At 36.0% G+C, this 72,089-nt stretch overlaps 1 pseudogene; it reads left to right on the plus strand.

The window, feature by feature from the left end:
• The first annotated feature begins 43,558 nt into the window (after positions 1-43,558).
• On the plus strand, positions 43,559-43,703 carry LOC138385656 (U1 spliceosomal RNA; annotated as a pseudogene).
• The last annotated feature ends 28,386 nt before the right edge of the window (positions 43,704-72,089 follow it).

Raw genomic sequence — 72,089 nt, forward strand, 5'->3', positions numbered from 1 at the left:
AAACAACTTATCACTGGAGATAGTCAAATTCACTGTTAATTAAACTGTGCTGCATATTAGAAATACCTGGGGGGCTTATAAAATGCTTAATGACCAGACTCACCCTGTAGCAATTAAATCAGAAGTCTAGAGGTGTGACTCAGGCATCAGTATTTCAATGTGCATGAAAGATTGAGAGCCAGTCAGATAAACAACGAAGAGTCAAGGAACACAGCCAAATAAAGATGTCTTAAGAACCAAGGAAGGAGAAAGTGAAGGACAATTGGATTAGGCACATGGGAGAGGGTCTGAATTAATTCACCTGCCTTTGGTTTGGGTCTTGCAGAAGAGATTGGCTGAACTCACCACTTTCTTGTCTCCTTGCTCAACCACTAAGGAAAGTGGCATTATGTCTCACTTAGGTATTTATATATTGTATATTAGAGAAAGGTATATTTTGATGTGAGAATAAACCTTATATGTTCAGTACTATGAAAAAGGAGAGTGAGTCCAATATGTATTCTTATAGCCAACAAAATTTCAATTTTATAATATTCTTCCAAAAAAAGTTTTTATTACAATAGGAAAAAAATGAATCCTATTCATCCCAGTAATTAATAGGGATGAATGGCTTAGAACAAACCTGACAAGGGAAACAGAACAAAAAAAAAGTTTTTAGAAATTCATGCTATTATGACTGAAATTATTTGTTTTCTTCTTAAAGTAGAAAAATAATATTATAAGCAGTTTTGGATGACTGCTTAATTGAAGCAAAAAAAAAATGCTTAGACCTCTACCTACTGCACGAAGCCATTAATGAGAATAGTTTAGACTCTTCAATATTGCATTTGTTTTCTGAATTTGAAGAAGGTTGACCCTAAAATATAAATCCACCTTCTTCTTACTTTCATGTGAGACCTCCAACGGAAGTCAGTGAAAAGAGTTATTTTCCTAGATATTTAATTCATTTTTAATTGTTCAGCCTGGTTGATCTATTGTCTTCTTTAACAAAGCTTAAATAAATCAGCAGTTCATAATTTGGAAATGTATATTTACCCCCAAATAGAGTCAAAGCATTCTTTTAAACATCACTTTTTAGTTTTCTCTAGGTGCTATTTGGACTGTCAGTTTTGAAGAGACCCATCTGAAACAATCATACATGCAATTACTATCAGGCATTACATATGTTGTGCTACCTGCTCTTAACCTTTTTCAGAAAGATTGCTGTCATAATTGGCCTTAGTCTACTTAGGCTGATACAACAAACTGGTAGTTTGTCCAAATGGGTAGCTTATTAGAGTAGAACTTTATCTCTCTCAGTCCTAGAGAGGCTGAGAGTCCAAGATCAAGGTTCTGGGAGATCCAGTGTCTGGTAAGGGCCCAATTCCTAGTTTATAGATGGCCTTCTTTTTGCTGTGTCTTCACCTGACAGATGCCAATAGGCTCTCCGTAGTCTCCTTTTTTAATAAAGGCACTAATCCCAGACATGTGGGCTCTGTTCTCATGACTTAAGTACATTCCACAGGCCCCGCTCCAAATACTATGACATTGGGGATTAGGCTTTAATATATGCATGTTGGGGGAAACAAACATTTAGTCTATAGCACAGTACCTTTCATAGGGATACTAGGGCATGGGACCAGTCTTCTCTGGATTCTACTGTATTTCTGTTGTGCTCTTGAATTCAAAAATAATTTTAACATTGGACTGGGACAGCCACTTTTGGACCATATATCAACCATTCTGTAAAGAAATAGAAGAATAAAGCACATGGTGCGAGTGTGTGCATCTCAGAGAGGGAATGAGACACATGCCTCAGAGACACATACACTTCCTACCCTGAGTTCTATGAAATACTCTTGAATTTTTCCAATATATTTTATATTTTGTAAAAGTCACTTAAGTTAGTTGAAAGTATCACAAGTCAAACTTTATTTCATTTATGTGTCTTTACCTTGAACATTTTAATTATTCTACTTGAACAGAACTAAATAATCTGATTCATATTAGTTACTTGTCTTCAACAACTCTTTTAAAAGGAAGCTTTGTCCTTAGGCAAATAAAGACACGTCAATACTGATAAAAGCCCTATAGCAGGTCACTGATTGAGCCATTGGATTGAATGTCATGCAGCATTAAAAGATATGGCTGTGAGAGCTGTAACATTAAAAATGCTTGATATAACATTAATTAAATGTATAGTTCACTAAAATTGGTAGAAGAAAACATAGAAAATATTCATTTAAAATAAACCATATAAAAAGCATTGGTTGATAGGTTTAATTATTGTAGTTGACTGTTATAAAAACCCTTGCAATCTCCATTTAACAGAAGAAGAAACTGAGATCAAAGAGGATAAATATTTTGCCCAGTGTTAGCATTTGTAAGTAGTTCCTCTACCAAAAAATAATTTTGGATAAAAGCTGGTGAGAATCACATTAAGTGAAAACAGTGGTTGAATAAGAAAGTAAAACTGTTGGATAATTATCTCTTTATAAAAAATTTTTCATTGCAATTTTCTTTTATTACTGTCATAAAAAGCATAATAAAATTTAAAATGTCTCCAACTGTCTAAATTGTTTTCTATATTTTTGCCTACATTTGAAAATAAAAATAGAATTTTCATAACTTAAGAAATTATGATTTAGAAAAAAATATGTTAAGATTTAAAGGATAGAAAAAGTTTCTACAAATCAAAATAATGTCACAGCTATTTCTTCTTTCTACTTCTTTTCTTAGTCCATCAAGTATATGGCTGTACAAATTAATGGACCTCGCCATTCTCCCCTAAACCTTCACAAAGCTGCCCGAGCACTCTTAGGTGAATAAGGGTGGCTCCCTTTTACGTGGCTGTATCTTGGCTGCTGTTCCCTCAACTGTAGAATCAGGAGTCAATTTAACTTAACCTCCCTGATCAAAGATGAACCCCTGGGAGGATTATTGATGCCCTTTGAGGAAGTTTAAGTAAATGGCTAGTCAATTATCTGGTCTTCAGAAAAGAAATGATTAGATTTAGCCTGGGAGAAAAGTAATGTTAAATCCAAAGAGAGAGAATCCATCTTCCTCACGGTTGCCTTCTGCTGTTAGCAAGTCTTCATAAACCAATTAATCATAAATTATTAATGCCAGTGGGACTGAGATACTTTTCATCTCTTTTTATTGAAATATGTCTGCAAGGCATCCTGGCAGTGGGTTTGACTGATAAGCCAATAGCACTGGCATTTGCATAATCGTGTTGGCACCTTGCTGCCCGGCTAACTTGCTATGGTGTTGACAGAGTAGCTCATGATATATTTTCACTTGGCGTAATCTTGATGGTCCAATCAGTATTTTTTGGCTGAGGAGAGTATAAATAAATCATTTTTTAAGTTGTAATTTTTCATCTGATTAATGAATATGTCTAATGATAAACAGTTTGTGGAGAAAATAATCTGTCTCTAGTTGGTGAAACTGTGAACTGGACACAGCCTTGCTGGAAGATTTTGAGGGCTGGGATGTGGCATTCCTAGAAATGGCTAGACTTCTTGAATAACCTGGGCATTCACTGGGGATGGCTGCTACTACACATGGAATGTAAGATTATAATTCCTGTCATACTAGACAGAAAAATCTTATGCAGCTCAATGTTTAGTAAATGATGCTTAGTTAGTAAGAAAAAAAAGAAGTTGTTTTTACTGGGTCACATATCTGGAGCTTGACAGGATTTTCCTTGACCCGATAGCATTTGAGGGACAGTCTGACATAAGTAACCAGAAATTTCAATGTGTGCTTTTCAATGGAGCAAGCTAAAGTGGACTTAATGAGTCCACCAAATGTGCCTACCTAGATTATTAATTTCTAAATAATAGAAGTAAACTGGGAAATTAAATGTCTTATTTTTGTTTTAGAATACCTAATTCATATGAAATGTCTAAAGTGATTAGTCTCTCATAATTTTACAAATAAGGAAATTGAATTTCAAAATAGTTAATTGCCTAAGACCACGTAGTTGGTTATTGCCAAAGCTGGGCAATATCTGGGAAAAGATCAGACAACTTCAGTTCTTCCATACATATCAGAAGCTATTTGTTTTTAACAACCTATAATGTCAAGAGCTCAGTGATTTAATAAAAATATGGCATAGACTGTCTGGCTAGTTGTTTACTGAACCATTCCTTCCCTTCTGGCACATAGCTAGACTATATTTCTGGCTGCAGAGGATGCAGAAGAGGATGCTGAGGCCCCAGAATATGGTGATACTATGTGTTAAAGAAGGTTAGGTTTCCATTGTTTTTTTTCTTAAATTATTGCGTGGAATAGAATCATATCTCTCTCCCAAATCTGCACCCCTCTCACTCTGCCATTAAGCCACTAATAGTTTGGAGTTTGTTTGTATTGGTGCTGACATGATATACCCTAAATAATTAACTCAAAGGCTAGGGTAGACCACTGAAATAATTTGACAAACATACACTAAAAAGAGGCCTTATTTGGCCCTAAATTTTTGGTATTCACAGAGGAAGAGTCCAAGTGACAAAAGAATTCTGCTGTCAAGTAAAATTAATTCAAGCCATTTCTAGAATCTTCTTTGTTCTCCTTTAGAGCAAAACCCTTCAGAAGAATTGTCTGTATTCCCTGCTACGTTTCCTCACCACAGTACCTTTGAACCTATGTTAATCATGTTTTAGGAAACACTACTCCATAGAAATCCCTTACATAAAGGTCAACAGTGGTCTCCACATTGGCAATTCCAATGACTGATTCTCTGTCTTTATCTTTATTGTACTTGAACTCTAACAGCCTTTCACATATTTGATCACTCTTTCTCTCAACACTTTATTATCTTGATTTCTGACACATGACACTTTTATTATACTTCACTGGAAGCTTTTGTTTGTTTGTTTTCATTGCTGGATTCTCCTTTTTCAGTGGTGACTCAGAACCAACCATACCAGTTTGCAAGAGATGATCGTTAAATTTTTATTAATTTTGCAATCGTTAAATGTTTGTTGATGAAAGCATGGAATCATAATCAGACATGGTTGAGAGTATTTAAACCATAGAAATAAAACATCACAAAACAATCTCCTCCCACATACCTGGGACTGGTTGTGAAACATCTACCAGAGTAACACTACAGTCTTTCTGACCTGTACATATTAGAGTAACATAGAGCTTAGATCTTGGACCCCTTTATTTTTGTACTTGTTCCCAGATGATCTCCATCTGATAGCTTTAAATTATATCTATAATCTATAACCATCAATTTATACCTCTAACATTAACCTCTCCCCTCAATTCCAGACCTTTTAACCCAACTGCAACTTTACGTTTTACTTTAAAGTCTAATATAGGCATTTGACCCTTATATGTTTCAAACTGAATTATTGATATCATGCCCACAAATTCTGATTCTTCCTCACATTTCCCCATCTTATTTAATATGACTGGAATTGACCAGAATAACCTGGAGTTATGCTTGATTCTTTTCTTCTCCTCCAACCTCATAGTCAATATCTTAACACTACAGTTACTTTTACCTTCAAAATAATTCTCAGCTGCTTCAGCCTGGGTGAGAGAACAAGACCCTGTCTCAAAAAAAATAATAAAATAAAATAAGAATGAAAATGAATCTCAGCTATTACTTCATCCCACTATGTCACCACTCAAGTCTAATCTCTCATGTATAAAATTCAAGGTACAACACTGTAACTTGGATTCATGACCTCAACACACACCTTTCACTAACTCATGCCCTCAAACAGTGCACCCTTACCCATACTGCGACCCTTCCTGTCATCATGACCTTCCAAACACATGTCTGCCTCAGGGACTTTACACTGGACATTCCCTCTTCCTGGAATGCATGGATTACTAGATCATTCATCTCATTTAAGACACTGACCCTAAGTTTGACCTCCTCATAGAGCCTTTTCTAAACATCCCATTTGAAATGACACTTGACATTAATCTGTATCTATCTGCTTTATTTTGTGTGACACTTATTGGCACCCATATTATATTACATATCAACTTATTTTTTTCTATCTTTCCCAATTGAAAATTGTACCTTTCAAGCCCTGAGGACAAAAATATCTCTTTTTTATTGTGGTTGTTGTTTATTGTTTTACTGGCATTGTCTAGAATAGTGTCTGGTACTCAATAAATATTTCTTGAAGCAATCACTATGTAAGTAAATGAATGAATAATTAGTAAATGACTAAATGAAATAGTATATATTAGGATATTTCATATTGATTATAATCATCTTCAGATATATGTTTCCCTTTTCCCTAACAATATTTCCAAATACTATTTTTGTAATACTTCATAGATTATAAAATAATTTTGAATACATTACTTAGCTGAATCCTCAAAATAAGGGCTTTTGCTCTGGTTTACTACTTCGCATCATTTAGGTCTCAGCTTGAATGTCATCTTTTAAGGAAAGCTTTTCTTGACCAACCTATCTGAAGTACATGCGCCAACATTATCCCTTTTTTCTAAACTACATTTACATTTTTTTCTTTTATACATATTATTATTTATTTTAGTTGTTTATCCATTGGCTTGTTTGTTTCTTTATTTCTCCTTCTGATTCCTAAGGCTGTCAACTGGATTTGTCTTATTCACCATTTTTTACCCAGTGTGTGAACAGTGCTTAGCATATACACATGTTCCACAACTTATGATGTGGTTACATCCCCATAAACTTATCATAAATTAAAAATATCCCTCATAAGTTAAAAAAAAAAGATAAGTTAGAGAGGTTATTCTTAGAGAGAGAGAAATTGGATCACGGAATTGTGAAGGCTGGCAAGCTCAACATAGGAAGGAGTTGCAGTTGGAGTTCAAAGCAGTCTTTTGGCATAATTCTCTCTGCCTTAGGGAGGTCAGTCTTTTCTCTATTAAGACATTCATCCGATTGCATGAGACTCACCCACACCATAAAAAGTAACTTGTTTTACTCAATATATACTAATTTAAATGTTAATGTTATCTAAAAAAAACGCCTTCATAGACATATTTAGAATAGTGTTTGACCAAATACCTGGGTACTGTGGCCTAGCCAAATTAACAGACAAAATGAAACCTCATAGATATTTAATATGCTAGATGGAGGTAAATGCTAAGGAGGTACATAAATCAGCGAAGGAGAATAGAGTGGTAGGAGATCTATGGTCACAGTAACCAGGGAAGGTTTTACTGAAAGAGTGGCATTCAAGTAACAGATGGAAGAAAGTAGAAGAATAAGCCATGGGGATATCTGGGGGCAGAGATGGCAGAAAGACCAGCAAGCACGAAAGCTGTAAGGCAGGAGCCTGCCTAGTATATGCAATGAATGAAAAAGAGGTCAGACTTTTTGGAGCAAAGTGAGTGGGGTTGACTGGGTAGGGTGTTTACAAAGTAGAGGAGAGACTAAGTCCCTGTGGTCATACAGACATTTGTAAAGACTTTATCTTATATTTGGAATGAGCTATAAAGTAGAGGGCTGCAGCATATGATTGAACTTAGTTTTAAACAGAATTTCTCAGAAGTATGGCCAACAAACATATAAAAAAATGCTCAACATCTCTAATCATCAGGGAAATGCAAATCAAAACCACAATGAGATATCACTTACCTCCAGTGAGAACGGCCTTTATCAAAAAGTCCCAAAACAAGAAATGTTGGTGTGGATGCAGAGAGATAGGAACACTCATACACTGCTGGTGGGACTGCAAACTAGCGCAACCTCTGTGGAAAGCAATATGGAGATACCTTAAACAGATACAAGTAGACCTACCATTTGATCCAGCAATCCCATTATTGGGCATCTACTCAAAAGAACAAAAGACATTCTATAAAAAAGACATCTGCACTTGAATGTTTATAGCACCACAATTCACAATTATAAAGATGTGGAAACAACCCAAGTGCCCATCAATACATGAGTGGATTAATAAAATGTGTTATATGTATACCGTGGAGTGTTACTGAGCCATAAGAAACAATGGTGATATAGCACCTCTTGTGTTGTCCTGGATAGAGCTGGAATCCATTCTACTAAGTGAAGTATCCCAAGAATAGAAAAATAAGCACCATATGTACTCACCATCAAATTGGTTTCACTGATCATCACCTAAGAGCACATTTAGGAATAACATTAATTGGGTGTTGGGCAGATGGCAGGGGATGGGTGTATACATACATAATGAGTGTGATGTGCACCATCTAGGGGATGGATGTGCTTGAAGCTCTGATTCAGGGAGGGAGGGGGAAGCAAGGGCAATATACGTAACCTAAACTTTTGTACCCCCATAATATGATGAAATAAAAAAATATATACAAATAATGAGGTAAGTAATGAATAAAATAAAATTTTCTGATTAGTCTTCCAAAAAAAAAAAAAATAAACAGGATTTCTCTAGCAGAGGTGTTGAAACTTAAACTGAAGAGTAATAAGGCTGGAAACAGGGAGACCTAGTAGGAGGCTTTTATAATGGTCAATGTGAGAAATAATGGTAGCTATTAGCTGGGAGGGAATGGTGGAGTAGGTAAGAAGTCATCAGATTCTAGATATAGTTTTGAAGATAGAACTTACATTTGTATTTGCTTAGATATTAATTGTGTGGTGAGGGAAAAATCAAGTAATCAAATCAGATTTTAATTTGAACAGTTGGAAAAATAGAATTGACATTAGCTGGGATAGAGAAGTCTGAAGGGGAAATTTTGTTAAGAAGATCTAGAGTTTGGTTGTAAACACCTTAAGTTTGAGAGAGACATTAACATTTAGTATTTCATAAACAATGTCTAATTAATTTATATAAATAAGGTTGATAATTTATTAAGTGCAATAGAAATTTAGAAGAGTACACCTATCTCATTGAAATCCTACATTATTCCATACAATATTTTGGATAGAAACTTCTAGTTTTACATACTACTTTTATATTTCTATCTCCCATTAAGTTTTATTTAGTTTTTGGATAATAGCTTCAATTTTACCTATATTTGTCCTCATCTACATTTCCTCTTCAGGTAATGCAGAGGATTAGCTGTTGAATAATTTAGTATAGGTAGATATGGCTCATTTTTAATGGTTCTTATGCATTCCAGTCCAGGAAGTAATTCAAGTCAATCATCATCACAATATCTTTGGCAAGCATTAAGTTAAAATTTGTTGTAATTTAAAAGGAAAATTAGCTTCTAAACATCTCAGTGTCAAAGATGGAAAAACAGATATTTTTGAGCTCTGTTGGTAATCTGTTTTGATGTTTTCCATGTGGGAAAACTCATAATCAAAGCATTCAACTTAGAAAAACATAGACTAGCCAATGAAAATTAATGCAGATCAGATAAAATTCTGTTACATGCAGCTGTTTAGATCCAAATCAATTGACTATGGAAGTTGAAAAGAGATAATTTTTTACCTGAGATAGTGGAAGAACACAGAATGGATACTAAACTGACAAATAAGAGTGTTCAGGAGAAGGACAATTCACGCATGCTTTGAAATACTTAGAAATTTTATAAGAAGTCATTGGCCATTACATGTCAGTAGAATATACACTAGTCTCTACAGGACAAATAAAAGGAAAAAAGTTAAGTTAAATATTAATATACAAATTATTTTGAGATTCTAAATAAAGTGATGAAGAAATATATATGTATCTCATAATAGGAAAAGCAATAGAGAAATATGAATTAAGTAGTTTCTGAGTGATTCTCATTAATTAAAATTATCCCTAATCCTTCTCTTCCTTTTTGAGTAACTTCACTGTTGGCTTTTTGCCATTAACACAGATGAATAAAGAACTAATATGCATTTAAATAGTTGCTAAGGGGAAAATTTTGCTTGTGTATACAGCCTTCAATGATCACTGCAATGAGACCTTTTCTGAGGTTCATAATGCATGCCAAATCATTTATTATTCCTTAGATATTTCAAAATTGAATAATTTAGTCCAATTCTTTGTGTAGAGCTCATTTAAGTTGTTCAGAAAATTGATTAATTTTTGAGATTCAATCGTTAATTAAGTATGTTTTACAGTCACTTTATTCCTTTCCAGGTTATATTTTCACATTAATGTAATAACTCTCTGCATATCATTTTTGTATGTGATATCATATAATGTGAAAAATATTAGGAGCAGCATATTCAGCTGAAGATCTTGAAGTGGCAGCAATTCTCATATTTTAGCATGCATTGCAATCAGTTGAAAGATTTGTTAAAACTCAGATCTCTAGCTTCACCCTCCAAAGTTTCCAATTTAGTAGGTCTGAGGTGGGGCCTGAAAATTGGCATTTCTAACAAGTTTCAAGATGATCCTGGTGGTGCTTATATGGGTCTTGCAATTTGAGAACAATTTAGAGGAATAGAGGGGATTTTGACAAAAATTTCTAGTTGTCATGATATATTACAATAAATATTTATTATTATTCATTGACTATCATACACATTGCTACATATACACATTCATAAACAGCTGTTTTCTCTTGAGTGGTCAAAACTTGCTTAGATGGTAGCTCCAGACAATGTCTGATTTAAGTCCACATCGATAAACTTTAAAGAGAAAGTTAAATTTAAAATTGCAAGACAGCATAAAGTCTCTTCCTTAGTTTGGTATAATGGTTAGGTGGTTAGTAGGGATTCCAGTCATGGAAATTAGAATGGAATATATGCTGCATACGGGATTGACTTAGTTGACAATAAAGAATCACTGTATACATGCTGGGTATCCCATGCACATTCTCACAGATCATGAAGAAGTCAAAGGTTGCAGACCATGAATGAATCATTTCAGGAGATGGGAAAGCCATATCTCTCAGGCCCGTGGTACTATGGAAGACTTGTGATCAATAGAAAGGCCACACAGCCCTGTTAGGGAACATTAGCTTTATAGGAAGCCTTTATATCTGGCACTGCAAAAAAGTAACTAGAGCAGAAAGTGGCCCAAATTCCCATCAGTTTATTGAAATTTATTTTTGATTGATCTTTACATATAAAAACATCTTTCAATGTTTTTGTATAAAATGGCCTTAGAAATCAGCCTAAATTATTTACAGCAATCATTGTTTATAACTGTTATTTGCAAAATAATAATGTATGCCATAGCATATTTTTAAGTTCATAATATCTGATGGGTTTCTCTTAGGTATAAATGTAAAAAAGACACAGTTTCATATACTCCTTCTTATTTGTGAAATGAGTGAGTAGAAAATAAACTTTTTCACAGAGAAAATCAGGATCTTTGTTTTAAATTACTTAGCACAAAAGCATAATTTTCATCAACTATATTTTCTAAATGTAAGATTAATTATGAAAAAAATCACTTCCTAGGTATAGGGAAACATATTAGGCACAAAGAAGTAAATAATTTTGTCATGGACCAAAATGTTGTATCTACAACCTCAAAGAGTTGACATTAAGATTTCTTGAACAAATTATAGGGTATTTCCAGAGGGATGTAGTTCCAAAAGATTACAGAATCATATTAATAGAATTTTACAGTTAAAAATAAAAACACTAATAAAAAGCAGGTATTCTCACATTTTATAAATTATCTATATGTTACAGTTTCCAGGTGGCAGAGTTTGCTCTGTGGCTGAACATACTGATGCCAATCCTAATCTTACTTCCACTCATAATATTTCTCATCTTCTCATATAGTTTGGATATTTTTTTCCTCCAAATCTCATGTTGAAATTTGATGCCCAATGTTGGAGGTGGGGCTTGGTGGGAGATGTTTTGGTCATGGGGGTGGATCCCTCATGACAGCCTTGGTGCCATCCTCTTGGTAATGGGGGATTTCTCATTCTATTAGTTCCTAGGAGAACTAATTGTTAAAAAGACACCTCCCTTCTCTCTCTCTTGCTTCCTTCCTCTTGCTAACTGATGCCTGCTCTTTTTGCCTTCAGGCATGAGTGGAAGCTTCCTGAAGCCTTCACCAGAAGCAGATTTTGGTGTCATACCTCCTGTACAGCCTGCAAAACCGTGAGTCAAATAAACATCTTTTCTTTACAAGTTACTCAGCTTTAGGTGTTCCTTTATAGCAATGCAGGTGGACTAAGACACCTTCTAAGGTTATGATAAAATTCATTTTATTAAGATATATATTTTTTCCAAATACTTAATGCAATTGATTAAGAAATCTAAAAAAAAATCTTAGAAATCATAACACACATTTCCATTTTAGGCAGTATGGCATACTAGATGAAGTAAACAGTCCTCCTGATAAAACAGCTAAAAGTCTGGATTAAACAATAATTTTAAAAATTGTGGGTAAATGCTGAGCTGCCACAATAAAGGAAGAAATCTGCAGAGGCAAAAATGATGGGCAAGCAATACCATGCTTGCAAAACTGTTTCTGTCCTGAGAATTTCCACTGTGCCCAGGGTAACTTGAGTTTTGCTTTGATGCCTGCATGGGGAAGAGGGAGTGGTAGAAAAAGAGCCCAGCTATGTGGGAGTCTAACAGAAAATATGCATATAAAACTGAGACCAATAGGGCTATATGATGGCTTTGTTGTAAGGCTAAAAGGAAAATAAATTTGCTTGGAAAAGGGGGGCTACAAAGAAACTTGTCCATCTTTAAATTCTGTGGTGGTTGGCAGGCATCTATAAAGGAGCAGAGAGTAAATACTTTAGGTTTAGGATCTCTTTCATAACTATTCAATTTTGCCATTTTAGTACTAAAGCAGCCATAGGCAACATGAAATGTTTAGGTGTGACTATGTTACAATAGAATTTTATTGATGTGCGCTAAAATTTATATATTATATAATTTCATTTGCAACCATTATTAGCTTACAAAAAGAGCAAAAGCAGGAGATGATTTGTATTTGACCTCAAGCCATAGTTTACCAAGACCTGATTTAGACAATGATATTGGTACACAGACACATGAGTTAACAAGTGAAACAGAATATAAAGCTTATTAATGGACCTACACAAAATGAAAGTTATTTACAATAAAGCAGTCTTCCCATAACTGTAAGAAAGGGTGAGCTATTTAATACATGGTTCTGGGAGAATTCATAGCTTATGCAGAAAAGAAATTAAAAACACCTGAAATTAAATCTGTGCCTCACACTGTAATAAAGGAAACAAATTTCATATAAGTGAAAATATTGTCGATGAAAGTAAACATCTTAGAATTAATATAAAATATTATTTTATAACCTTATGTTGGGGAATAATCTTTTAAACAAGACATAAAACATGCAACTATAAAGTTAGACATCAATACATTTGGTGACACTATGAATAATATCTGTTCATCAAGCATCAAAAAGAAAGTTAAAATATGTCACAGATATGTGAAAATAATTCATTTTCAGCAAAGAATTAATATCCTGAATATAAAATCTACTCTGTGATTTAATACAAAAAACACATCAATGAACAGAAAAATGGCACAAATAATAGGAATTTTACATAAACATGCAAGAGATATTCAACCTCATTAATAATCAGGTAAATGCAAATGAAAACTCATGAGATACCATGAGTTTTCACAACCACCACGTTTACAAAATACAGCAGTTGGTTGGGAGAATACATCGGTATCCTTCGGCATTTCCTGGTAAATTCAAGTATACGCATAAGCTCCCCACCTATCAATTCCACTCTCAGTTACACAGAAGGATGTGAACAAGACTGTTCGTTACAGCATTATGAATAGACACACAAACCCACACAGAGAAAGAGATGCAATCTATTAATAGAGGAGGCACTTAGGGCTTGCTTAGCTGAGTGATGAACATATGGGGTTTTATTTTAATATTTATGATTTCATCTTATACATCTTTTAGTATATATACAAAATCTATAGTAAAAATGATGCATTTTTATACTTAGCTATTGATATTGAAATCATTCATATTGTTATTGTAGTATAGTACCCAAACCAAGTTCAGAACACAATGACCAAGCATTACAACAGATGTATTGCCCATTAATGGTGAGCCTGCGGGTCTTCAGATAAAAGTTGTCTGCCTAGAAACTTCGTTATTACTTATTAGTCATTTTATGTGCTTCTGCTTTGTTATTTATTTTCAATTTTAAATTCTCGATTTCCTAATGCACATAGTATTAAAGACAAATCTCTAAGAATTTGTTTCTCATAAAAGTCCAATATCTTGTGTTTATCCACTTCTCCACTCTATTTTTAGAGATGTATTTTCAAAGCCCCTAGACATTTGTTCAAACAGTTCAATATCTTCCAGATTCAATAAAGATACTACTGTAGACTCTGGCTGTATTTTAAGCCATTTGGATTTTGTACATTATGAAAGTTGGCTGGATCAACAACAACACGATTTGTATATCAAAAGCAACCTATTTAGATCAGGGCAACTATAAAATAGATTGCCCATCTAGATATTAAATGCTTTGAAAGATTCTATCCCCATATATTTTCTCAATCTCTAACAACTGTGCACCAGCAAACACACACACAAACACACACTGCACATAAATTAGATGAGTTGATAATTGTAAAATGCTTAAAATGATGCCTATTACTTAGCATATGTTCTATGAGTGTTTGCTAAATAAATGTTCATGTGAAAAGCATATTCAGTATCAAAGATCTAAACCTCAAAGGTCTTTTAGGAGGGTACAATGATAATTTGCATTTCAAAGAGAACAAAATTTTGAATGACTTCATAACCAACTTTGTACTACTGTTCTTTTCTCATATCTAGGTATTATGAATATTGACATTTTACTTTTCAACAGAAGCAAAAATAGTTTAGTGAAATGATTATTTATCACTATAAATAGAGCACTTGTAATAAAGGAGGTGTTAAAATATTGTTCAAGAATATTGTTAAATTTAGTGGAAATATTTTAGGACTCATCTAATTATTTCGACAGCTTCTGAGAATATAAAAATTTTGGCAAAGTCTCCATGTGCAAAATTACAGGCTATGTTTTACAAGGATTAATGAAATTATGTGATGGATTTGATCAACATACTCATAAATATAAGAAAGTTCAGGTCAAACTTCTCATTTTATTTTTTATTTTTTTATTTTTTGGTGCTCATATCTATTCACCTATGATTTTCACTGCCAAAAGAAACACAAAAGACAGGTGAATTTATGCCTAAATTATGAGGTAAATTATTTCAATTTATACAATTATTTCAGTTGTATTTTCCCTACACAACCAGATAATTTTGGGGGAAATAAAAATGATTAAAAGCATATTTAAATGAACTTGACTCTTATCACTTGTTTTTCCAAATATGACTGCATAACCTAATTCAGGCTCTCCTCTGGAGGAAAAGTTTCAAAAGATGATTTGAATTCGTTAGATTGTTTCCTCCTTAAAGAGTGTATTACTTGATAAACATTTGTGTGTTACAGCACTTCAACAAAGTGAAGTATAGTAACTTGATATAAGCCAGTTATTCTGCTTGGCAATTAATCTTTAAATGATATTTAAGCCATTTAAGTCAATGGTTTTAAATATAAATGTTGAAAAATATTATATAGTCATGAAATTTCCTGAAAGCCTAGATAAGTCTTTTTTGTTTAAAGAAAAAGAAATGAAAAAAAAAATCACTAATAGTTGCTGCAGGGAAGATACATTGATGAATGCTAAAAAGTGGATATTAAGGAGAAACAGTATATGTGTATAGTCTCAAAGTGTCTCCCCAAAATTTTACTAAGTATTAATTAGTAAATTTACTGATTACTGAATTTACTAAATTAGTAATTTTACTAATTGCTGGTTTAAATATATGGCCACAAATTCTTTGGTACCCCTTCCTGCAGGAGTTAGGGTTTTATGCCCCACTTCTGGAGTGGGCCTGCTCTTAGTGAATGGCTTTTATGAATAGAGTGTAGAATAAAAGAAAGATTAACATTACATGGAGAAACTTGGTAGATACCACCTTAACCAAGTAATCAAGGTGAACATTGTTAGCAAGTCATCCTGATGTTATATGTTCTCTAATACGAGGCAGTGAGTAAAATTTATCTCTTCTATATCATACTTCCCTTCCCCCATATCCATAACCTTGGGCTATTATGAGAAAATATCAAACATTGATAGATATTCTACCAAATACTCAACCACTATTTGGCAGTGTCAGTGTCATGAAAGACAAAAATATAGACTGTCACAGATTAGAAGCGATTAAGGACTTCAGCTAAGGAGATTAAGGATGATTAAATGTAATGTGGCGTCCTGTATTGGATCCTTGAACATATCACCAGCAGATTTGTGGAAAAAACTGGAAAAATTTGAATCCAGTCTGCAGTTTAGTTAATAGGAATATCATAATGTTAAATCCTAGTTTTAATAAATATGCTATGGTTATGTAGGAAATTAATGCTAAGGAGAGTTGGATGAAGGGCATATGGGCACTGTCTTATCAAATCTTCTACAAATATAAATTATTTCAAAATAAAAAGATAAAACTTTAAAAATACTCCTTTCTCCCAAATTTCCAAGAGTGGAAATTTTATTTTTCTCAATTAAAAGGGAAGATGTGTCTCTAAGAAACCATATGTCCTCACTGCCTATTTCAAATATTTTTTGATCTTTGTTTAATCAGCATCCATTTCCTACCCCACTCCAAACCCTGTTCCTTGTTCTCAGATTTCCCTCTAAAGTTCCACTCAGTCATTGTTGTTCAAGTGGAGTGGCTAAGAGCAACAAGTGCTTGGGTTTAAGCAATTCCAGGGTGTACATTTCCCCTAGTCTTAGAGATTAATTCTGAGATGGTTGCATCATCCCTCTACCAGAGCCAATTAAATGAAATGAGACTTTTACTGAGATTTCTATTAATAATAGGTAGATGTGCTCTTTCCTATTTAACTTGAATTTGGCAAGATGTGAAGAAATGCTATCACCCATGCTTGAAAAGTAAAACAAAGAAATAAAGAGACCCTAGTGATATTATTTATGTCTGATCAGACTGTATTATGTTCACTCTACACCTGGACTTTTCAGTTGTATCTTTCAAATAAGACATATTGGGGTTTTCTGACTCATGCTTCCAAAGGATATTAAGATATTAAGTTGAATTAACATGAATAAAAATTCTCAAGATGTTTATTTGACCAGAAAAGGAATAACATATTGTAGTCATAGTATTTGGGCCTGGAGTCAGACAGATTAATCTTAATTAACATTAATTAATTACTAGTGATATTCATTGTTCTTGTTGTTGTTATCCTTAAAGAAACTTGACTATGGCATACCCTATATGCCTCAAGAAACCATGCTTTTTTGATGCTACAGGTTTCACATCCAACAAATGGGCATTAACAGAGAATAATCTCTGGGAGTTCTCATGAGTATTATCTGATATCATATAAATGCATATATATGGCTCAGTGTATAGTCTTTAACACAGTAAGTAATCAATAAACAATATCTCTTATTCTATCTTGTTTTTGATAGAAAAGCTAAAGTAATTTATTTTCTTGAGAGTCACATATTACTTGCAGTTCTTACTGTCCAAAATGCCAGTATTTTGAGAGTTAATCAACTTTCAAGAAAGCACATATAAAAGAGAATGTTGTACCAAATGATCATATACAATACAAGTTTTTCCTGTCTCAAAGACCACAGGAGATCATAATACTTTGTGTTTGATGTGGCTTAATATATGCACGTATATGCTAGAGTGTTGCTGTCTAATTTTGGAGCCACTAGCCACATGTGCATACTTAGGTTAAAATTAAATAACATAAAATTTTCAATTCTCTGATCATCATAGCCACATTTCAAATGCTCAGTAGGTGATGAGTGGCTATCACATAGGATAATACATTTAGAACATTCCATAACATAGGAAATTCCCTTGGACAGTGGTATGATAGAGTTAAAAAAAAAATTTAGGAGGAAACAAACTATCTCCAAAGGTAAAAAAAAAAAATTATTTAGTTGTAATAAATGGGGATATAATGACTACAAATATAATAAATGTTCAGTAAAAAAACTCCATGAGGCTAATTTCCCTGAGACTTCCCCATAATTTCCAGAGCTGAAATTTATTGCTCTAAAGAGAACACATCTAATCATCAAATTTTGCATGTGGTGATTCCACATTCTGATAAAATCTGAGCTTTGAATGTCATACTCATTGTCCACTAAAGGTCAATACTTCTACATTATCCGTCTGCAAAGTAATATGTGTGAGCTAATAATTAAATTTTTATAGGTGTCCAATATCAGCTACTTTCTTTGGCGTTTCCCTGATCCAATTCACTTCCCACAACACTGGCAGAGTTATCTTTCTAAAAGCAGTTCTGATGACATCAATCTCCTGCTTAAAAACCATCAATAATTCTCACTTCTGAGGAAGTCCATCTGCCTTCGCAGGATTTACAAAGCCCTTCTCAGTATTAGCCTAACCTATTGTTTAGCCTCATCTGCCACTTTCTTCCTCTTTTACCTCTGGCAGCATAAGCATCCTTCACTTTACATTTTGCTTTTTTAGCTCCCTAATCTTTGCTTGGAATGTTCTTTCTCCTCTCTGCTTGAAGTGTCCTTTCATCTTTCCAGACACAGCTCAGATGCCCATTTATTATTGTATCCCCAGTATCTAAGAATAACTTCATTGTTATGGTCCTAGGATTTATTACACACCTCCATAAGAATATGAGTACATTCTACTCTAAGATTTCTGTGTGCTCCTGTATCCTTCACTAGACTTTGAATCCTGAGGACAGGCATCATATCTTATCCCAGGAGCTCTCTCACTTACTACATACCCAGCACGCAATGGGTGTTCAATTTATAGTTATTGACTAAATATATTTTTTTATACTTGTGCTATCAATTTGTCTAAATTTTATTCATTTGTGGAAGTATAATAGATTATTTAGCCTAACCTGATTATTTTACAAATAAGGAAACTGACACTGGAAAACTGAAGTTACCCTCAAGGTCACGTTACTAACAGAGGTGGGGCAGGTAAGGGAAATTAGACTAGGTTGACGATTAAATATTCAATATAGATAATGTCTCAGTAGATACAGCTAAAAAAATCAAATTGATGAAAAGGAGTAACTTCTCCTAACATATTAAAAGCAATAAAAAGGAGGGAAATAAAGAAAAAGTGTTAGATGGGGATTCAAGAATACAGGATTCTCAGACTAAAATATAAAATACTGCTATAGCTCATTCCTTTTCAGTTGTCTGAAAAAAGGAGTGGTGGTGGGAAGAGTGAGCTGCTGGAAAAATAGACTAAAGCAGAAATGCTACAAAATCAATATCTAGGGGTGTATGTACATATACACACATATAATTATTCAAATAATTTTGTGTGTATATTTGTATATACACAAACATGTATTCAAATCATTTTGTGGGGGTGGATGTGTAGGTGTGACTATATATATATATATATATATATTACCACACCCACACACGTATATGTATTTAATCATTTCTTTGTCAATTTCTTTTCTGGGTGAAGTTTTAAACATGGACTTAAGAATATTGTCAGCTTTCACATGTACCATAAACTGAAGCAAAAAGCTGTAAAAGATCATAAATATGGTAAAAAATATAATCAGGCCATTATTCTTCCACAAATTCTGTGGAAAGATAAGCATGTATTTACATAATAAATGACTATTTTGATTCAGTGGTGTATTATAAGGGTTATGACCATGAAAATACGAATCTAAAGTACTGAGAAATCATGTCAGCCAACTTCATTTGTTTTACAGAGAAGTAAAATGAGAATAGGGAAAGGCAGGAAAACACTTGCATTATCACATGGACTATTGTTACTCATTGAATCTTTTCATATTTAGTTATTTACCAATTGATGTTTTGTCAAAAATAGAATTTCATATTATGTTAGCCACAGCATGTGAGAATGCCAAATAAAATTGGGTCCTTAGGAACATTAGTTTCCACATTTTCTTAAAATATTATCTACTTTAATAACTCAAATTACAATCAATATAAACAAAATGTGATATATCAATATAATGGAACCTTTCTTGTTAATAAAAAGGGATGAAGTACTGATATATGCTACAATATGAATGAACCATGAAAACTTTATGTTAACTGAAAGAAGCCACATATTGTATGATTCAATTTATGTGAAATGTTCAAAATAGGCAAATCCATAGAGGCAGAAAGTAGATTAGTGGTCGCTAGGAGGTAGAGGAGGGGTAAATGGAGATGAGGTTTCTTTTTGGGATGATGAACATGATATAAAATTTGATAGTTGTGATAGTTGCACAACTGTGGAATATACTAAAAACTATTGAATTGGACACTTTATAAGGATAAATATTTAGCATGTGAATTATATCTTAATAAAGCTGTTATTTAAAAAATAAAATAAAATAAAATAAAATATTGTCCACTTTGACAAAATTTCCTATAAACAGATCAATTCTTCTGGGAAAAAATACAGAAAAAAAGCCTTCATCCAGATTTATAAAAGAATGTTAAAATTATTAAATATATAAAAAATGAACTCATAAGGTAATTACTTGTTATCAGAAAAAAATCTGGACAGTGCCATATAGTGTCAATCTATAAGTGCCATCATAATGTGTGCCACAAGTAAAGAATCACTGTTTCAAAAATAAGTAATATGTACAACAGAATGACTTATAATATCTTTATATTCCCAGGCTATTTCTAATTTTTGACCATTGGGAAAAGGCATTAATTTATACTTAATTGAGTAGATGATTAATTTGGATGACTCCCTATAGTAAAAGAAACTGAGTTTATTTCACATCAAGATGTTCCTAATCATGATTTGATTACAATCTCCTTAAAAATGTATCAGTTCAACATATACATGTTGACTGTAGTCCATACGTATGTAGTGAAAAGTAGGATGGTTAAATTTGTAATCTAACAGATCTGAGTTTTAAAATTTGCTCTGCAATTTGTTGTATCTGTAACCTTTAACAAGTCTTTTTAAATTTTCTTAGCTGTAGTGGTTTTGCTTGAAAGAACACTTTTCACAAAATTGTGATAGGATTTAAATAATGTGATGCATTTAAAGGTGCTCAATGAGGGTAATTATGCTTATTTGACATTGAATTTATCACATAAAGAAGATATTTTGTGTCTTTAATTACTCTGTCACTAGTGATGAGGCTAGAACAGTGTAAATCAGAATTCAATATCAATTCAGTGCAGTAACAAGAAGTGAATAAATTTTCAAATTAGCATTGTGAAAGTTGAAAAATTCTTTCCTTGGAGATTTTCCAGTTTGGGATCTGTTCAATCTAACTATCTAGTTACAAAGCTCCAAATTGTGTCTACAGCTGGTATGAATTTTAACACCAAACAGATTTTATTTGTATTTATATCTCTGGAATATACAGAAAAATAAAACAAAATTATTCTTAAAGAAATAAATTATTATAAAATTTAAAAAGAATAGAAATAGATTTAGGCTTACATTACTCCCTGGATAAAAAGGTAAAGTGCAAAAGTAAAGAAATATTATTGATTTGTCAATATTTTACTATAAGAATCCTTGGCTATGTTTTAGTTCTAGGCCTCTAAATGTTAATTTAAAATTATATGGTATTTGTTTTACGTGACTCATGTAGTTGATTCCCACAGCTGAACTCTAACAATGTGATGAAGATAAATACAACCAAAATAGAAGGCCCCATTGTTGGCTGTGATGCCTGAATTAACATGTCTAATTCATCAGAAACCTGTTTTCTAAATATTAAGAAAAGACACAATAATTGAGAATTATGTGGCTTGTGTTTAAACTTAAGTATAAACCACTGACTTATGGAATGCTTAGAGCCCATTTTTATACAGAACATTTTTTAAGAAAACCCAAAATATCCTTGAGTTGACATTGAATAACAAATGATTATAAATCAAATAGAACATTTCTTTATAAATTTGGTTGCAAACTGGCAAGATGATCTTATTGAGGATTGATGGCTCTTCCTAATTCTCTTCCAAATGACGGTAGTTTTCATAAGTTTGGATTTTCCAGGGAAAAAGTCAAGCCAAAGGCAAGAACATCTGAACTCTTTGGAATCTAAAACACATGTATAATACTGCAAAACATTAAATTGTCTGTTGCTTTTAGTTGAACTGATCAGCAATGTATCTGCCATGTTGCCATCTTTCTCTTTTTAATCCTTATTATATGAGGAAACACTTATTGCATGCTTACAATGCTATAGGTACCATTTATTTCTTTTTATAACCACATTATAGAGGGAGTACTATGTTGTATCCCTATTTTTTTAATTTTTAAAAATTTTGAATTATTTGGAATCAGATCAAGTAATTTTCCCGAGGTCATATAGAAAAGAGACGCATACAATCAGCTCTCTCTATCCTGTATGAGCCAGCTCCAGCATAGCCCTGAAAGAGCCAAATACTGCAGCCAGCCAATGAAAGCATTGCCTTCATAAGAGAATTTCTGTTAAGAGACGCCTCCTGGGGATTTTGAGGGGAAAGGAGTAAGTATTGTACATCTACCATATGTAGGTATCATGCACATAAGACTGAGGCTGTAGTAGTCGAGAAAATCCCTTCCCTTTTTCCCTTCTTTCTGTTCAACTTGGACTCTGATGGTCCACAAACAGCAACTGGGAAGTGGGTGGGGGAAGATCCAACTAGGAGATGAGGACTGACCATTCTCCTTTCTGTCCTGTTGATTTCCCACCCTGAAGAAGGGACAGACTACACATGTGTATACATAGGTGGGATGGGGCTTTATATTAGATAGAGATTCAAGTTGCATTTTATATTGGAAGTAGACTTTTAAAATTACTGAATAACTAAGGGATGACAAGAAAAGCTATGAGAACTACCTAGGATTTCCTCTAGGAAACTAATAATAAAAAATAAGGTATGTATTTTATTGCACATACCAAGTCAGTTACATCTCCTCTGAATCATCTGTGCCTGATCAATGCCACTTGAGATTAAGAGTTGTGAATTGTTTCTGCTACCATTTGTAGATGATATGATTCTTTGTAATAACATATAATTACAGATAGACAAATGGAATCAGGACTATGATTTATGTAAATGTATCAAAATGAAGAGAGTTTATTTGTGGGAAAGTGGGGACATCAGTATGAATGAGGGTAATCACATTTGCTCCCAAATTGCTCTGTAAAGCTTCTATCCCATTTGTTAATCTCAATCCCAGTTTTTATGAAGAATTATAGGTACCTGTTTCACATAAAGTATCTGCTAGAAAGGTTATACAGATCCTATTGGATACCACTACAGTCAATAAATGTAGAAAAAGATTTGATTGGAAAGTTTCTTAGAAAACTTTGGGAATTTAGACATGAAGTGACACACATAATAAAGTTTTTCAGCAGAGCCAGTATGTCTGCAATAGTTCTCTCCTCAAAGTATAAAATCCCAAGCTCCATTTCCAGCTCTGCCTCCCAGCTGCCACATAATTTAAGCAGCTCTCTTAACCATTCTGAGCTTTCGACATAAAATTGTTTCCTACTTCAGAGAATTCCAATATGTGCACTGGTGCACTAAAGGCCTTCTTTCACAAATGTCGCTATAAAGCATTTCCTCTTACCTAGGTTTGTGACTAGAACTGCTATCAAACAGTTGTCAGCTTAATTCTCCAACTAGGAACCTGCCTACTTTCAGATACAATTAGAATACTTGTATTCTTAGGTTTCTGACAATTGACTGTCATCATTTCATACATAAGAGATTGCCTTATAAGTTGAAAGAGAATAGAGTGTGCATAAAAAATAGTTATTTCTGAGTCTTAAAAAGGTTACAATAACTTTGCAAGTATTAAAAACAATGAGTTATTTGTGTTTGTACAACAGCACTGAAACAGTTTTTTTTTTTTTATTATTCTTTTTTTGGTCACTGAAATTATTGTTTCTGAAAATTGATCACCAGAACTGACCTGTTGTTTTGATGTTATAAAAGCAAAATCTATGTTACTCTGATAGGACCTGTTTCCCATTAAGGGTCATTGATCCATGGAAAATAAATCAACTGAGGGCTGCACAAGTACGAAACATAGCTTATTTAGTTAGATTTTTTAAAAAACAATATAATAGAAAACAATCATTTCTCTTTTTTCTAAATAAATAAAGCAATATGGTTATTTATACAGAGAACATATATAATCCCTGAATATATAATATTTTAATAGTGTGATAGTTTCAAAAATGGAGGAAAGGAGAATACTAGAGACAGAAAAAGGAAAATAAATGAAAATATATGCCAAATCCTACAGAAAAGCTGGATGAGGGAATTATGTGTCCATGCATAAATATAAAAGGGAAAAGAGAAGTGTAAATATAAAAAAGACATGCGTATTGTGGTGTGTATATGTGTGTGTGTCCATATACTTATAAAAGAGCTTAGAAAAGAAAAAATAGATTTCTATATAGCAATGTTATTTTATACAAGAAAAACTCTTCATTGTAGTTCTTTTTTTTAACTTGTAAAAAATTACCACAGTTTTAATAATTTCTGAGCCATTGAGAATAAGTTGCCAATGACATGATGCCCCATTACCTCGAATATTGTATTTCTTATAAGCATGAACATTTTCCTAAATAGATAAATACAGCCATCAATGTCAGGAAATTAACATTGATGCATTATTATAATTTAATCATCAGACCCCACTTAAAGTTATGCAGTTGTTATTTAAAGGTATGTTATTCTCATTCTTGTAGAAATGAATATTGGTCATTAAATATGAAATGTCCAATTTCGAATCAAAAGTGTAGTTTATTATATCTCAAACAAGCAGTGGTACAATTAATCAAAGTATGCACCTAAACCATGGACACAGTTCTGCCATCTTAACAGTAGCTCATGTATGCCCGCAGTGAAAAAACCTGGAGAGCAAGTGGCGATGAAATTGCAAAAGGCGTTTTCCACAGTTTGTTGAGGGTGGAATATTTTTCCTTGCAAGAAGTGGTCCAAAGCTTGGAAGAAGTGGTAGTTAGTGCAAGGTCTGGTGAATATAGTGGATGACAGAGTTTCCAAGTCCAGCTTTTGTAGTTTGAGCAGCATTGTTTGTACAACATGTGGTTGAGTGTTATCTTGCAAGAGGATTGGCCTGTCTCTATTGACCACTCTGGCCTGCTTAATCACAAGCATCCTCATCATTTCATACCACTGGTTGCAGTAGATATCTGCTGTAATCTATTGACCAGGTTTCATGAAGCTGTAGTGGATAATACTGGCACAGGACCACCAAACAGACACCATTAACTTTTTTTAATTAATATTCAATTTTGGACTGTGTTTCAGCACTTCATCTTTATCCAACCATTGCACTGAATGCTTGTGAATGTAAAAAAAATAAAAGGACTGTCTCTTTACCACCGCATTGTGGACTTCATGAAATTAAGTTCAGGGCTAACATCTTGCAATGACCACCCACACTTCATAAGTAAACCAAATTTCAGTTCACTCAGTCTGAGTTCTTATGCCTTTCGATACAGAGACAAATAACATTTCCAAGTAGAAAAACTTTTGCAAATATTTTCTTTTAAAAAACTGGCTTGTCATGTTTCCACCATATGTGATCATTAAAAGAGACATCCTCTGAATGGGTTTCTAAAGTTACAAATTCATAAGTCAACTTAAATTTAGAAAGAATTTATTTAAAGGGACTAGAAAAAATTTGGAGTTTGGATTTAGGTGCATGTATTCTAAAATCAAGGTCTGTCATTTATTAATGATTTAATCTTTAGCAGGTTTCTTACATATTCTGACTTGTTTCCTTGTCTTTTAAATGAAGGAGATATATATATATATATAAAAAAATTCAAGTGGGTCATTGTAAGGATTAGAGCTGATGTATGTATAATAACTGTAACATTAAGTTTCTGTATAAAAGGTAACAAACAATTGGCATTGTTATATTTTGCATAAAATAGATCACAGGGATATTTTTATTTTCTATCTTATTTTAAAAATTATTAATATCAGCTTTATTGTTTATGTGTGATTCACAATTAACTGTGTGCATATATAAATATATGCTACATATAGTATATATAGCATACATACATACTATAACTGTGTATAAATACAATTTTAATACTTTTAGTATCTTTTGATAAAAGACATTTTAAAATATTATAATTCTTGTTTCACTGTTTCTTTCTAAGTATATGGAATTAATTTCTCAGTTTCAGATTATATTATATGGATTTATTATTAGTGTTTGACTTTAGCATCATCAAAATCTCTATTAAGAAAAGCCCATGGACATTTTCATTTAGTTCTTTGAAAATTTCCTTACTCATTTTTTGGACTGAGAACCCAGATATAAAACCATCCTCTTATTGTCATCTGATCTTCGACAAAGCAGACAAAAATATACATTGGGGAAAAGAATCTCTATTCAATAAATGGTGCTGGGAAAACTGGATAACTACATGCAGACAACTGAAACTGGATCACCACCTCTCACCTCTCACAGAAATCATTTTTCTATCTCTTTTTAAGTCTCCAAACTATGTATTAAATATTTTCCTCTCTCTAAATTATGCTAATATATTCATATAGACCAAAAGGGTATTATTCCATTTATCTTTATTTCTTACTTGTAGAGAGCTTTCATGTAAAGTATGAATGTCTAAATATCTTAGCAGGTTTATTATTATTGTTTTTCTTTCACCTGTCATAAGAAGAGATATGCATGCAACTAGGTGTTACCCATCTATGCTCTTTTTCCAGTTTATCTTTCTTCTGTTTTAAGAAAAGAAATATTACTCTATTCTATCTTGATTTAGGAATAAAATTATCACTGTCATGTTGGCTCTCAAGTTCCAGGACTTCGAAGTCAAGCAGAGTTGTCTAAAAACTCAATATGAATATTCAGGCAGATTTGTATATGCATAAAAATATACCAATATTCAACCTTTTAGTCTTGGTACCTCCTAATTGGGAAGGAGGGCAGAGAGAAGCAAGGGCTTACAAACTCTAAAATACTATTTTTACCTAATTTTATAATTCACTCAGTGTTGTTTCTGTTTCAGTGGATACGTCGTACTTAAGTTAGTATTTCCACTTAAGTTAGTATTACAATGTGTTTATTCTCTCCAAATACATACCTGCTGACAGAAGAATTAACAATTTTGCATAGATAATTGGGAATCTACAGTGTTTATGTGTGACTAATGCCATACATATAGAAATATCCACAGAGATAATGTCTGTTGTCCATTTAGCTTAAATATTTGGAGAATTTTGGCACATTTATTTTGTAATAATGGGCATTTACAAATTTCATTGCAACAGCATTGTGATACCATTGTAATATCCATTTCTCCAGCTCCAGCACCAAATTTTGATTTAATCTGTTTGTTCAAATAAAGCAAGCTATAGGTCTTTCTAAGCAGATGTTGCTGTTTCTTGTTCTGAAAAAAGAAAACAAAATTGCTGCATTTCAGAAACAATTCAATGTTTTCACATTAGAAAAGGCAAAGATACAAATGTTTCTTAATGGGATGTAGTATTCAATAAAAAGCAAATTTAGATACCAGATATTGTACTTTCTTTCCACTAAACAGGGAAACTTGCCATCAGCTCTGGAAATATCAAAATGCTCGTTATCAATTTTGGGTATTAAATTCATATTTATTATTGTTGCTAATAATTAATTAAATAATACTTATAGTAGTAATTATTTTCCTATTATATGTCTGCAATTATGTTACTTTTAAATATATTATTTTTAGTCTGTTTGGTCTGCCATAACAAAATACCACAGATTGGGTGGCTTAAACAATAGAAAATTTAATTCTCAGAGTTCTGGAGTCTGGGTAGTTTAAGATCAAGGTCTAGCAGTATTTAGTTTCTGGTGAGAGCTGCTTGTCTTGCAGATGGCTGCCTTCTCCCTGTGTCCTCACATGGCCTTTCTTTAGTGATGCACATGGAGAGAGGGAGAGAGTGAGCTCTCTGGTATCTCTTTTCTTAGGGACACTAATCCTACTAAATTAGGGCCTCACCTTTATGACCTCATTTAACCTAATTAGCTTGTAAAGGCCCTATCTCCAAATACAATCACATTAGAGATTAGTGCTTCAACATATGTATTTGGCAGGACACAAACATTCAGTCTATAATATATACCAAGATGATATTAAACTACTGGATTTGATTAAGGACAAAACCTTTTAAGTCAAAGAGACTGAGTTCAAATCCTATCTCTACAGTCTATGATTAAGGCAAAGGTAGCATCATTAGTTTCTATGTCATCATCTTACCTGCACCACAAAATTTTTCTAGCTCTTTAAAAAAACCTTAAAAATAACTTCATCCAATGTCTGCAACATAGTGATACTCAAAGTAATGCTGATTGATAATGATAATTTCATTAATATTATCATTATTAGTTCTGCAGAGGTCTTAAAAAACAAGTCAACAGATTCTCCCATGTCTTTAGGTAGAACTTAAATAATAGCCTTATATAATAAGCAAGAACAAATGAAGAATATAGAAAAAGGAAACTAAAATATGTTGAGATACACATACGTGCTCAGCATAGTACTTTATATTTTAAGTATTATCCTTGTAGGAAGTATACATGCATGTTCCCACCTGTAAGGAACAGGCTATATTATATTCACTTAATACTTATTAATAAAATTAAATTGCTCTGCTTCAAACCTCTATTCACTATGTTGGTAGGAAATAAAATCCTGATAAGCACCCCACTTGCCTCATATGCAAATAAAAGATCTCAAACTTGCAGAGGTTAGCAAATACCTCGGGTGCCCCACATCACATTGGTTCAGCTCATCTCTGCTTTTAGCCACAGCTGTGGTAAGCAGTTATATGCAAAATTGGATTCATATCATTCTGAGAACATCCCATAGGAAGCACAAGCTATGTCTCTGGTTGCTAACCGGAGTGCTTTCTCCTAGGTCTCAGGCGTTTATTTGATCTGCTCTACAGCATAGAGTTGTGTATAGTTAATCCTCAACCAATGGAGGATAGGAATCAGACTGTTCTGGGAAGATTTCTATACATATTGAGAATATCCAGCAAAATTGAGCACTTTTATCCACTTGGCAAAGTGGTAACTTTGCTAATGCACCATTCTATTAGCTTTTCTGCCCTGCATCTTTAATGTAACCTTTGGATTATACTTAATATTTTTTGCCATGACCTTAAAGTTCCTCCTATTCTTTCATGTGTTTCTATTTCCTTAAGCAATATCTGGAATACTCCTATTTCATTATTATTTTTGAGAAATGTTATTCATTTTTTATGATATAACTGCCTCCTTCTCTCCTCTGCTAAGAAGACTTCCCAAGTTCTCTTAAGCATTGATTTTTCTCTCTTAGTCTTACCATAAAATTTTGTTGACACCACCAGAATAACACTTACCGTGTTATATAATATTCAGCTGCTTAAATGCTGATCTTTCCTAATAGACTATGATTCCTACAAGGAGCCTCATCTTTTTCATTTCTCGCTTCAGTATTTAGAATAGGCCTTGACATATAGTAAGTATTTAAAAATATATGTGTTAAATGAGTTTCTTTTCTTACAATGAAACCACCCTTTACCTGGGATACTAATCAAAACTCAGAAGATCAATTTCTTGTTTCATCCTTTTTCATTCCTAGCCTTTCATTTTTAAAATGCTAAAAATGAAAAAAAAAAGGATACAGTTTAGCTAGAGAACTTTCCTGTAATTAGATATCAAATAGAGGAAGCAACAAATCACTGAAAGAATACTTCAACATCCACACACGTACACACACACTCATACACCAAGTTGATTTTGGTTATTCATGTTTGTTAAGTACTGTAAAGTTGCTACCAACACTGAATTGGCAAATATTGAACAGTTGTTCCTAGGAGAAATATAGGGAGAGACAGCTATGAGCCTTTGGTCATAGCATTTTCAAAAACTGATTTATACATAACCTTGTTTTATGTGTGTTTCTATTTAAAGACATGGTATTGGATATATATTGTTAATTCATTAATATTGAATTCAAAGACAACAGCACTGTACCTCATACCTGAATGCAGCATATCTAACACAAAATGTTCTTCACTGAGCATATCACAATTCTTGTGTTTAGGAACACTATAAAACTCTTTAGTACTATACTTGGGAACTATTTTAAATAGCAAAATCACCAACAGAAAGCACAAAAATACAAAAACATGGTACTACCACTCATAAAAAAAATTGTGAAATAATACCTGTTGTAAGAATCTGGATGGAACTAGAGAACCATTCTTCTAAGTGAGGTATTGCAAGAATGGAAAAAAAAAAAAAAAAACACCACATTACTCACTATTAAATTGGAACTAATTGATCAACACTCATGTGCACAATGTGCACATATGGAAGTAAAACTCAATGAAAACCAAGCAGGTGGGAGGGAGGAGAAGGGATGGATAAACTCACACCTAATGGGTACGTTGCACACTATCCAGGTGATGGACACACTTATAATTGTGACTTAAACTGTACAAAAGCAAGTTGTGTAACCAAACCGAGAATACTATGTGTACCCCTGTAATATCCTGAAATAAGAAAAAGAAAACATGGCACTAAATAAACACAAAAGGGAAACCTGTTTTCAGTAAGGAATCTTAGTTTGACATCAGCTAGGAATGTGTTCATAGGGAGACTGAAATTTTGTGCAGATCTGCACAGGTACATGTCTGTGAATGACCTCAAAAGCGCTGTGAGTATTGATTTAGGATCACAAATAAATTTTAGCTAGTGGGAGAATTTGCAAATGCAGACTTGACAAATAATGGGGATCAACTATATATACACTTACATTTTGATGTGTTTTAACTTACACAGGTATAATATATATGTATTTTTCTGAAATCCACAGACACCCATTCCCTAAACATATATGATCCAGAACTATTGAAGACAAAAAGCAAAGAAACCAACAAAAACCCCATTGCCTTTATATCATAGGATCATACAGAAAATAGCTTCCTTTGTTCCTTGGGAAATTGGGTATTACACAATATGGAGAAATTGTTTTTTAACTGCCATGTAACCTGTAGCCAACTAATCAGAGGCACATTGAGAATGCTACACAAGGTTTTATAGTGATTCACAGTAAAATGTCATTGTTTTTTATAAAAATGTACGAATTGCTTTATTGGGATATACTAGTCTCTCTTTTAACAAAACATGATTTTAAGATAAATGAACCTGTTTTATTTAAACTTAATTTAGCCTCTACTTGGAATCAAAGTTTGTGTCACAAGATCCTACTGTCTTGCTTAGGCATCTTCAAAGACGTTTTACATCATTGTATATTCTTCCTTTTCACTACTCCTACTATTAAATTCACTCTTACTGTCCTCTGAGATTAAAGTCTCTAGACTAGTTTACTTAGAAGAACAAAGGATGAATAGAAATAGGAAGTTTATATAGAGATCCTTTGCAGACTCACTAACTCCATTTGTTCTGCTATTTTCTCATGCAGGAAATATATTCACGTTGTTAGAATGGGAAGGTCCTGATTTTTTTTAATCTTAATATGAAAATGAATTTCTGACTTGGGGGAATACTGTCAACTTTTTAATTTATTTGGCTTCTTCCATATACATTCCTGTGAACTGTTCGTATTCCTGTTTAGTCTCTTGTGGAAATATATTATTTATATTGAACAAAAAGTTGACACTCTACTGCAATGCTCCCTCCAAATCACTTAATTTTGAAAAAAATAAGGTGTAGGGAAAAGACATGTTTACTTGAAAGATTAGTTTTTAAAGTTAAGCATTTTCTTTTCTCCTGTGTGTTTTTTCTTTGCTCCAGTCCCCAAAGCAGTTTGAGAATAAAGTAAAATAATGAAATAAAATACCGTGGAAAAGATTTATTGCTTTATTGGCACCATTTTTAATATTTAGACCAATCATGAAAACTTAAGTCAAAATTATAAAGATCAAACTATTTAATCCTTTCTCTGAAGAGGCCCAATGAACCATTTAGTGTAATGGATTTGGAGAAAAGAAAGAATTGCTGAATACTTCATTACATATTAGAGCATCCTACGGTCCTACGGTCCTATGGAGCACAGTGCTTTAAAGAGTGAGATGAAAGGGGGGGGTGGGGAAAAAATATGAAACTATTGTTTTTAACTTGCACTGTTCACTTAATAATTTATCATGAATAAAAAAAAAAAAGAGTGAGATGGCCTCTCGATATTTATATAAACATTTCCTGTGGGAAATTTTCTGATCAATTATAAAAATAAAGGTGGATGCTTGATAAGGTGAACAGTTTAAGAATATATGATGACCAAGGCTCTACCTATTGTCTTACTTTCCTAAATCTGTCTGCAACTACTGACCTATTCACAGAAATAGAATAGCTCATTGCTGCAATTTGTCCACATTTTTGTGTGATATAAGAAAACTATTAATACCACCTTTCTAGGACTCAGTATTTTGCATAGCTGAATTTTATACCTAAAACATACTAGGTGTTTGACTTTGGTCAAGCCATTTTATTTCTCCAGCCTAAGTTTACTTAACTGTTTTAATGGATTTAATAATACTTCCCTATTTGACTTTATAGAATTTAAATAGTAAATGAAGATTGCTCCATAAAATATAATTTGCTTGACAGGTATAGCTCTTTGGAAGCTCTAATCAACATTGTTCGAATGATTCACAGCCAAGAAATAAAATAAAAATATGTAACCAAATATTAAATTGAAATTTTGAACAAATCTCCAACACCTCCCCCCAAAAAAATCTCAAAGCAAAATCACCATATGCAAAATTTACAAAGGAAATTAATCAAAATTAGTTTCACAACTCAGACCTTCAGACAAAACAAGGTTATAAAAATGGAGGAGAGTGATTTTTAGGCTCTAAGTCCCCATCTTACTCCATGTTGTGAGAAATGGATGAGGCTCTTTTGCTTCTATCCTAGTGATGGTAGCTTTTATATAGTTAGTGTTTCCCGCAGCCAAGAATAACAAAGGACTGGTATTTGATATTTTCTGACAAAACAAGCTAAGCTGCAGGAAGGAGTGATTTGCAATGATATAAAACTTGCACCTTCAGAATTTCTTTGGGATAAGGATGGATTAGTATATAGCCACACTGAAAAAAAGAGTCAGCTTATAGATATGTTCTATTTAAAAGAGCTGCCTAGAGAGGTGAATAAACCCAGCACCGAGAAGCTGGAAATGAATATTTGATTCCTTAGGGCTAACAGAAAGCAACTGACCTTCTGGAATAGAGATTATGTATGCTACTACCCAGGAAAGAGGACAGAGTCATCAGGCCCAGTGACAGAGTGTCATATACAAATATTAGGCATTCTCAAGGACAAAGCAATAGGGCAAACTTTTCCTATACTCTTCATACTTCTCCCTTCTTATCTATGTATCTGATCCAGAAGTGATCAGAATTTAGCTAAATAAGCCAGAAGGGAGGAGGGGAAAAGGGAGGCAGAGGAGTAATGAGGAATCCAACTTTTCAGCAACATGTTATTTGCCATTATGTTTCCATGTGGTATCCGATTTAAGCTATGGGAAGGAAAATTTACCATCAAATCAACTTCTAATTTGTGATTCATATCTTTTTCTGCACATTCTATATACTGAATAGAGACCATATGTGTGACAAGATGACTATTAAACTTCTATTTTCTTACACAGAGTGCATGGACTTTTGTAAGTTTCAATTTGATGTCAGGGAAAAACCTTTTCCCGCTGAATAAAGTTTAACAGAAATACTAGAAGCCAAAACAGTGAAATTTTCATTTTCATCAAGTCGTGACTCATGCTGGTGTAACATTTTTGTTATGATAAAATAAAAGCAACAAAATTAAGCCCAATCTTCATTTTCTCTCTCAAATGGTGTAAAATGGGATTTGATTTAGAAACTCCACAGTAATTTTCATAGCCCTTCTTTCCTTTTTCCAGTCACTTTTCTCTTTTGCTATTGTTCTCACAATCCGTAATCTCAGTACCTCTTGTTTACTAATCTCTTACCCTTAAAAACTCATCTCTCTTCCCTGAGCAAACAGTGTATTATTTGTCTTCTCATGTTATTTTTCTTTTATTTCTTCATTGTGTATGTAGTCTTAAATTTTTCACAGATTCTTCTTCAGGCAGTGTTGGGTAGGGATAGGAGATTTCGAGGGTGAAATCAATCATGTCTCTAAATATATCCAGTAATAAATTGTATCCCATCACATGGTTCCACAGTTACTCTTTATCATAGTCTATACAAAAACATGTGCACGCACACACACACCCCCTCCAACCACCACTATCAAAATACAATCCAATAAGCATTTTATTTCTTCTCCTCTCCTTTTTATCTTCATCTTTTTCTTCAAATTTATTTCTTCTTCTTCCTCTTCCTCTCTGCTGATGCTCTCAGGTAGAAACCAGCTGATTCCATTATAAACTCCTTTAACAAATAATAGGTTAGAGCAATAAATAACATTGTTTTCGTAAAAACATTAATCTGAGAATTTAATATCTACCAGTGTTTTCGCTAAGGAGGGAAAAGGAGAAATAAGGAGACCCTATTTTTTAATATTTCTCACAGTCAAAGTCAGTCTGGGACCAATGTTCAAAATGTCAAAATTTAGCCCACCCACCAGTCATAAAAGAGGAGATGCGTTAGATGACTACAGAGGACACTATGACCTAACCTCTGATGATAGGTAAATTGGCACAGTTACCAGCTTAAACTATAACAGTTGCCTCTGGAAGGGTCTTGTGATTATACAGTTGGGTTTAGGAAATCTGTGTACAGGCCTTTGTTGTCATTTTTCCCCATCTTGCAGAAGCAGGCATATCCTACATATGGGGCCATTTTTATGAAACTTCCAACTTCTTAAATCCCACAGATATCTATGGATTACATTTTATTATTTGCTTCTGATCCTTGTTGACCAACATGCCTGCCTACTATTTTCTTCTATCCATGTTTAAATTTATCATCTGGGAGAATTCAGTTGCCCTTCAGAGCAGAAATCATTGTTTATTATATTATTTATTATTTCTGACTGTACATCATCCCCATGTAATTTTAGCTTAAATGCTTCATTCTGTGACTTGCTGGCAGACAGCCCACTAGCATAGTTCTGCCACTTGGAACACAAAGACAGACCAATTTTCCCTGGGTCACCAGCATGCTATATTGAATTCAGATTATGAATTTCAGTCACTGTCCATTCTGTCAAGCACTTGTTCTAGTCCTATACATAAATGTCATCCTATATGGATTTAAGTCAAAAATAACCTTTATGACAGTCACCATAAACTCTTGCAAGCTGGCAGTGCCTTTTGCCTCTGAGCCTGTCTTTCCATGTATGATTTCTGAGACATATTCCAGCCACAATTCAAAGTCACTTTGTTTGGATCCCAGCTCATTAGTTACCTCCACCGTCTTAAATTTTTCTATTGGGGGTTCCTATGCCAGCAGTTCCAAAGCTTTTTAAATCATAGGTCTACTAACAGTGCTCTTTGTCCCCCAGATGAATGTCTTTGCAATAATGGAATCCAGTATTAGCTTGGAATTAACTTAAATAAATTTAGCCTCATACCTGTATAGTTATACAAATGGACTTCAATTTGCTAATGAATAGTAAACAAAGAGTTAAAATTATTTTCTTGTTTACCTCTTCCCAAGTAATTTTTTTCCTTCTAAATCCAGTCAGTTTTTGCATCACTAAATACATTTAGTTTATTGTCTACCTGGAATACTCAGTTCCAAATAGCACACATCCCACTATTTGCAACCATGAATTTGTCATATTTTTCCAAAACACTGCTAAGCTATGGAAGAGTTATTCCAGTAATCACAATGACATATAATTAAAGACCCACTTCCATGACCCATGGTTCTATGATTTGACCCAGGCTTAATGTAACAGGGGAGGGTATTGACCTGAAGTGTACCTGACCATTACTTGTCTCAAAGAAGCTGCCTGGCCTCCTCAGGTGTGAACCTATTGGAACTAGCTCTGTATAACTTAAATGATGTCACATCCACAAAACATTTACCCCTCTCACCTCCCCTTCCCCAACCTTTCTATTTCCTATCAAAAATAGCTCCTCAGAGTTCCCGCTTTCCTAATTATCCCATCTCTATTGTGTAGATTGAGTTAATATCTCTTGCTAAAATAACACTCTAGTTCTCTGCCTCCTCTCAGATTCTGTACTTTTCTGATCATTCTTTCATTTTGCATCACAGAAGGCAGCTTGCCTTCAGAGAGACTGCAGGGAAAGAAGTAGAAATGAAAATAGGGTACCTATCACAGTTCTTTCTTTGGTGTGCTGAGGACAGTGGAGCACCATAAATATTTCTGCCTCAGTTTTTTTTCTGGTCGCAAAAACTATACGACACAAGAGATACAGATTATGTGAGGGTGTGGCATTTTAATAGCATCAATTAAAAATGTATCAAAATGTTCATATTACCAGCCATATATTGGAAAGTCTAAAAACTCCTGGAATTAAAGTGGTTCCAGATCAAGCTAAATTTAGGAGTGTTGTGGTGAGAGCCAGGGCCTTTCCAATGCCTTTTCATTCTGATAGCATTTTCAAAATGAAACGCTTATCTTTATTTCATGGGTTACCCTATTAGCATACAAATTAAATTAGATTAACATTTAGGAAAATATTATAATGCCTACAAGAACTCTTTTGGCACATTGAAGGACATTCAAACTTTTTCCAAGTGTTTCCTCTACATATGGGTCTGGAAATACCCAAGAGGACTTATTTTTTATATTTGCATCTCTTCTATACATGACTGACATTTGGAATGTCTACCCATACCACAGAGATGCTGTCTTACCTAAGGACCCCAACAGAATAAGAACACATCTGCTTACAAGACATTTACATTGATAATTAAAGAAGACATAGAAGTATGTGAAATTTTTCTATCTTCTGTTTATATGTTGAATAAAATCAGTATTGTTTCTTTTAACATGCAAACACCTAGATAGCAGGGATTACATCTTTTGAATTTACTAGAAGGACGACTGCATAGTCTTATATTCATGGCAGTAGTTTAGTACTCTCTTTGACCTAGTTTCAATGCATCGCATAGTTATTGCACATTGGATTTCTATATATGCTATCATACATATGTACATATACATGCATGCTCATATATGATTGCTTTGATATTAAAAATATCTTTAAAAATGCTTCAACTAATTATGCAGGATTTCCTCAAATTTTAATACAATTTATTTTTAGAGTGCATACCATCAAATAGATTGTCATAAAAATTTTTATTTCAAAAATACATTGAGGTTTTCCATCCCTGACCAAGATCAGGGAAATAATTAAAAGATATGACTAACTCTGAAAACATATATACAATTTTTCTAATGTTTAATGATATCATGGCATATATCTTAAACACAAACTTGAATATATACATATATTCAAACATATATAAGACATGATATACAAAACATATGTATTCATATTTACTACACATTACAATACATAGTTTCAATTTATTATATACATGTATTTTACATAGAGTTTTAAAGTACCATATATACATGTTATATTGTATATTTAATGCACTATAATACAGAGCATATATTCCATATAATATAAAATGTCCTATGTAAATATATAAATATATACAGTTTATATGTATCATTAAATATTTTGTATAATATAAATGTACCAATGTAAATTTTTATATTTGCAATATTAACTTTCAGACTAAGTGTATTAGAGACATATGTGTATATATTATGTAATAAGTATATTATATATAATATTTTGCTTTATATCTGACTCTATTTCTATGCCTATTGCAGCACTTATGCTTTTAGTCTGAAGTTAATATTTGCATTTAAATTTTAAATATTTTATTTTGACATGCTGTCAGTATAATGTTTTCAGGAAATGAGTTGCACAAACAAACTCAATTAAAAATATGCTTTCTTTTTATTTGGATAAATCTCTTTTTCATTTTTTAAAGAAGCAATAAAATCATTCCACTAACTTGAAAATAATTTTGTAAGTGAATTTAAAATGTAGTCTTGTAGAAACCTCTCCACCTCTGAACATTCTGTGATGTTGTAAACACATTAATGAATACATAAAGCCACAGGACTGACATGTAGTTCTGTGCCTATAGTTATGTAATGAACAGAATGTTCAGATAGAGAATATATGTATGTCATACATATGTAATGATGTTATTTATATATGTAGTCTAGTTATGAATACTAAAAATGCTTCAAAAAGTGCATGGCACAGACATAGGGCTCAAAAATATTAACTATTGTTTATTCAAAGAGATAAAAGCAAATGCCTATTCTCTCTATTTAGATATATTCATAATTTACTGCTTAGCTGTTACTCACAGGTCCCACTCTACTCTGCCCAGGTAAAAGAACTAGATACAAAGAAATGAAAGGAAATCATTCTTACCATAATTATGCTCTACTTAGGTCACTTCATTGTTATACATTGCATATACAAAAGTGGTTAAATAAAACTCTAAAAGATTAAACAGAAAAAATGTACTTGAATTAAATAGACATGCATTATCCAATATTTTCATTGATTTATAATAGTGTATTTAGGTGGCCTTAAAATAAAAGTCACTTCAAATGATATGCAATTTTGAATAAACCACACAGACAGAATATGTTTCAGGGCATATAATAGAATAACAATATTGCATAAGGAATCTTTTTTTTTTTTTTGAAAATAAAAATTATGCTGCTTTCTAAGGTTTACATTTTTCCTTGCTGTTTCTTTTATTGATATCACTACATGTCATGAATGCATTTTTTTTTTTTTTTTTTTGAGACAAGGTCTCCGTTGCCCAGGCTGGATTGCAGTGACACGATCATATTTCACTGTAGCCTCAAACTGTGGGGTGCAAGCGACCCTCCTGCCTCAGCCTCCTGGGTAGCTAGGACTACAGGCGTGTGCCCCACCACCAGCTACTTTTTAAAAATGTTTTGTCAACACAGGGTCTGGCTATGTTGCCCAAGCTAGTCTCCAAATACTGACCTCAAGTGTTCTCCTGTCTCAGATTCCCCAAAGGCTGGAATTATAGGCATGAGATACCATACCTGACCATTAATGAAATTTAATACAATGGAAAATTAAAAGAATAACTTCCATGTACTATTTTATATTTTTATGTTTCAATCAATTATTCAAAACAACAAAAAATTTTATTTATTTTTTTCCCTAATTGCATCCCACCCTCCCCCTTCTTACTTTCCAAAGTGCATTATACTACTTTGTCTGACCGTATGTAACACCCATTGTTTAGCTCACACTTATAAGTGAGGAAATGCGGTATTTATTTTTTCATTCCTGAGACACTTAGGATAATGGTCTCCAGTTCCATACAAGTTGCTGCAAAAGACATTATTTAATTCATTTTTTATGGCTGACTAGTATTCCATGGTGTGTATGCATATGTGTGTGTGTGTGTGTGTGTGTGTGTGTATACACACATTTTCTTTATCCACTTAGCAGTTGATGGGCACTTAGTTTGATTCCATGTCTTTGCAACTGTGAATTGTGCTGCAGTAAACATACAAGTGAAGATGTATTTTTAATACGAATTCTTTTCCTTTCGGTAGATACCCAGTAGTGGGATTGCTGGATTAAATGGTAGGTCTACTTTTAGTTCCTCGAAGAATCTCCATACTGTTTTCCACATAGGTTGTGCTAACTTACATTCCTACCAACAGTGTATGAGTATTCCCTTTTCACTACATCCATATCATTTGTATATCTTATTTTGAAAAAAATCTGTTCATATCTTTGCCTACTTTTTAATGAGGTTATTATTTTTTTTTTACTTCCTGATTTGTTTTAGTTCCTTGTAGATTCTGGATATTAGTTTTTTGTTGGATATATACTTTGGAAATATTTTCTCCCATTCTGTAGGTTGTCTATTTACTCTGTTATTTATTTCTTTTGCTGTGCAGAAACTTTTTAGTGTAAATAATTTCTATTCATTTATTTTTGTAGTTGCTTTTGGGATCTTAGCTATAAATTCTTCGCTTAGGCCAAAAATTTAAAAAAATACATATTCTAAAGAATTTGTCGATTATGTTATAGGATAATATTTTCAATAAAGGTGTGAGAAAACTAGAAAGCACACTTTGAGCACTGTTGGTTACAGATAATTTCCTGAATTAATGACACAAACATAGACATATACCAAAATCCCCTTGTCTGACTCAGTGTTATTACAATAATAACATCTCAGTTAATTCCTATTAGACAGCTATCATCATATGAACTGACCATTATAGTGGTTTATCATTGCCATTGTCAGATGTACAATTCAGAAGAGCGAAAGGAAAATGCCTATTTCCACAAATGCTCTCTATTAGATAATTGATGTTCTTATCTTGAGAAGATACCTTTCCTTTTGTGTTTGATTTTGACTTTTTAATGCAGCAGGCTATTATTATAGGTGTCAAAGGTTTAGAATTGAATCATGCCTTTATATTTTCAGACATTCCACTGGTTGGATTATTTTAATAGAATTGACCAAATAAATCAGTCAGTATGGTTATTCAGTCCAAGCAGTTGGGACTTTTTATCTGACTTAATTCCACAATCAACACAGATATGGCCCTAATCTATTGACAAATGGATGAAGAACAACTAACTACACTTTGGGATTTGAAATGTCTCTAGGCACGTCAGGTAACTTTACTGGGAAAAAAAAATCCTTGCCTCTATACAAAAGTTTAAAAAAATGAAACTGAGAAAAAATAAAAATAAATTGAAAAATCCAGCTGCCTGGGTCTGTTTGCTCCAAGCAATATCATAAATTCGTTTCTTGTAGTAACCACAGAAAACAATACCTTATTTCTACCTTGGGTTCTATAAAATCAATAAAAATGAGACAGATGTTTGAGAAAGTGGGTGGGATGCATAGAAAGCACAGATTCCAGGTGATAAACACAGATGCTAAAATGTGGATGCTACTGAAGAATTAGCTGTTACATTTAAAGATTTGAAGCCTGGGGAAAGTAGCAAGGTGGCCTCAGATTTATAAAATAGCCAAGGTCTTTCTGTAAATAAAGCTAATAATAAATACAACAAAATAAGTTGTTCTGGAGGTAAAAAATATATATTATTCACTGCATGTTGGAATAATATTAACACTAACACAGAATCAGAGGCACCTCCTGAATAAACAAGGTATATTTTACCATGCTTTTTGTAAATTTATAAGAAGGACCGCATCTAATTTTGACTACAGTACTTTCCATTTTCTTAGTGAAACTTCCCCATTCTATGGACTTTCAGTGAATTGATACTAAAGATCAATAAAATAATGTTTCAATTTTATAGCTATAGGCATAAACAAATTTATAGAAGAGTTTACCAGGTAGCTATAACATCACAATAGATTTGATAAATGTTATTGGGTTTTTCTTTTAAGTCAGTACCAACTATAACAGAAACAGATAGTATTACCTTTGAATTTTGTACCCTTCAAAGGGCTGTGTCCTTTCTTAAAAACCTTGGAAACTAGGAAACATATTTTCAAGGAAATTTCACAATGTGTAGATTAACAGATGTATGAAAATATTCAGTTTGGCATTGTAATACTGATAATCATTATACATTATCTACTGTGACAAAATCCCTTTGTCTGCTTAATATACTACTGATCTTTCTTTGCTTCTCCAGAAGCTTTCTGAAGGACTTTCTTTATCACAAATTATTCTTGAGTAAAGAACCTTTTTTTTTTTGGCTCTTACCATTGAATGCCACAATGTTTGGAATAAAAATAAAAGCTTCTGATAATAAATAGCTATCAGATGACATGAAGCTGAACTGCCTACAGCATCTATATAATTGTGTGTGTCCAGATATTTGATTGTTGCATATTGAAATTGTGGAAATGTATTGTGGTTACAGAAATCATATTTTCATGCTGAAGGAGGCTGTCAGTAAAAATATATTTGAATTCCATGCAGCACAAAGAGAAATGTTGATAAACATTTATTACCATAACAACAAAGGCAATAATGCAAAGATATCTTCAAAAACTTCTGAGAATGAACATACCATACATGCTTTGTCATACATTTACAGAATATTTGGATGGCAACAGGTTTCCAGAGATAAGAAGATACATCTACTAGTTACTACTAACCAGTAGTTGCCACTACTAGTTAGCAACTTGTACTCACCTCCAAAAAATAATTTTAAAAAATAAATAGAAAGAGACCTACTCATGACAAGAAGGCCAACAAAATGGACCTTATTCTATGAACCAATGAAAATGGCTCTATTTTCCATCTGTTTGGCATACTTATATTATTAAAAATTCTACAAACCTCATTATATTTGTGAAACTGATATTATGCCTTTATCAATCAAAATATATTCTTATATAAAGAATTTATATATATGCAATTTTTACTTGATATTGTTCCAATCCATTATTTAGGGGCTCAGAATAAAGAACAAGTATCTGGTACTATGACAATCGTTACATCATACTAGAGCGGTCCCTTGTGTAAATGAGGATTCAGTTCCAAGTTCTTTGCAATATTAGTTATATAACTTAGACAAATGTGTTAACTCTCTGAGTCTTTCAAATATAATTTTTCAAATAAAAATATATATTTATTAAGGTATAGAAAGCATTAATTAATATATATTCCTACTTTAAGGGTAGTTATATGCAAAATCCTTATACATAGTGGACTCTCAATAAATGTTAATTTCTCCAGTTTTCTTTTATTATACAGCCTGACATTTCATCAACTAAAGATTCATTGCTTTTAATAAACTACCTCATTTGAAAGTGAAATGTCTCTGGGAAGGTTAAGACTTTTATATCTTATTTTCAATTAGTTTAATTAGATTACTTTATGCCCCATCTAAACTCAACCTCCAAAATTGACTACATCATAGAAAGCAGTTTTTATAGCGATGGTGGGAAGGTGACAGACACTTCAGTGTGCAGAGCTAGAAAGAAATTTCATCTAGCTTAAAAGAATTGAACTCAGAATTTTCAAGGTTAACACTGAAAAAGAATTTTCAAATGGAGATCAGTAGCAGATGTATTTACTTCCAGTTCTGTTCTGCCTGGGTTTTCACTTCTTGGGGCTTTCTTCTGATTATCACAACATGCTTAATACAAACAGAATACAAGGGAGGAAGTATTGGGGGCATTTTCACTTTTAACATTTGAAAAACCTCTTTTTTATTTTTAAGAACAGAGCTAAGGGAGTCATGTCTTTAAAAAGAGTCCCTAAATAAAGTACTAAGGGGAAATTTAAGATAAATATGTGTAAAGAGTAGAGAAGCATATATTTTAAACATTTGGCTTATAATCTATTGGGTTATGATACAGCCCTATCTTGCTTGGTCTCTGGGGTTCCCATGATTTAGTGCTTGTCACATGGAAACCCATTTCCTAATCCCTGATCTGCGACACAAGGGCCCTCTGTGAGATATCTATCATTGGTTCCAAATCTGGTCTGGCAGTTCAGTTTATTCGATGTCAACACATGTCATGCATTTAAACCTCACGACAACCCCAAGAAATAGGAATTCTCTTTTTAAATCATTTCTATTTTACATACAAGAAAACTGAGGCCAGGTCCACTGCTTGCAAACAATGGAGATGGCATTAGAACTTAGGTAGTATGCTTACCTGTCAGGGGAGATAACATGATCATAAAGATGGTTTTTCCAGGGTGAGACTGAGCCATTGCACTCCGGATGTGCGGAACTCTCTGATTTCCCCAAACTCGACTGCATAATTTGTGGTAGTGGCACTGCATTCACCCTCTTAAAAAAAAAAAAGAATTTAGATGGCATATTTTCTGTGTTTGTGCTCAAAACCATTATTCACTACTACATGGAGTCTAGAAAATATATTTTTTTCACACCAAAACATATTTTGAGCTTTTACTTTATACTAGGCCCATTGATAAGAACTTTCTCTACATTCTTTCATGTGGAATTTTCAAAGAGCACCTTCTATGTGCCATGATATTTGATGGTGACCTATGGGAATAAAATAAAATTCTTGTCTAACTAGTTCGGATAATTTCATAGAGGGACAGACACACATACCTTCCTACCTGCCTACTTACATTCATATATACAAAAATTATAAAATTCATATCAAACCTGTGAATCCAGTACTAAAATTATCCCTGGATTACTGAAGAGAAAAATGAAGTTTAGAGATTAAAGAATCTAACACAATCTATTAGACTTGTAAGCAAATGAGCTTTCAGATGATTTTGGTGTTTTCAGGTGTCAAGTTACCTCCAGAATTCAGGTTTTCTCAAACATTATAATGAGTGGCAGCAATGTTTCTGTATCCTTTCTGAAGTCTGGATCCCCAGAATCACTGAGCATAACAAAATAATTGTTGTTTATGGCATTGAGTTTAGGGTACATCGTTATGCACCAATAATAACTGAACCAACCAACCCAAAGAGGCTTGTAATGCAGTGCAACCACATTATGGTTTTATTTCAAAAATTATCCCAGTGGGGTTTCAGGAAGACATTTTCTCCCAGTGGCATTTTGAAAAACATGTAAGCCTGGCTGGGGAAGGGCACTGAGCATATGAATATCACTCAGATGTAGTGGTTCTGAAACTTGAGAAAATTTAGACCCACTTAAGTGAGACAAAAGACTCCATAGCTCACCTACATCTGTCTCTATCTTTAGGAAAAAAGGAAGTGTGAGATGACAGAGGGATAAATAAGAACAAAATAACAACAAAAATAATGACAGCACAAGTTACAAAAGGGCAAACCTGAAAGCATTTAAAAAATATATATCAATTAAAAGGAGGGGAACCACAGCTAAAACCTATGACTATGAAACGGTATTGATGACCCTAATTTCAAAACCCCCGTCCTCTTGAGCGGCATGATTTCGACACACTTGCATTTGTGCCTATACCATTCAATCTTCCAATGAAGTTAGAACTTGTGGTAGAACCAAAGTGCAAGATTTGGTAAATTTTTAGCAATGAAGTACTTTCGTCTTACCAATGTAATACAAAATTAAATAATAAGTCACCAGTAAGATGACTCAGTAATGCATTAAAATGGAAATGAGTGGAATATTCAGCTTTAACACACACACACATACATACACACACGTACACACAATAATAAAACAGACTCAGAGTTTTGGATTAGCTCTTGGCTCATGATGGAAACACCAGGAGCCTGCTGGTTGCCTGTGCCATGTATGAGAGCACAATGTACCTGTCTAGAGCAAACAAGGCCACAGAGGGTTACTTTCTGAATCCATAGAGCTTAGTCCTTCCATTTCTATCGAAGTCTTACTTCCATTTAGGCAGGATTTCAGTTCAAGACCTTCCCAGGGCTAGAAGATCCCTTGTGCAGATCTCTTGGCAGCAGATTACAGGGATGCTGCTGGCATTGCCCTTAAGCCTCCACACCACCACTACCCTCGCATTGTGTTGGCTCCACATTAATTTTCAGAATTTAATCTGTGGAACAGAAGAGCCTGAGGCCTTTCTAAAGCTTCCACATTTTCATTTTTGAGAACCACTGGATAAGAAGTTGTCCATTTTAATGCTTTATTTCTCTCAGTATAATAGATTTGGAAATAACTGGGGCACTCAGCAACAGCCCTTGGAAAATCTGCAGTTTCTTTCATGGAGTTCTTTTATTGCCTTGGCTATACATCAAGCAGCATCTGAACCAAACCAGAGCCAATCGGCTGACAAAGTCAGAGGGAGGGGCCTTAACTCCTTTAAACCATGCATTCATTCTTATTCTTCTCTTCTGAATACAGACGAGGATGGCTGGTATTTTTTCTGAATACTAAATTCAAAATTCAAAATTGACCAGGTTTCCAGAATATTTTCTCTAAATGAACTTTAGGGTCTACCTAGTTCATGTTTATAGAAGAGGAAATTGAATCCTGGTCACAAAAGTAACAGGCCATGCCCAAGGTCACAAAGATACCAGCAAATCTGGAAATAGAATCCTTTATTCCTGAGTCTTAATACTGTATTCATGCTTCTAAATTATTCCTTGCTAGAAATAAAGGGTTATGCTTTATTATAGAACTAATACATGAGCCTCTGCTCTGTGTATTTAATTATTGGCAGTATTGTCTAAACACACACTATTACTAAATTAGATATTAATTTTATTTTCCCAGCTATTTACAATGACATTATTCATCATCAGCAACATGATTACTCTTCAGAAATAATTATCAGTGTACTAGACACTCTGTTAAGAATTCATGTGTATCATTTCATTTAATCTTCATGAGAACTTTATATAGAAATAAAATTAATATTTGAATTTAAAGACGAGGAAACTAAGGCACAGGACATAAACTACATTTCTGGAGCCGCACATCTGGAATTGATGCAGGGGTTCTAACACAGCTCTTTTTGCTCGGACCTTGCACCTTTGCCTTTTTACCAGCTTTGCTTCAAACATCAGACTTCTCTAGATGCTCTGCCAAATAGCTAAAGTATGGATTCAAATGCCTAAATAAACATTCAGAGATTTATACTGCTTCATGTCAGTGTTGCAAAAAATGCAATGCTGCACAACCTCTTCTTGAAAAACCTTTCAAGGCAACAATACAAAATCCATCAAATGGGACCATAGCTACATAAATGATACCTCTTGGGGAATGCTCCATGTCTATCATCACTCTGTCGCCCTGGCCCGGCTTGTGATTCTTCCAAGCCAGGAGCCAAAGAGCCAGGACAACAACTCTCCAACTCACCCTGACATTATCGGTTCAGCGCTGGGGGGAAAATAATCCTGAGGAGAAATCTTATCATTCTAAATTAATCACTTTGTCAAAAGACAGGGACTTCTGAGGAAGTCATCTTCATTCAGGGCTGGGACAAAAATCCCAGCTACTCTGATCACCAACCCATTTGAAATATATGGCATGGGAAGACATCCTCAGCCTATAAATTTCAGTTTATAAAACAAAAATAAAAAACAAACAACAAACAAAAAAGAGGGATAGATGGTGTGCTTGGGAGTCAGCAACAAATACATACAGAAAATTTAGTATAGTACTCCAGAACACTGAAAGAACCCAAAGCCACTTTTTGGAAAGAATCTCGTTTCTGAATGGCTGCATGGAACGGTGCTCTCTTGCTTGAACATGACTGTGTATTTATGTGAGCAAGAAGGAAAACTTAATTGTGTTAAGCAATTAGCTATTGAGATTGTTTGTAAAATCAATCTCTCTTCAATGGTTTCAAGTAGTTGATTACTTGTCAGCAGTGATAATCTCACCACTGTTCTGGCTATTGCAGAGAACCCAGAAATACAAAATTGCCCTTAAGGTGGTTCAGGATAATTGGCAGGACAAAAGTTACATGTACAAAGAATAGCAAAAGAGAATGGGAATGCTAAGATTGTCAGAGAAAGAATAGAAACCAGGAGAAGGAAAGATAATTGAATGTATAAAGGAAAGATGGAAAGTGCTTCATGGGAAGGTAGGATACAAACTGAGTCTGCAGAAAAGGGCAGGTCTGTTATAGTTAGAAGTGATAAGGAGGCTCAACTTGGTGACTTAGCATATTGACAACAAATCAAGCTGATTAGCCTGATTAGTATTAATGGAAATATAAGAAAATGGCGTGAGAAATGCACATGTAAGGATAGACAATGTTGCTTCAGAGATATTTCACTACAGTAGTTTTCAAGCTGAACTGAGGAAATGTAGTAAAACAGTAGAAAATTCATAATGCTTATGCTGCCATTTAAACTAAGTCTATGGTCACATCTGTATTAATCACAATACCCTTTCCCGATGACTACAAAGAGGATCTAAAATCCTTTGCACACAGCATTGCAAGTGTCGGTGCCAATCAATCAGAGCTGGCAGTTGAAACAAAGCATATAGTGCATGGGCCACGGGTCAGAAAATCCAAATTCAAGTCTTAACTCCACTACTGATTGTTGCCTTGGGCAAGTCACAACCTCCCTAAACTATATTTTTCTCATTGGCAACATGAGAACAGTGATTTGTTGGGCTACTTTGAAAATATATTCTTAGCATCATATGAGCTAATATATATGGGATTGTTTTGTAAATATACAAAAATTGTCATGCAAATTTAAGAAGACATTATTTTTTACATATCTTTATTGAGTTATAGAAATATTACATCTTACATTTTTATTTCCCTGTCTAGTTAAGTTTGGAGATCACATTTTCTTTTTTTATTTGAATTATGTAAGTATATTTTCCAAGTACAACAATTCTCACACACCAATATTAAAATACTTGTCCTTCATATTTTCCATTTCTTAAGAAAACTGAGTTACTTTTATGTATTGGTCACCTGTCTTATAGATTCGCATGCATAGTTTTTTCCCTCTATACAAATCTATCTGTATGTTTCCCTTTCTGCTGAGTAACCAGAATAAAAAATACTTTACCAAGACAGAAATTATTTTACATCTGTAAGTAATGAACTATTATTTGTAAATATTTGACAGTGTTGATAATTATAGAAATATGAAATATTATACTTGTTTCATTAAAATAATTTACACAATGAATTATAAATAAAATGGGTAAAAATAGAAGTCACTGAATACATGAACAGAAATTCTAGACTCAGATCAAAAATTATTCAGTTCTTTCCTTCCTTTATATCATTTTGAAACAAGGTATACTGTTATTTTTCTGGCTAGTCCTTGAATGTGCAATGTAATTGTCAGTCATCTTCTTTATTCCATTCACCCAATCAAGTATTTTATTTTAAAGATAGTGCTCTATCACTAAATATTGTTGTGTAAGACATAAAATTTGCATATGTATGTATGGTCCTTTACAGAACAAAGGCAAACCAAGCTCCTGACAAGGAACATGTAATATTGATGCAGACAAAAATAACAAAGGTGAAAAGAGACATATAACTGCAATCTATTCAGAATTTATGAATAATATAAAAATTAAGGATGTGGATAATTTTGCATCTCATGATGAAAACTCTTGACAGGGAGGAGGTCCCAGATCCAACTTTTACTCTCTGTAAAGAGTTTTAAGATGTTTTGGAAAGAAGTCATGAAATATTCAGGATTCCAAAGGGGCCACAGTCAGCCAAATGTTACTTATGAGTGGAATTGTCCACTGGTGGCTTAAACAAGTGGGCCAGACCTGGTGCCCCATGGATATGAGAGCGGTGCAGGGAGAAAGAGGGGAGAAGTCTTGGTCCTGAACTCGGGTGGCAAGAAAGCCCTGGCAGACATCCAAAAGGAGAGCGTGGAGAGGTGCTGAGGAATGGGGATCTGTGAGTGCGCCGAACCCTCCCCCACCACTGGAGAACTGCCATAATGGATAGGGGCGTGGCCATTGGAGTGAACTAGCCTAGCCCCTGGTTCCCATGACAACTGAATGCCTCATGCTGCTGGCTGAATGGGAGCAGCGGCCCCTCCCCCCACTCTTTACAATAGGGAATGAAACTTGAACCAAGAAATTCATGAGTGGCCTCTTCTCCCCAGGAGGAGTATACCCCTGGCTGAGGCTCCTGCAGATAGGGAGACCTACATCTCTCCCCTTGGGGTCTTGTGGTGGATCAAGATGCACAATTAGGGAACCCCCTACCTGCCAGTGTTCCACAGAGATGCACAGTAGTGTGTCAGACACATGGACTAAGGGGTCATTCAATAGCCAGTCTCAGGTGATAAGGGACCTAATGTGGAATAATCTGATGGGAGAGTGTTGTGAGGTTCCAGGGAATAGCAAATAGTCAGGGCACTCACCCCATCCCGCAGAAAAACTGCACTAGTGGACAAGGGCAGAAAGAGTCTGGCCTTGGGCCTTAGTACTCAAGAATTTAAGCCCCTCCCTCAGGAACAGCCTTCCTGGCTTGGAGATACCGTGCTGAACTTCATACCAGCAGCTCCCCCTAGTGGCCAGAAAAGCAAACTCTGGAGCCCTGGCGAGGCTTTGCAAAGCCTTTCAGGCTCTCATAATCTATCCATGATCTGTCTTACTCCTCCCCGCACCTTAGCGGGAGTAGAGATCAAGCAACTCCCTGGGAGCTTCAGGGTCCCTCCTAAAGCTTGTCTTCTTCATAACAACAACAAAAATCAATAAATTGGACCTGATCAAATTAAAAAGCATCTGCACAGCCAAGGAAACAATAAATAGAACAAATGGACAATCTACAAAATGGGGGAATATATTTGAATGCTATACATTTGATAAAGGGCTGGTAACCAGAATCAACAAAAAACTCAAGCAAATAAGCAAGAAAACACTAAACAGCCCCATTAAAAAGTGGGAAAATGACATAAACAGAAGCTTTGCAAATGGAGATAGACAATGGCCAATAAACATATGGAGAAATGCCCAATTGTCGCGCTGCAGTTGCCAGCAAGTACGACACGACCAGTTGGAGTTCTTCCAACAGTAGTTTAATGAGGCACCTACAACAGTTACATGGCGAGAGACCTCGAACAGGAAATGCAAGCTGCTTTTATAGCCCCGGATAGGAGTGTCCCACAAGCGTGTCCCACAGGGATAGGTGGAGGGCCTGACTATGCATGTCCTGGGCGGATACACTAGGAGGCCTAGACCGCTCCCCACAGCTCCCCCTTTTGTTTTTGCCTCATGGTGAACGGAAGCCCCAGTCCGGATCTAGGGTCACAGTTCACCAAGGGGCGTATGGTCACCACTCTTCAGTGCAATGAGCGAGAGCTCATGAAGGTGCAAGGGCTGACCACAAAACAGGGGTCGCGCGCCCTTCCCGGTGCAATGGGGACAAGCCCTCGGGGTGCAAGGGCCACGCCATGCTGTCAAGGGGAAAAGCGGTAGTTGCCGTCCGTATGTAACATGCTTATCCACACTCCAGGAGAAGAGCCCTCATGAAGGGCAGCAAAGGCTTGAGCCATGACCACTCGATCCCTTTGTTGCTGCCAACGGACACGCATGAGCATCCAGAACACGAGGCCAAAAAGCAAGACATCCCAGCAGGCCCAGGGATCCAAGACCTGCCCATTCCCGAACCCCGTGTAGAAGCGACAAAAGGTGGGGAGGAGGCCATCAGTAAGCATAGGATCTAACCAGGTAGAATTAATATGGGTGATTTCTAGTTGTAACTGAGTGGCTAGCTTGGAGAAATTGGCAGACCAAGAGCCCTGTAACAGCCGAGAAAGCTCTTTAGAGAGATTGGCCGCCTGGGAAAGGTTAGAATATGGGATCGAAGTAATACACAATCCCGGCAGTCGTCGCTCGCAACCAAGCTGGGCGAGCTGTACCAAACTGTCCACCTGTTCTTGAACCAAGTCCACACGTTGATTTAGGAGCATAATCCCTCCCGCCAGGTGTGAGTTGATAGAGCTTTGTGTGTCCAAGGCAGTTGCTACCGTTGCTGACAGGTTATTTAGGACCTGTGCCGTTTGTACGGCGCCCGCCGCCGCGATCGAAGCGGCAGTAAGGGCCGCAGCGGAGGCCGCTGCAATAGCAAAGACAAGAGCTGTCACGCCAAAGTCCCTACGATGTCGAAAGAGAACCAACGAATCCGGTGCGTCAACCGGCCAGGGGACGTACCGGGGCATGCGTGCAACCACGGCCATCCTGTGTTCTGAGGCATTCCAGCAACGTGTATACGTGCAGTTTACGGTTGAGCAGTTAAGGGTGGCCGTATGGTTTTCCAGGCGGGCCACAATCCAGATGAATGGAGGCCAGAGACAAACAGGCGTGGGACCGAAGGTCACGTTGGAAAACTGAGCGCCTGACGCAGCGGTCTCAAATGTTCACAGTTTTGTGTAACGCAGGCCACATCCCTGTCACAAAAGTCCCATTAGCAAAGGTCCCGTTGCGGGGACGCGGCCGGTCCACCCAAGCACCCGTCTGGTTGGCAAGAAGTATACAGGACAGGTTGCCGTTAGTCGGGATAATGGTAGTAAAGCACAAGGACCCAGCAAGGATATAGGATTCATTGCTGGGAACCGCTCCAGACTCGTTGGACCACGGGAGGTAGGGAAGTCCTAGGGAAGCATTGGTAATAAAGAACCGGGGGAATATCTGCGAATCATGAGACACCGGCAGGGGTCTCGGGAATACAGGCAGGATGGCCCAACGACGTTTCGCCCTGGACAGCACTCCCAGGGCGAGGAGGGTCATGGTCAGGGAAAGCAGAATCCGCCACAACAGCATCGTCGTCAGGAGCCGGCGAGGAAGCAGCAGGATGACTGAGGCATCGCGTGAGGCGTGTCGGAACCCAGATAGGGTCCGGGGCGTCCTGTGGAAAAACACAAACAGGTCCCCTGGATCTGCTGAGAATCAGATCCGGTCCTTTCCATTGATTACAAAGCACATCTTTCCACATCACCCGCTCGGAAAGGGGGGGGCCAGGATCCACATGGCGATCTGCCGCCGAGCGACCACGGTCATCCAGCAGCAAAAAATTTAAAGTATATAGAGTAAGAGATAGGGCAGATTTGGGAGACCTGCCACCGCCCAAAGCCCCAGCCTCCCCCTTTTGTTTTTGTAAGTAGACTTTGATTGTGCCATGGGCGCGTTCTACAATGCCCTGGGCCTGGGGGTTATAGGGCAAGCCAGTGCGATGGGTAACGCCGAGACGGCGGCAAAATTGTTGAAAGGCCCGGGAAGTATAGGCCGGGCTGTTATCAGTCTTAAGGACCTCAGGCTTGCCCCAGGCAGCCCATGCTTCTAGACAGTGCGTGACGACATGACAGGCGCGCTCTCCAGCTAAAGGAGTGGCGTGGATAACCCCAGAACAGGTGTCTACGGACACATGAACATAAGACAACTTACCAAACATGGGAATGTGAGTGACGTCCATCTGCCACACCTGGAGAGGCCGAAGGCCCCGCGGGTTGACGCCCACGGAAGGTTGTGAGCGGAAAGGTGCACAGTCCGCACACTGGAGGACCACTTCCCGTGCAGAGGCGCGGGGGAGACCAAATTTAAGGCGTAAAGTACAAGCTGGGACATGGTACAACGAATGGAAGTTGCGGGCACTTTCCAAAGGAGAAGCAAGCCAACATAATTTCGTGGCCCGATCCGCCAGGGCATTGCCGGCAGCCATAGGTCCAGGCAAGAGCGAGTGGGCCCGAATATGAGTGATAAAGAACCTCGCACTGCGCGAGTGGATGGCTGCCCGGACAGCACAGAATAAAGAGAATACCGTGCTCCGTGGGTTCAAGGCGTGAGACACCTCCAACAACCGAACAGCCTGAACGACATAGACAGAATCAGAGACAATGTTGAGTGGTCCTGGGAAAGTACGGAGGACCAACTCAACGATGGCACATTCCACATGCTGAGGGGAAGAGTAAGGAAAAGAAGCGGTGAAGGCCTGGCCATTGACAACATAACTACCCGTACTATTAGAGGACCCATCAGTATAAACTGTAGTAGCATTGGGAAGAGGGTCAGAAGACGTGACACGGGGGAAGATAATCTGATGTCGCAGAGCAAACTGAAGAAGAGGGTGCTTGGGGAAATGATTGTCTATAACACCAGAAAAAGAGCATCGAAGGACTGCCCAACTGTCTACCGAGGCACAGAGAATCTGTACTTGAGCTCTAGTATAGGGGCAATGGAGAACAGAAGGATGGGCCCCAAAATGAGTTAAGGAGAGTTTAAGCGCAGACAACGCGAGATCAGCAACCGCGGTAGGATAGTGCTCAATGGCCCGTCGCGGAGAGGTATGCGCGTGAATCCAGAGCAGAGGGCCCTCCTGCCAAAGAACTGCAGTAGGTGTCTCCAAAGAGGGCAAAAGGCAAAGAGAAAAAGGCTGATCAGGCTGGATCCAAACCAACTGGGCGTGCTGTATCGCCTCCTCGACCAGCCGAAGGGCCTGTCGTGCGTCAGGAGTCAGAACGCGAGGGGACAATATGTCTGAATCACCCTCCAGCACCCGGAACAAAGGGATCAACTGTGCTGTGGACAGGCGAAGATAAGGGCGAAGCCAATTGATGTCACCTAGTAACTTTTGGAAATCATTTAGGGTGTGAAGACCATCTACCCGAATAGTAATTTTTTGAGGACGAATGGACAAGGGGCTTATATGGGCCCCCAAAAACTCCCCTATATCACCTTCCTGAACCTTTTCGGGTGCTAAGTGCAGCCCGTAGGAAGAGAAATGAGCACACAAAGTGGCATAAGCACGGTGAAGATATGAAGGGTCGGAATGACAAAGAAGATCATCATCCATGTAATGTAGAATCCTAATCGAAGGAAAGGTGTGGCGCACGGGAGCTACAGCTGCTGCCACATACAGTTGACACATGGTTGGGCTGTTGGCCATCCCCTGAGGTAAGACTCTCCAGTGATAGCGAGAGTCAGGCTCTTCATGATTTGGGGAAGGAACAGTGAAGGTGAAACGTTCTCTATCATCGGGGTGCAGCGGGATAGAGAAAAAACAATCCTTAATATCTACAATAAGGAGACGCCAAAATCGGGGCAAGGTGGAGAGAAGAGGGAGACCGCGCTGCACCGGACCCATGATCTGCATTTGTTCGTTGACTGCACGAAGATCGTGCAACAGTCGCCACTTGCCTGATTTTTTCTGAATAACAAAAATAGGAGTGTTCCAAGGGGAGCGAGAGGGTTCCAAGTGTCCCAACCGAAGCTGCTCAGCAACTAGTTCACGTGCAGCGGAGAGTTTGGGAGTGGAGAGGGGCCACTAAGGCACCCAAACCGGCTTCTCCGTAAGCCATGGGATGGGTATCGGTTGCTCCTCAGTGGCCCCTACGAAAAACCCAGATCATGCCGAGGGGGGCGAGGCTGGGGCTCAACGGGTTCGGCTCTGCCTTGCAGCCGAGACCCCAGTCCCCTTCCAGGAACATAGCCCATCTCTCACATCATATGTTGACTTTGTGGCGAATACTCATTAGTGAGACGAAGGGCCATTTGACTCAAAACATCTCTGCCCCAGAGGTTAACAGGGAGAGGCATCACATAAGGGCGAAATGTGCCCTGATTGCCTTCAGAGTCCTTCCAGTGAAGATGAGCAGCACTTAGATCAGGGGCGGCAGCATAGCCAAGACCCTGAAGTGTCTGGGTGGAAGGGACAGTGGGCCATGCGGATGGCCACCACTTAGATGACATGACACTGGAGTCGGCTCCCGTGTCCAACAAACCTGAAAAAGACTTTCCTTGTATTATAAGGGGGAGCATAGGTCTCTCACCCATATGAAGGGACAGATATGCAGCATTGACCTCAGAACTGCCAAAACCCGCTGTCCCCCGTGTACGGGGGGCAGCGGGAAATCGTGCATGGAGGCTCGGGAGCAAGAGCAACTGAGCAATCCGATCCCCTGGGCAAATGGAAACGACCCCTCTGGGAGCCGTCGCCAATATCTGTACTGTACCTGTAAAATCAGAATCTATAACTCCTGGATGGATAAGCAAGCCCCGCAAGGTTGAGGAAGAGCGACCAATCACTAGACCCACAGAGTCTGGGGGCAAGGGTCCCTTAAAATCCGAAGGAATTGGCTGACACCCCATTTCAGGGGTCAATACTGTGAGGGTGGTGGCACGGAGGTCCAATCCTGCGGAACCCGAAGTGGCTCGCCGGACCTCCCTTGGGGCGTTAGTGACGGCGATTGCAGCTGAGGCATCAGCGCTGGCGTCGCCGGGGACTGATGGAAGGCCCCATACATTTGCGGGCCCTGGGGTCGAGGGCCCTCCCTCCCGTTTTTTGGCACATTAAAGACCTTAGGCCGAGCACCTCCAGCGAGGGCACTCCCTGCAGGGTCCAGGGGCCGCCCCCGAAGATCCTTGACGGATCGACATTCAGAGGCCAAATGACGCCCCTTGCCACAGCGCGAGCAGATTTCCGGCACCGCACGGGAAGGCCGGGGGCGCGGGCGCGAAGAAGCCCGGCACTGTCGCCGTATGTGCCCTTGTTGACCGCAGTTATAGCAGGTCACATTGGCACTCTCCCGGGCAGCCACGATAGCGGCTGCCAGTCCTGCAGAGGTCAGTGGGCCCCCGATCTCCCGGCAAGCTTTAAGCCAAGCGGTAAGGCCCTTGTTCTTCCAAGGAACAATGGCATTGCGGCAGGCTTCAGTGCACTGCTCAAACACTAGTTGTTCTACCAGGGGCATCACCGTGTCAGCATCCCCGAAAATGCGGGCCGCACATTCCACCATACGAGCCACGAAATCAGAAAAAGGCTCTGTAGGTCCCTGAACCACTTTGGTTAAGTTACCTGCAACCTGTCCCTGATTAGGCAGCTGCTGCCAAGCTTTTATGGCCAATTGGTTAATCTGAGCATATACTTGTACGGGGAAACAGGTTTGATTGTTCTGCCACTGACCCAAACCCAATAGCATATCAGCGTTCCAAGCGGGTTGACCCTGTTGAGCATTAACACGGGCTTGGTTGACACAAGCCTCCTGGTAAAGGGATTTCCAATCTAAATACTGCCCGGTGGATAAACAAGCCCGCACAGTGCTGGCCCAATCACTAGGAGTCATAGCGTGGGCAGCCAAACGATCTAACAGGCCCCTAGTAAAAGCAGCATTGCAACCGTAAGCCTGCACTGCCTGGGCCAGGTCCTTCAGTAGCTTGTAGTCGAGTGGCTCATGGTGCCGTTGTTGGTTGGCATCCTCAAATACAGGAAAGCACTGGCTGACTTTTCTCCGAACCCGGTCGGACATGAAAGATGTACCTCCCCCGCCATCAACTGGTGGGGGAGGGGCGGAGGCATACGGAGGCGGGCGATAACGCTCCGCCTCATACGCCGTCACCGCCTCCTCCAAGTCCGCCTTATCGGCCGGAGAAAGCTCCGCCTCCCTCTTGCGAGACGAGGAAGAAGAGCGGGACAAAGAAGAGGAAGAAGAAGAAGAAGAAGACAGACGGAGGGCGGCCATTTTACAAGCCACGTCCTCCCTAGATAACGGGCCGGGCAACGGGCGTCCCCGTCGCCTTCCTGAGCGCCCTCCCTTGCGGGCGGCTCCCCGCTTTTCTTCCGACCGGGTTCTCGAACGCCCCGGCCGGTCCGGACCACCCTTATCCCTTTCTGACATACTATCTTGATAGTCACTCAGAGCCTGCTGCCCCTGCTGCACTTGAATACTACAAGGAGAGTCCTCTAGGCAGGTGCGCACCAATGCCCAAATAGGAAGGACGCACTCTCGAAGGAGCCCAGTAGCATGGGCACAGCGAAGGTCCTTCTCTAATTTATCCCAGCTCGGAACGGTGAAAGAGCCCGAGTGGAGAAACCATGGTGCCACATGATCTACTTCCTGCATAAAATGCCGTAAGACACGCTCGGGGATTTTCAACTCTCGTGCAGCCAAAAGCTCCTGTAGAGCACGGAGCAGCTGGGTGCTCGGGGAATTTCCCATAGTGAAGCACGATCAAAGGTGGGGGTCCAACTCTACCTCTACTACTGCGGTTCTGAACTCACCTCTAATGAGGTCGTCTCCGCCTGGTGCGAGAGTTCCCGGGTTTCGGCACCACTTGTCGCGCCGCAGTTGCCAGCAAGTACGACACGACCAGTTGGAGTTCTTCCAACAGTAGTTTAATGAGGCACCTACAACAGTTACATGGCGAGAGACCTCGAACAGGAAATGCAAGCTGCTTTTATAGCCCCGGATAGGAGTGTCCCACAAGCGTGTCCCACAGGGATAGGTGGAGGGCCTGACTATGCATGTCCTGGGCGGATACACTAGGAGGCCTAGACCGCTCCCCACACCCAATGTCTCTAATCATCAGGGAAATGTAAATCAAAACCACCATAAAGTATCACCTCACTCCAGTGACAATGGCTTTTATCAAAAAGTCCCAAAACAACAGATGCTGGCATGGACGTGGAGAGAAAGGAACACTTATACACTGTTAGTGGGACTGAAATCCAGTACAACTTTTATGGAAGGTAGCATGGAGATACCTCAGAGAGCTAAAAGTTGACCTACCATTTGATCCAGCAATCCCACTATTGGATATTTACCCAAAGGAAAAAAAGTCATTTCATCTAAAAGACGCTTGCACTGGAATGTTTATTGCAGCACAATTCACAATCGCAAAGATGTGGAATCAACCCAAGTGCCCATCAGTATATGAGTGGATTAATAAAATGTGGTATATGTTTACCAGGGAGTACTACTCAGTCATAAAAAAACCCCACGGTGAACTAGTGCATTTTGTAACAACCTGGATGGAACTGGAGACCATTCTTCTAAGTGTAGTATTGCAAGGATAGAAAACCAAACTCCACATGTACTCACTATTAAATTGGAACTATTAATAATTGATCATCACTTGTGTGCACATATGGAAGTAAAAGTCAACAGAAATCAATGGGTGGGGGGGGAGGGGATAGGTAAATTCACACCTGTGAGGTATAATGCACACTATCTCCGTGATGGGCACACTTATAATTTTGACTCAAACTATACGAAACTGATTCATGTCACCAAAACGTTTGTACCCCTGTAATATTCTGAAATAAAAACAATATTACTAAAAAGCCTTTCTTGCTTCTTAAATTATTTTGATTGCTGGAAAAATTTCTGTTGCTGTGTAGAATTTTCTTTTTAACTGTTGCCCTACATTAGTTTAGATAATGTCATCTTACTTTTTCAAGTACGTAATCATTTTTTCCTCCGTACAATGAGTCTACTTGAACTTTAGTCCAGGTGGATTGTCACGTGTCTGTCCAGTGTCCACTTTTGTCTTATCTTCACCAAAGATAAGGCAAGAAACACCAAAGTGATAGGTTTTTAAAACATATTTACCAAAATGAGTTGCATTTCAATTGAATAAAGTCAATTGATTCCACTTAGTATTTTTAACTTATTTGCCAAACATTATTAATCTGCAACCCTATCTAGTCTGTTCTCCTGAGAAACTATGCCTAGATTTGAAAAATTCACACTTGCAAGAAATGAGACAACAGTGAGAGTGCTCTTACATATGTTTGAAGAGTCTCTATGGAGAAGAATCCTTGACAGTTTCTTTGAACCAAATCCTGATTCCATTTGTTCTTAGGCTTATTCCAGAATGAAAATCTGTCTTCATAGGCTTGAATATCCTACAGGCATGCATCTTGAACCTCATCAAGTGCTTGCTGCAAACTGAGATTTTTATTTAGAGGTTTTAAGATGTCTAAACAATATTAGCTACCTTATGAGAAAGGAACATTTGATTCACATTCAGCAGAATATAGTTGGGGGTCATATTCATTTATTCATTTAAAAAAATCAGTACACCTTTGTAAATTCAGTAGAGTGGAGTGGAGAGGAACATGAACTCTGGAATTGAACTGTTTTCTGTTTCATTTACAGTTCTACTATATTTTAGATATATAATTATGGATAAATGACTTAATTACTCTGTGCCTTAGTTTTCCATCTATAAAATAGTGATATTAATAGCAATTATTTTATGGTTGTGGCATGTATTTACTACATGTTAATTGTTAGGCATAATTAGTATCCCATAGAGAAAAAGCTTATTAATAGCAGGAGCAATAATGATAGTGATAATGACAGTGGGGCTAGTGGCAATGTTACTCTGTAAGAGTCTGTATTATAAATAAAAATATGACTTTATTTTCTCAAGGAATGCTATTCCTATTATGATAGCCATATTATCATATTCAGTATTTTGCTTTGTATCCATAATCTTGTGTGTGTTTGTGTATATAAGCCAGCAGTATTAAATGAGGACAGGGATACTATCTGTTATTCAATCTTATGTCTGTCTGCACCAAGAAGAATAGTGCCTGGAACAGGCACTATTTATATGTTCAGTAATAATTGGTAAATTAGTAGATGAGCTATTATCACTTTTGGTGTGTTTTTGTTTTTCATCCCCCATGCCACTTGTTTGTGTGGCTAGGAACAGGAGAAGAGAAGCATAAAATTAAACTTTCCTATCTCATCACAAACTATGTCATCATCTTTTACTTGTCTAACAGTTGTTAGTAAGAACGTGGATAAATGAAGGATTCTAGGTCTTAAATCAAACCAAAATCTGGCCTGAGAAAGCCTCCATACTCACACATTTGATTCCTTAGGTGTGAACCATAACCTAATTTAGTAGGCAGACAAACTGAAAACCTAGTTTAAGAGGACGCTTCTGTAACAATAGCTGAGTGTCAGCCAATCCCAGCTGCCATGCTGCAGCCACTCACAGGTGGCCAACTGTTCAAACCCTGTGCAAGTAAGGCAAACGCCAAGCTGTAGTCAGTTCAGCCGTTTCTGCACCTCACTTCCATTTCTTTCCTTTTTCTGTCCATAAATTTTCTCCAGCCACATAACAGCATCAGAGTCTCTCTGAATCTGCTGTGATTCTTAGGGCTGCTCAATTTGCAAATTGTTTTTTTTCCCTTTGGTAAATTAAACTCTGTTAAATTTAGTTTACCTAAAGTTTTTCTTTTAACATGGAAGATATAAATCCTACCCTTGCATAATCATTCCCAGTAGGCATAATTATAAAATTTTGAAGCAATTCTAAGAATGAATTTTATTTTCTATTTCCTATATAATAGTTAGATGACACTTCTATATTTAAGAAAAAGAGTTTAAACTCTTAAATTAATATTAAACTTCCACTCTAGCTCAGTTTCTTGTCTCATTTTTGCCATGTTACTTAACATTTACATTATATTCCCCAGTTTAGACTTTTTTTTGTTTATACCCAGACTAGTGTAAAATGATAAATATCTCCCATTTTTCATCTGTCAAAACTATAGATAACTACTGATCATATAAAAAGAAAAACAAAGATCATTAATAAAACTTCTGTGTTTCTCTCAAGTCTCCACGTATTTGCTTCTTGCAGTCTCTAGAAAAAGGCCATTTTTATCGGTCTCTTCAGGATGTTTGACCGGAGTGGATTGGTTCTCTGTCACAGTAGGGACAGGATCGAAGACTGGTCTGCTGATGCCTCAGTTTCATAAGTACAAGAGTAAACAGTACTTCCACTTGCCAGTAGGAGACAAGGCTAATTATGCTCACAGCTGTGTCACTCATGGGGCCATTCCTGCAACGTCTGGCTCTCTGCTTCCTTTCCTAGAGTTCTCTACTGTGGGGATGAAACTTTCTAGTCTCTAGTGCTTCAGCTCATGCTAACTTGAATCATTAACTGATTCCAGCTGTTCTTCCATAGCAACAGACAGTTTCACATCTGCAGGGCCATTTGGATCTCTGATGTGAGTGACAAAGATCACTGCTTGAGTATGTTTTGTAATTTCAGGTTGTAGTTAGAATTGGAGTCAATTTAAAATGAAAAGTTTTGATTACCTTATATTCTGACAACATGGTGACTTTCAACAAGCCTGTCTTTATGCAGGTTGAAAACTAAACTCTGCGATTTAAAATCCACATTAAAACAAGTAGAGGTTGCACACATATACAAGCAACCAAAATCAAGGGCTTAAAACTGAAAATAAACTGGAATCTGTCATTAACTGTGAATAAAAAATAAGAATGTTGCATTTTCTCTAATGAGCTACATGATCCCAACAAGTCAACTAACATCTCAGGATGTTTTTTACTTATAAAGTAAGGTAGAATTAGATGATGTCTAATGATATCTTAGCTGCTGATTTTATGATATTATAATTTATGTTAAATAGGGAATAAAAATATCAAAATATCACAACTACATGACAACGAAGTTTTTAATAAGCAACACAGTATATTGTAAATTAAAAAGACAGTTCTGCAGATTCTAGAAAAATACATACTTTGTACAAAAAGTGCCAAACAACAGTGATCAATCAATAAATGGTAAGTGAATTCTGAGAGTAATGGCAATGAAATGTGATATTTAAAATCTATTATTTTAGAAAATTCAAGTGAATAGTAAAACTAGTGGAGTAAGAAAAGAGATAGATTGGTTTGACAGACTCAAATTTCTGTTCTATCCTTATTGGTCTCTACCAAAAGAATAAATATGCATGTCATTTCATCACTGACTAATATTATCTCTCAAGCTAACAAACAGGCTTATCCTTAGACCATTTCTTTTATCAATGTATTATATACATGAAAAAAAAACTTTTAAGATCTTCTGTTTAAAAAGATTTCTTAAAAGATGACAGATGTTCTTTTAAAAAAAATATTGTGCTCTCTTTGATTTCTATAGGCATAACTACTTCAGGTACTTTTCATACAGGTCTGGACTGCTCCTTTCCTCCCTTCCTCCGGTCCATACTTCCTGCCTTTCTTCCTCCCTCCTTCCTTTTTCCTTTCCTTCCAGTATATTTTACTATCTGAATTTACGAAATACTTGATGTGGCTTCAAAACTGGATTATCACAGTAGTCTCCCAACTGGTTGTCGGCTTCTAATATAGTGTCCATTGAAATTATTCTCTGCATAGTTGCACCGATGAGATCATTTAACTTTTCTTCTTAAATTCTTCGATAGTTTTACATGTTCCCGCACCTTCCACAAATTTACCTAAACGTTTCAGCCTGGAATTCAAGTCTTTACCCATGCTAGCCCTGATTTACCTTAGAAATAGACACACATTGTAATAGTTTTTACTGTAAACAGGGTGAGCCTTAATTGTACCCTTCACTAGGGCCAACTATTCCAGCGACACTCATTCAAAAGTGTCTGCAAATTTCTGACTACTTCACATTGTTCATTTTACCTAGATTCCTCAGCTTACTTCTCTTCAATGACATCATTTCTTCCCTAGAAAATAAGACGTGTTCAAATGATATATAATCCCAGGGAAGGCATGACTACCACCTGTACAATGGAACCTCCTTACTCTCGTTTGACACTCATAATTTACATCTCTCTATGCTGAAGTATGCTGGTAAATGTTTAGCAATCAGCTCTCAAAGGATGGGGTATGGGGGGGACTGATTGTCAAAGCTTACATATTGCTCTGATGTATATATTTTGCCTACAGTTACTTTCAAGCTACCAATATGACTTGACTGAATGGGGAGTTGAAAAGAGATGTGCGCAATTGAATTTTGTTCACCAGTACAAGCAAGTAGGGCTTGCTTTTTCAATCTCATCCTTATAAGAGACTTGAGTGTAGGTAATATGTTTTAAAATCTTGGAACTTTCCATGCGTTAATAATACTCCAGCTACCTTTGGCACCTAATGTAGTATGCATACGTTGTTTTGAAATTTATGTAATGCCTTTCTGGGACATATGAAGATAAATGTAATCAAGTGCCCCCTTTCCCATAAATCTGATAATTTAATTCTCCACAAAAAATTGTCTTACCTAGAGCACTTTACAATTCACATCCATTATCTATTTATAATTATTTTATCCTCTCACCATCTACATAAATAAATGATTATTCTGCTTTTACAGATGAGGAAACTGTGAATCAGTTGAGATAAGCAATTGTTTCTAATATATGAGAAAGAGTAAATAAGAGAGCCAGGACTTGATCTGAGATGTTATGATTTCAAAGTGAGAGGAGCAATAACAACAAAAAACATTCTTCAACATCACTGTAGAAAATTCTTGACAAGTATGATCTGAGAGACCAAAGGAGATGCCCTGTATCAACTAACATGCACCCTAAGGTTAAGGAAACATAAGTTACCTACAAATTAAAGGTTTAGGGCCTGGCTGGCATGGAAAATTTACTACTAAAAGAAAAACCATGTCCTTATTAAACTTCCTAACAATAGGAGCTTTCTGGCTGATTGGACAGGGAATGGGCCATACAAACATTATTTTCTGATAAGACCTTATCCAGTTTTAACCAGTCTATAGAGGCTGCACACAAACTGTTCTTGTGACCTAAAGCTCATCTTTGATGTAAAGAGCCACATTCCACCTCATTTTAATGTTAAAAGCCTACCTCCAAGTGAACACGGTATATAGGTATGTATCTTACATATATGTTTACTCTTTGCACAGGCTCCCAGCTCCCCTCATAAATATCTTTTGCTTTCCCCTAAAACCTACTGAATATGTATGTTACAGACTCTGTGAGGCCTAAAACCTAATCTGTTCTTCCATTCTTCAAAGAGAGAGCACCTCCGGTCCACACTGGAGACTAACTCTTTTAGGTTTGAAAACCGATATCACAATAAAGCTCTTCTTCCTACAATTTAGCCATTCTGGTGGTCTTTTGGACGATGTAAGTAAGATGTTATCCTGAGATATTTAAGTAATTAGACAATGCACATACATTGTTATTCTTCACTCTTTAGTATTTCAAATTGACTTATCAATCCAAGATTTTCCTATATTTTAAATTAAATCAGTAACTATTTTTTTCTTATATGAAAATATCTCATAATCCCAGCTAATAGATTTGGATGGGATGGATTACTTTATCTTAGTTTTTTTAAAGTTTTTTGGAATTGCATTAATTTTTCTTCGTGATGACAGATTTATCCAAAATTAATAGCTTTTAAATTAAGTTTGGCCTAAAGCTACCTCCTTACATATTTTAAGTTTGGCCTTACAGTTTCTCCATACTTAGTGTACTATAACCTAACTGGGTGTGTAAATAGACTGTAACTTATCCTTATACCAATCACAGACTTTCAGCCAACCGCAGGCAGCCGTCTGTTCACACCATGTACAAATAAGGCAAATGCCAACCTATAACCTGTCCAGCTGTTTCTGTACTTCCTTTTCCTCTTTCTGTCCATAAATTCTCTCTGACCATGTGGCAGTGCCAGTCTCTTTGAATCTGCTATGATCCTGAGGGCTGCCCTATTCTCAAATTGTTTTTGCTTGCTCAGTTAAACTCTGTTAAATTTAATTTGTTAATATCTAAAGTTTTTATTTTAAGGAACCATCAACCTAAAATAAGAGAATCAAGGCTATGCCACAAAAATTAATTTGGAAAAATCAGCACTTGTACTGACTGAACATTTGAAAATAAGAAAAGTCTGTCTTTGATTCACTTTCCAAAATATTTCTCTCCAGCTACTCTGAAACACTCCCCTGGATCTCTCCACCCATCTTTATACACTTTTTTATGTTTTATTCTAGTTAAGAATTGCCTAACTTTCCCCAACTCTTCCTTCCATATCCTTGCCTGGTTAACCAACTCAGATGCAAATCGATCTCTACCAAATTCATTTGCATTTTAATAGAGGGCTAATGAAGATGGAGACAAGGGTGGGACACTTGAAAAAATGAAGAGAAAAGACAAGAAGCATAGCAATTATATTTCTAGTGGGGTAGGATGCCTCAATTTACTTACTCATAAAACCTGTCCACTTAATACCAATAAGTGTAGGGGAGAAACAAAGATGTTCTCCCTATCCCATTACTGTATTACTTCTCTCTTTACTATCGTAACCAAAATTTGCAGTAAATTTTCACATAGTGTCTCCTAAACTGGGTCCTTTGCCACACACAAAACATCCTCACAGGTAGTTTAAATGTATATTTATGTACTGTATGAGTTTCTTTGAGCAGACATTGTGTCTTTTTTTAAAATAAAATAAAAACAATGAGAGCCTTCCCTAGATTTCTCAGAAGGTAAAGACTGGGAGATACATATATATCTCCAGAACTGCCTCAATATCTGTGCTTTTCTATAATAAAATGTGCATTCTCTGAATAAAATGAAGGAAGCATTAATTAAATGAATGTGATATATTTGCTACTTATAGAGAACAGAATTTAAAAAGCCACATATGTAAAATAGATTTGAAATTGTTAACTAAATACTTAGGCTCAGCCACAAAGGCTATTGTGTTCTGAAAGAATCAGAAGAGGCAGAACTAAGAAAACTTTTTAAAAACCTGTAATTTGCTCTTCTTTCATTTTCTCCTAAGAATACTGGATATATGTATATAAAATAAAATAGCTGAAATTACAACTACATATGAACAAATGTTAAGGAAAGTTGTGAGATACCAAACATATTTTGAATTATTTGTTCAAATCCTCTGAGGATGTTTAAAGAAGATAATCAGTATATATTAATTATTAGAGAAACAATAGAAATTAGAAGATCTAATTGGACTCAAGCATATTTTTAATTTTTCATGTTCTATTTAATGAAAATAACCTGCTTCTAATAATAAGGAAAACGCCACTGCAAAAGTAATAGTTCACTAGAAATAAATGGCAATAATGTATATCATTGAACTTAGACACACACACAGTACAGTATGAAAAATAAAATATTAGTGAGTTATATGTAACTCATTCATACTTAAGGAAGAGTATTTTCTATCTTTTTTACTTTTTTCTATTTTTCTTTTATAAAATATCTCATCTAGTATATGTCAAAATATTCTTTACATCAAAAATTGCTTGTTGTACTTTCTCTTAAAAACACAGTGTTAACTAAAATTATAATCCAGGATCAGCTTCTCAATATAGGCAAGATTTTATTGTGAGCAATGGCAATGGGGCTGCTAATGGATTTGATCATAGACTTGATTAATTTCACCTTTTAGTATTTGTAACAAGCATCACTTCAGCAGCCTTGAATTCTTACATGGGAGAGAAGAAAAAATGTGTTTGTCCTTTTGGTAAGTTTTGATTGCTGTCAAATTTTTGGTGAACATTTCCCACTCAAATATGACTTCTTGATTTCAGCTATCTTTTAACTGATTTTTCTTAATGTATCTCAGAGGTGCACAATATGAATACACTATTGACCCTCTGTAGTTATAACCCACATAGGTGCATTCTCCTATAACTTAAATCAGTTTCATTATAACGACTAAAATTTGCACAATACTTTACAAGTTACCAGGTCATAGGATATATTTAATTCCTTTTACTTCTCTAAGATGAGAATTCTTTGTTTTATTATTTGCAGGTAAAGAAACAATCCAAAAAACTAAATAATTTGCTTAAGATCATATGTCCAGCATGTCAAAATCAGACCTTTGACTGTTTTTACCACTATAACATGTTGTTAACCTATTTGGTATAAGAGATTAAGCTCAAGTTGTAATTTGAGATGATCAATTGTTGACTTGGTTTATTAATTGATTGATTCATTCTTTAAACAAATATTTGTTCAACATTTACCATGTGCTTGGCACTATAGGAGGAGTAAATGTATATTGATAAAGATTATATCGACTATTGTTTCACTGATGTGAAGAAAATAATGGGCTAATTTAAATGTAATAACTAAATACTTTAAAGGGTGTATCTACGAGATACATGGCTATATGGTAGAAGAATAAATGACTATGTTTTCCTACTGAAGGCTTAACTTAGAAGGATAACACTTGAAATGAACATCAAAAAAATAAGCAACTTAGATACACAAAAAGCCAGGAATAAGGTTGTTAGGACAGAGCAAAGAACATGTTCAAAGGCAGATTGACTTTTAGTTGGTTTACTAATACTTTTAAATTCTCTTTAGAAAAGGTATCCTTATTATCTACACATAAGGCAATTTGGTCCACCTCAAATTCCATCCCATTCTTGCTGCATTTTGTACCTTACCCATAATAGGTAGCATTTACTAAAAACTTACTGTATGTCTTACTTACTGCTATAAATGCCTCCATAAATGAGATTTTTAATTTTTGTTCCTCATTTTTACAGATGAGGAGACTAAGGAACAAAATGATCAAGTAGTTTTTCCAAGTTAACATATCAAATAAAAGCAAAAGAAGGACGAAATCCAGGCAGGGCAGTTTGATTCTTAAATCTTCACTCTTAATCTTTGCACCATTTTTTGTTCTTTTTCTACCTTGTATTGTATCATACATCCAATTGTTTGGATTTTGAAAATACTCATCAACTCTTTAATGCAGAAAAATATTTTATTTAAAATTATATTTATACCAAGTTAACTTCAGTGTTTCATTAATTTATTCCTTTGGGATTCTTAAACGGACAGTAACATGACGAGTTAAAAATGTTAGCCAAACAAAATGGTTATTTCACTAAAATAAGCTGGGAATGATTTGATAAATTACTTAACCTCTGAATCTATTTCCTTGTATAAAGAATGGAAATCACAATACCTGCTCCAGTAGGCATCTGTCATTACTGGCTAATCAAAATCTTTTTACCACAATCTTACCATTTTCAGTGTTTCTTGACTTTGTGAATCTTACCATTCTAAGGTAAAATAAAAAAATAATAAGTAACATTAAAGAAATAGAAATATCATTCAGTTTTCCTTGCAGCTCGAATAACCTAAATTCTACTAAGCAGATGCAGTCATGCAAGACATTGATTTGGAAGTGAGCTATTGATGGAACATTCCTTCATTGTGCTGTCTGTGAAGGTGGTGGAGGCAACCTAATTCTGGTGTCAATAGCAGAAGTTCACTTATTCAGTGGGTGCCACAGAGCTTGTGAGTTTCCCTGAAAGCTCAGCTTTTACAGTGATTCTGTGAGCCTTCTAATACCCTTTAATCATCTCTTCCCAGTATTGTAGAGAGCACTCAATTTGTTTAAAATTTTTAACTTTATTGATCAACATGATTTTTTTTTTTTTTTAGTATTAATTTATGCTGTTGCCCAAACACAGAAAGTTGCTTGTGGGTAGGTTCCTCTTGTTATCTAAAACAATCAAAACATAAAACTACCTTTATGATTGTTATATGTGAAAACATAAAACTCCCTTTATGATTGTTAAGGAAGTATTTCCTAAGCTTATTCCTGGTATAAGAGATAATAGAATTATTCTCAGTGGTAGCAAGTTCCTCTATATTTAAATGTTATCAAGAATATCATAGCCTTGGCCCATCTCATAAATAAAAATGGGTGAGGCAAAGGAAAGAGGGAAACAAACATATATTTTTTTGATCCATAAGTTTCCATTTGTACTTTTAGTCTTTATAATGTTATATGAAGTTATTTGTCTCAAAATATTTTCCTAAAAATGTCCTTTTGATTATGACTTTTTGGGGGATCAGAAAAAATATTAAGATGGAGGACAATTGTAGTTTAAAAAGAAAAATTAACATACAATGTAAGAGACCTACTTTCCCCTTATTTAAATTCATATTTGTGATCACAGGCACTGATTTTGTGATCTAATTGTCTCAATAAAATTGCACCTTGCCATCTCTGTTCCCCTTAAAATTAGATAATGACTATCATCATTAAAATTTCTTCATCTGCACATAACTAGATACAACTCATCAGAGTTTACTCTTTCCAAAGACTTCCTTTCCTTGGCCACATGGCATTTTTAAAACAAATTATGGGCATGTTAGTATAATAATTTTTTAATGACCACTCAGTAGAACATTAGGCAAATAAGCTATTAAGGGTAGAAACTTTTCTTATCCAGGAAAAAATTTTAGGTTATGCATGTTACAGTCACTTCAGAAGAGACAAACAAGAAACCTTAGATTCATTCTAATCTGAGGCACAGGCATCCAAGGTTCACTCAGCTCTGTGTTGTGCTGTCTAGATTTACAGTTAGCTATTTGACTTTGATTTAAAGTTCCCTCAGAACAGAATATGGGAAGAATTCCCAGATGATAAAGTTATTGCAACTTGAACTTCACCTGGAAGGACGTTCTATATTGTGTTTCCATTGCTTAATTTTGCCACCACCATTCCTTCCACTCTAAGGAACTGACAAGCAACTACAGAAAAGAGAAAGACCAAATAGCTCCATTTGTCTTATGCTACCAGCAATGCAATGATAAATGGACACCAATAAATCTGTTATGGACAAAGAGCATTGGCAGGTAGGTGTGTTTTCTATTCTTCTTAGAATCAAAGGAAGAAACATTATCGACAACAACGGCAAAATAGACAATCACACACACACACACACACACACACACACACACGCTCAACTCTGATCCGAGCCGGGAAGTGATAGCCAAAAAACTATTGGCCCTGATCACTTTTTTAACAGATAAGGTCTTTCTTTGTTGCTAAAAAAAAAAGTGTTAAAATCTAATCTTTACGAAGGTGCTTATAAACCTGAGCTCTAAAAGAAATCTCTGGTTTGAGGAAACATTAAACTCTAAATAATATGTTATTTACTAATGGTATTCTTTTAAATCCCTGTATGTAGCCTACATGCTATTGGGTGATAGGCCAATAAAACCATAATATATGTGAGTAGTTTCTGCTGGAGTTGTTTGATAACATCTTTAAAAAAGTTTCATGTCATTGTAAAATTTAATTCTGGTTTAGGCTTGTTTCCAGATCCATAAATAAATCCAAAATGCCTTACATATTTGTTAAAATTAGTCACCAAGAGTTGATCTTTGAACAATGCAGGTTTGACCCACCTCAGGTCCACTTATCTATGGATTTTTTTCAGCCAAATATAGATACAAAATATAGTATTTTGGGGATGAGAAACCCACATAGACAAAGGGCCAGCTTCTTTTGCAGGTGGGTTCTGCAGGGCCAACTGCAGGACTTGCGTGTGCAAGGATTCTGGTATATACAGAGGTCCTGGAACCAATCCCCTCCCTATACTAAGGGATGACTATGACTATATTCCAGAAAAATCTATCACTGCATGAATGTCTATCTTAAGATTACTTTGTACATTCCCTGCTTTCACTCTGTTGCTCATCTCTCCTGCTTTCAAATATGCTGTGCTATTAGAGACTCTCAGAAGGACAGTAGCAAATTCCCTTGCGAAATCAAGGATCTGAATTTTTTATTTAGAAAATAATACTTCATTTTTTAACTAAAAATACAGCCTTCGTTGGAGTGCCCTCAAGTAGAAAACATTTCTCTTCCCACAGCCCATGTAATTCAGACTTTAAGCTGAGTATTTCTCTTCCTTGCTCCTCACTTCCTCTTTCTGAATTTGTATTTCAGTCACCCCATAAGGAAATTTTCCAGTTTGATCTCCTTACAGAAATAATACAGATTGTCTAGACAGCAAAACACACACATATCATGACACACAAATACAAACTCATACAACATTTATAATAAAATTAAGTGCAGTGATGTGAATGTTTGTGTCCTCCCAAAATTCATGTTGAAATCTAATCCCTAGTGTGAGGATATTTGAAGGTGAGACTTTGGGGAGGCAATTAGGTCATAAGGGCAGAACTCTTAATGCGGTTAGTGGCCTCATGAAAGAGGCCCCAGAGATCTTCCTCACAGTTTCCAGCATAGATGGTTCTAGCAAAGACACCACTGTCTATGAAACAAAATGGAAACCTTCTCCTTACATGGGTCTGCTGGCACCATCATTTTGGGTTTCCCAGCCTCCAGAACTGTGAAAAATAAATTTCTGTTGTTTTCTTTCTAGTGGTTTTATAGTTTTGGCTCTTACATTTAGGTCTTTGATACATTTACAGTTGATTTTTATGTAGGGTAGAAAATGAAGGATCTAGTTTCATTCTTCTATATATGGCTATCCAGTTTCCCTAGCAACATTTATTGATGAGACTGTCCATTCCCCACTGACTGTTCTTGGCACTTTTGTCAAAAATCAGTTGACTGCAAATATATGGATGGATTTCTGTATTCTCTATTCTGTTACTTTGGTCTTTTTGTCTGTTTTTATCCTAGTATCATACTGGTTTTATTACTACCGCTTTGTAATTTATTTTGAAGTCTGATAGTGTGATGTCTCTAGCTTTGTTCTTTTTGATCAGAATGGGTTTGGCTATTTGGGGTCTTTGTAGTTCCATACAAATTTTAAGATTAATTTTTCTATTTTTGTGAAGAATGTCATTGGTATTTTTATAGGGATTGCATTGAATCTGTAGATTACTTTGGGTAGTATGGACATTTTTAACAAAATTAATTCTTACAATCTATGAGCATAGGGTGTCTTTCCATTTGCATGTATCCTTTTCAATTTCTTTCATAAATGTTTTGTAGTTTTCCTTGTAGAGAGGTCTTTCACCTCTTTGGTTGCATTCATTCTCAGGTATTTTATTTATTTATTTTGAGGGGTAGCTATTGTAAATGGATTTATTTTCTTGATTTCTTTTTTATCTACTTTGTTATGTGTGTATAGAAATACTACTGATTTTTATGTGTTAATTTTATATTCATTTATCAGTTTTAAGAGGTGTTTTTTTTTTTTATTCAGCTCATTATGGGGGTACAAAAGTTCAGGTTATATATATTGCCCATGCCTCCCCATCCCCCCGAGTCTGAGCTTCAAGTGTGTACATTCCCTTGACAGTGCACATCACACTCATCATGTAGGTGTGCACCCATCCCCTCCTGCTCCCCTATCACCCCCAGTCAGAACTTAAAGCGTGTCCATTCCCCAGGCAGTGCGCATCACACTCATCAAGTAGGTATACACCCATCCCTTCCACCCAGCCCCCACCTCTGTCCGATACCCAATTGGTGTTATTCC

Source organism: Eulemur rufifrons, chromosome 6, assembly GCF_041146395.1.
Source record: "Eulemur rufifrons isolate Redbay chromosome 6, OSU_ERuf_1, whole genome shotgun sequence".
Lineage (NCBI taxonomy): Eukaryota > Metazoa > Chordata > Mammalia > Primates > Lemuridae > Eulemur > Eulemur rufifrons.